Genomic DNA, 72,089 nt, shown 5'->3' with positions numbered 1-72,089 from the left:
GACAGGTTAAGCTGAATTTCTGTTTAGTTAACCGAATCTGAGACCGCATGAGCGAATGCAAAAATTAATATTGTGATTAATTGGCCGTATAAAGGTGATTTTATGACACTGATATGTGGGCCTGTATGTGCGAGCAGATGTATGAGCTTGCGAGTCAAACTGTAGGATCTACTGTAGCATTGAACCCTCTTAGGTGCATGTATTGATGTGAATATATATATATATATGTATATATAAACGTATATACGTATATGTATCTATACATCACGATTATACGTATGTTTACACATATACATATAATTTTCATTTTTGATAAATTCCAATAAAAAGGTCGAATGGAATATTAGTTATATTGATAAATTGGCTGATGAAGGGATTGGAGTGACGTCCTAAGAGATGGGATGAATTATGACACTTAGAACTATTTCGTCTCAAAAAATAACACAAGATAAACTTATATCAATTTCTATCTAAATGTGCTCTAAGTTTATCTTGTGTGTCTACTCTACCAATCAAAGTGCTTGCAACCTAACTAAGAAAGTAAATTTGCAAGTAAGAAAATACAGAAACGTAAATAAGGTAGAGAGAGCAAACTCGACGTAAGGATTTTTTTTTTGGTATCGATGGCATGAATGCCGCCCCTAATCCACGTTGGAGCTCTACAAAGGATATGCTCCCTACCGGCACCCGGTCACGGCTCTTGAGCCACCAAGTCACAAAGATAAGGTCTCCACCCGTATGAGCCACCAATGCAAGGTCTCACTACTAGCTTCTCTTCCGGTTCCTTACCGCCGTGATCAATTCGGAGCTTGAGTCACCAAGGCAAGGGTTCCGCGTCACCGTACATGCTTCTTGTTACTGCTCCACACCAAGTCGGAAGATCAACAAGCTTGAGCAACTCCGACTCAAGTTGACAGCGAGTTACCAAGACTCCAAAGTACCGGCGTACCAAGAGGTACAATCTTAGATTACTCCTTGATCCACTCTTCAGGCAGCAATCACCTAGCAACACGCTCTCTAGGCCTATAAGCACTAATCACTCTTTAATCCTGTGTTTAATTGTCTTGGATGATCACTTTAAGCACTTTAGTAGCTTGGATGTCTTCTCAGGTGCATATGAACTTCTCTAGATTTTAGTTGCACACCACACGTCAAATAACTGATTGGAGGGGTATTTATAGCCTTAAATCCGCGCACTAGCCGTTAACCCAACGGCTCTGAAAAGCTATTAACACCGGATGATCTGGTGAGAACAATAATACTAACACCAGATCATCCAGTGAGTACACTCTCACAAACTAGCCGTTGGAACCCCACTCAAACCACTGTGAACACCGGACACTCCGATGCATACTGCAACATCATCACCAGACATTCCGGTGAGTATACCTGAGCCATCCGAGTCAAATGCAACCCTCTCTGGAAAATATACTCCGGTGTACATATGACTTTCATCACTGGACGATCCGATGGCTTGAACTTCGCCTACCTCTTTTTACTGTTCATTGTCCAGTGTATTTGTCTATTGTACTCTTGCTTCATCACCGGACTATCTGATGCCTTCAAAATCTTCTGCCCAGAACCAAATGCTCTGGTGTGTATTGCTTGTTAAACACTGGATCATCCGATCAATTGATCTTCAACTTCAACTCTTGAAACTGTCTCTGCTGGGATTGCTCTGATGCTTCTATCCATTTGGCACCGAACCATTTGATGAGGCAAAATTGTCTCTGTCTATATACACTGTTCATTGTCTATTGTGTGCAACACATTCAACACCGGATCATCCGGTGAGAACAAAACTCATGGGACTTCTGCATTTCAATCACACTTTGTCCCTATTTCAGTGGCTTCTTCATATATTGCATCTATAAGATCTACTAATATATATTCTTGACAAACATGTTAGTCTCATTGATTATGTTGTCATTAATCATCAAAATCACTAACATGACCTAATAGGGCCATTTTCCCTACACCTGAAATAATCTAAAATGCAGAGAAAAATATCTAAGACTTAAAAATATGAAATAAATTTTGTTAGGTTCGTATTACTTTCATCTACTTGTCGAATGGAATACTAGTTATATTGATAAATTGACTAAAATAATCTAAAATATAGAGAAAAATATCTAAAATTAAAAAAAAAATCTAAAAATTCAAGCTCCCTTGGCTTTTTTTTTGAGAAGGGGTGATATCCATTAAAACAAAAGCACCGTATACATATTAGGATAATAGTACCCTGACAAGGATAAAACAAAGAAAAATACAGAGCCTGCTGCGGACACCCCGAGCTTCTTCTTTGATCCGCTATCACCGAACATGGTCAGGGAACCGAAGCTACAAACCACACCGACGAGAAGGGGTCATTGAAGGCCATTAGGTTTTTGACAGCCACCACAGAGAACATCCCACAATCAGGATGTGTAAAGACCGCTGAACGCTCCGGGCAACCTCACCGGGTAGAAAGAGATCCAACACCATCGAGCACGCCGATGACGCAGAAGGGAGAACCAGCATCTTCAACGAGAATGTTGTCGACTTGGACAGGAAGCTCAGACCCCTTCGCAAAGAGGCCAAGCAAAGCTAGCTCCATACCTTCCACCAAAAGGTAGAGAAGAACAATCCTCTCTAGTCCAACACCAAAGAAGATGCCATCATCGCCGGAGAAGCCGAGGAGGAACAAAATCACCCCAAATGACGCTGACATCATGGGGGAAACCTAAGCCTTAGCTACCTAAACCCCTCCGCAGTAACTCATTGGAGAAAACACCGCCGCAGCCGGAAGAGAAGCTGAGGGGATCAAACTCGAAGCAGGTCATCACACTGAGGATCGGGACCTAGCCGACATCACCCACAAGGAGACATCGGATCAAGCCAGACACGAACAACAGCACTACTCCAACTACGTGTCCGCCGAGTAGAGCGAAGGTGTGACCACACGCGTGAGCGGGGCCTGGACCTCCTGACGACCAGGAATCCCCGAAGGAGAGCACCACCACCCGCAGGAGAGCCTGTGGCTCGATGTCTAGCTCGATTATTCAACTACCTAAACTAGCCTAATATAGCTAGAAGCTAGACTATACAAGCAGCCGGACGTAGATCTGGATTCCCCGCCCTCACCGACATCGGGAGGCTACCGGAGAGGAGGGGGAACCCAGGAGGAACGGCGCCAGAAAGGAGACTCTTGCTTTTCGCCCGCTCTCTACTGTATAGGAAGGGGAAGGCTCCCACGATCACCACAGGCAATGGCTGCTCCCTGGCTTTGCTAGATTCTTGTCCAGTGTGGCCCAACATGTATAGTTTAGTGCGGCCCAAGAACAGGGGAGGGAAAGTTTCCCTCGGTGTCTTTGTCCTCAGCCCTCAACTCTCCACACAAGGAGATGATGTTGAGCGGGCATGGCGTTGGCAGAGTGGCAGGCGCCTGTTCATGATGTCGTAGTGGCAGGAGCTGGAGCACCAGGCACCCATCTACAAGTACATTGCCTCCAGCATGTCCGTGCTGCACAACCTAGTCCCGTCGTGCTAGGTATTTTCAATTGGTTTCACCTGCACGATGATCCGGTGTCGCATCGTTGTGGAGGTTGTTACCGAGTCAATTGAAGATAATCTTACCAACAAACCATTGATTTTGCAGTAGTGCATAGCAGGATCGAAGATGTCTTCATCGCTTTGGTTCTTGATTGCTGTTTCTCCATGGCCCAGAGACAGGATGTTTAGGTGTCCCTAATGGAGACTTGCATGTGGCAGTTTTCACGCCTGGCAGTTTGCAGTTCGCTCTGGCTCGAAGCTCCCAGACCTTATCCGACAAACGTCGGAGAAACTGTCCATCACTGTGTGGAGCATGTCCAGTGTGAAGTGCTCCACCATGCTGCCCGGGCCCTTGCTCTTGTTGGACCCGAGCTGTGGCAGCATCAACGACTGTTACGTGTTCGCGGCGCCATCCTTGCCTTTCTTGCGATGACGACACGACAGGAGCAGCACAATCTGCAATGCTACCAAGAACATGAGAAAACCAGCCACCGTCATGATGGAAATTCGCATATTCCTCCTACCCCTGTCGCTCTTTCCGGGGCCGAGCAACGCATTGGGCATGGTGACGTTGAGCTCAAACACAAGTCCACGAAGATGCAGTGTCCAGAGGCACAGAGGTTGGCCGAGCCCGGCAAGACGTGGCCGAACACGAGGCGGTTGGTGGCGTTGAAATCGCGGCTGCCCTAGCACACGAGGGAATAGTTCACCGTGAGGATGCCGTAGAATGCCATGCCTAGCGCCTTCACGTCTGATTCCATTCCTATCATGGATTTGTCTTTCTGCGTCGGCAGGATTCCATCTCAGTCTACTGGCGGCGGACTATGTCAGCATGTTTATGTTAGATATATGGATTTAGCTTAATATATTTAAGAAGAACTCTAAATAAATCTTAAAGGCTCAACTAAATAAAGGTAGGGTGTATCTTTTAGTCTCACCTTACTTGTAAACATGGAGGGAGACCAACTTAAACTGAATTGTCTCCTTCACTCACTTAGCATGTATAGATAAGAGGACTAGGAGAATACACGTTCGTGCTCGCTCGCCTCACTGGGGTGGGGGTGAATGGCGCGGGCACAGGACACCTGCATAAATAGTCCACCGAAATTGGGTCCAGTAGCTTACACAAGTGTGGCCTTCTTTTGCAATTTTATTCTTTTGTTGCGTGGCCAAACGTATATATATGAAAATCGTATTGGTTAAGAATTCGATCATGGCACGTAACCGAGTCCGTGACACGTCTCAACCACGAAATTATTTCTCTCTATGAATAATGATCTTCCTAATGATTAATTAGAATACTATTTGGATGGTTCCTCACATCTTCCTTACTACCCTTGGCAAGTTTGCTCTCGGCAAACATGTTGATGGCACCGCACGTGACGAGATGGACATCGAATAGGCCCAGAATGATTGCAACGTTCCGTCCTGGTTATATGGCTCGATCTCTAACGAGATCCTCACTATAGTCATCGTTCCCGGAAGCACCGTGCGCACCATCTAGATGAACATCGAGAACCTTTTTTGTGACAACAAGGAAAATTGAGCCATCCATCTTGAGGCCGAATTCTACATTCTCGACCAAGGTATGATGTCCATCACTGAATACTGCAATTTCCTAAAGACCCTCGCTGACACCCTTGGTCACATTGGTGAAGCCATCTCCAACTGCACGCTCATCCTCACCCTTATTCGTGGCGTCAATGAGAACTTCGCCATATACTGAACCACAGTACCAGCGTAAGAGCCCTTCCCCATGTTCTTGGCAATTTGCTCGCTTCTACTCCTCCATGAGCAGTCGACATGCATGGAATCGCCAATGCTGGCTACTACACTTGTCGCCTCCACCAGATAGGGCACTGGCTCCAACCACAACTCCAACAACCGTAAGAAGGGGAAGAACAAGACCGTGGTTTTGGGAACGGCTCTGACGTTCGCACCAACACCTCCTGGCCAATGGTGTACAGTTCATGGATAGAAACGATCCAAATGTGGCATAGACAGGGTGCCCTCGGCATCCTCGGGCTGCACCCTCCCCAGGCTGTCCCTTGTCCTAGAGCACCTCCTCAGGCGCATGTTGTGTTCCAGACTGATACATAGACGACACCATCATGGGATCAGGTGTTGCTCATCAATGCACTGAACGCCATGGCGATACAGTAGCCGGTTGCCCTGATTGGTACATGGACTCTGGTCATCTGCTCATCTCACTACCGAACCTGGTAATCTCTCTCTTTACAACCTCATGCTCCTCCCTTCCCAGCCACATCATAGTCGGTAATGGAGCCCGTGCGCCCGTTGTCTCAACTGGTCACACCTTTCTAAATTCTCCTACTAGAAAACTTCATCTACAACATGTTCTTGTTTCCCCAAAAATAGTTAAAAATCTCGTGTCAGTTCGCAAGTTCACCATTGATAATCTTTGCTAAGTGGAATTTGACCCGTTTGGTCCCTGTGTGAAGGATCTTCGAACCAAAGCTGAGATTCTTCGATGTAACAGCTCCAGCGACCTCTATCCCATCCGTCCTGCGGCACACGCATCTCCACCAAGTGCCCTGGTCGCCACCACAAAACCCGAGATTTGGCTTTTCCACCTTGGTCACCTAGGCCATCATTCAGTCTCCCGCTTAATTTCCACAAATGCCTTTTCGTGCAATAAACCCAATGTTAGCACGACCCTATGTCATGCGTGCCAACTTGGTCGCCATGTAAGGCTTCCTTTTGCAGCCTCAAGTTCCTGCACAAATAAATTTTTTGAACTTGTTCATTGTGACCTATGGACCTCTCCGATCCCTAGCATATCCGGTTACAAATATTACTGAATCTATTTGGATGATCACTCACATTATTCTTGGACTTTCCCTCTGCGTGTAAAATTGGAAACTTTTTACTACCCTCCAAATATTCTTTGCCTATGTCTCCCCACATTTTAATGCCATTGTCCAAAATATACAATATGATAATGGTCGTGAGTTCCATAACAGTGGTGCTCGTGCATTCTTTCTCTGACACACATCTTCGCTTGTCTTGCCCTCACACTTCACAGCAAAATGGCAAGGCTGAGTGCATTATTCGTGCCACCAATGATATTCTCCATTCTCTCTTATTCCAAGCCAGTTTACTGGCACCCTTTTGGGTTGAAGCTCTTCATACTGCAACCTACCTCCTCAATAGACACCCCACAAAACCGCTTCGGTATAGCACTCCATACCAAGTGCTTTTTTCCCAGGCTCCATCTTACGATCACCTTTGCTTCTTTGGATGTCACTGCTATCTGAACCTCTCCTCCACAACGGTAAACAAACTCGCCCCCCGATCCTCTGATGCATATTTTTTGGCTACACCTCCAACCATAAAAGGGTATCACCGCCTCAACCTTGCCACAAATCGGATCATCACATCTTGACTCGTCATGTTTGATGAACATACGTTCCCGTATGATGCATTGCATAAAGCTATACAGGGTACTAACAATGTGCAGGATGAGCTCTCACTAGGCAATTTGGAGCTCGTACCATTGTTGCTGCCCTTCATGCTTGGCGTTGTACACGCAAGGCCCATTGGGAATCAGAAGGAGTCTCCTCAGGCTCCAGCATCGCTTGTGGAAATCGACGCACGCGAGGTGACAACATCTGCTGCCCTAGCGGGGCCCGCAGCTGCATGTCCTAGATAGGTGCCCCTGCATGGCGCCGTACGTGTGCCACCATCAACCGTGTTGCCTCCAGCCCAGGCCCGTAAGTGCATGCACATCTCCGGTTGGGAATCAGGAGGATTCCGCGCCCGCAGCTGCCCCACCCACTCTAGCTGTCGACCATGGAGGATTCGCGCACCTTCAAGTCCACGGACCGACATGACCCATTGGCAAAAAAAACCACTCACACACACGTTGCTATTGAGCCTGGGAGTCCTGCGCGCCATCCACTCGATGGACCAGCGGGTCCCACTATTGCTGGCGTGATTGCTACCTTTGTCAGGCCTAGGACTCCGGTGGAGTTCTCTCCTGCCAGCGCACTTGCTCCAGCAACTGCCACATCGCTAGTAAATGTGCATGAGATGCGTACACGAGGCAAAAATGGAATACAGGTGCCAAAGCAGATATTCGACCTTTTGGTCGACGCCACACCATCAATATCTCCCATTTCGAAAACATACAAGAGTGCCCTCAAAGAGCCAAATTGGCATGCCGCTATGGTGGAGGAATTCAACGCTCTCACAGTAAACCAGACATGGGATATGGTTATCCCTCCTCCTAAGGCCAATATTTTCTCCGGTAAATGGCTCTTTCTACACAAGTACAAACCAAATGGCTCGCTTGACCATTACAAGGCTCGATGGGTGCTACGTGGCTTCTCTCAGCAACCCGGCATTGTCTTTGATGAAAACTTTATCCCTGTCATCAAGCAAGCCCCTATTCGTAAAGTTCTTGCACTATCTATCTCCAACAACTAGCCCATCAACCAACTAGATGTCAAGAATGCCTTTCTCCATAGATAATATACTCTCAACAACCTCCAGGTTTTGTTGCCTCTAACAAGCCACAACACATTTGGCGCCTTAACAAATCTCTCTACGGTTTGAAACAGGCTCCTCAGACGTGGTACAGTCAGTTCACCACCTTCATCACATCTCTTGACTTCAATAGCACCAAAACAGACACCTCCCTATTTGTCTATCGCCATGGTCATGATATCGCATACTTGCTCTTGTATGTCAATGACATAATCCTCACAACCTCCTCCATTGCAGTCCTTTCCCGCATCATCTCCTCACTACAGTGGGAGTTCGCAATGAATATCTCAGTGCATTGAGTTTTTTTCTTGGTTTGGCCATCAATCACATTCCTCAAGGCATATTTTTGTCTTAAAAACAATATGCCACTAAGATAATACAGCAGGTCGGCATGACATCTTGCAACCCATCACCAACTCCAGTCGACACCAATGCCAAGACTTTAGCCAAATCTGGTGCCCCGGTCCAAAATCCCACTCATTACCAAAGCCCAGCTAGTGCTTTACAATACTTTATGTTCACACATCCAGATATTTCCTATACGGTTCAGCAAGTTTGTCTCCACATGCATGATCCTCGAGAGCCACACTTTGCCTTGCTAAAATGCATCATTCGCTATATAAAAGGCACCCTTGACCTCGGCATGACGATCACCCGCTCATCATCCCTAGCATCTCTTGTTGTGCACTCGGATGTCGATTGGGCTGGGTGTCCAGACACATGTTGCTTTGCTTCAGGCTACTGCATCTACCTTGGTGACAACCTCATGTCCTGGTCGTCCAAACGATAGAACACGGTATCATGATCTAGTGCGAAGGGTGAATACCACGCTGTGGCAAATGCAATGGCTGAGGTATGTTGGCTTCGGCAACTCTTGGGCGAACTCTATCATCCTCTTCGGCGCACCACTCTTGTCTACTGTGACAACATCAGTGTCATCTACCTTTCCACCAATCTAGTACAACATCAGTGCACGGAACATATGGAAATCGACCTCCACTTTGTGAGCGAACGAGTCTCCATAGGCAATGTTCATGTTCTACACGTACCTTCTACATCGCAATACATCGATATCTTCACCAAAGGACTCTCGTCAGCATTATTCCAGGAATTTCGCGTTGGTCTCAACATCACACAAAGCTCAGAGTCGACACTCCGAAGGGATGTTAAGAAATAATCTCTCTCCAGAAGCATACATTATACCTAGTCACATATGTTGTATCTTTGCTAGCTGGTTGTAATCCCTATAATAGTGCTAGACATTAGCGCTAGTTATTAGTCTTTAGTGCTAGCTTTTAGTGCAGCCATTAGTGCTTAGATTTAGCCTTAGCAGTCAAGCCTCTTGGCTATATATGTACATTCAAATCCCTCAATGAAAATTATCATGGAAAGCTTATACACTTTCAATAACAATCATGCAAAGATTTGAAGAATCACGGATAGGATGGATGAAATTTTGTATTGTGAGGAGATGATGTGGCTACAATGATCTCGTATTAGCTGGCTGAAAGAAGGGGACCACAATACTAATAAAAATCATTAAAAGGCAGTATGGCTTGCCTGGAAGAACGGGATACGAAAATTAAAATAATAAAATTTGCTGAAGAGATGGAAGCAATGGCAACATATTTTTTTTCAAGGGCTTATACACCTGTGATCTTGACATTGACCCTAACTTGATTCTTAAACAAATTGAATAGAATATTACTAAAGAAAATAATGATGATCTTTGCAAAGAGTTCTCTGATGAGGAAATTAGCAATTCTTTATTTCAAATTGGCCCTCTAAAATCCCTAGGGCATGATGGGTTTCCTACCATATTTTTTCAAAGAAATTGGGAGGTCCTAAAGGAGGACGTTGTTGAGCTATTTGTCTATTTTTTGAAACTGGTCAGATGCCGGAGGGAGTTAATAAAACTTCCTTGTACCTATACCAAAGAAAAGTGATTATGAGGAGCGCAAAGACTACATGCACATAAGCTTATGCAATGTGGTTTATATAGTGGCCTCAAAGTGTTTGGTGTTGCAAGATTTTATATCCCATACCGATATTGCTTTCAATCCAGGATGACTAATCATGGATAATGCTCTAATTGCCTTTGAATGTATTAGTGACATTCAAACAGGTAATTCATATGGACGTAATTTTTGTGCACATAAATTGGACCTACCAAAGGCATATGATCGCGTGGATTGGAACTTTCTTGAAGATGTGATGGTAAAATTGGGCTTTGATGCACGATGGGTTAACTAGGTCATGCAATGAGTCACAATAGTTACATAATCTTTTAGTTTCAATGGAGTACCCTTGGATTTTTTTTTTAACCCACGAGAGGAATGCGACAAGCTGATCCTTTACCGCCTTATTTGTTTCTTTTGTTGCTGATGGGATATCCTTGCTATTTTATTAAGAGGTGCAAGCAGGTCATATCAGGGGACTAAGTATATGCCATTAGGCTCCCTTAATTTCTTATTTACTTTTTGCGTGTGATAGTCTTTTGTTTTTCAAGGGAGATATTGATCAACCTCATAAGGTATAAGAGACCCTGCATGTTAAATAAATATTGACTTCTGTGTAATATCCTCATCTTATAAGGGGTTCTTTGTATATTGTCATCTATACATGTATATATGTTGGCCTATAGCCTCCAGAGAATACAAGTTGTTATTTCTAATGTGGTATTAGAGCAAGGGTTTCTTATAGGGACGCAACAACTCATCCCGATCTAACCTCTCCTATGTTCCCGGTCGGATCTGGCTCTTCTCTGGCCGGATCCGCCTCTTCCAAGATCGGATCCAGCTCTTCTCTGGCCGGATCTGACTCTTCCATGAGCGGATCTGGCTCTCCCAACCGCGCACCATCCCACTCACCCGTGCCCACACCTGCGCTATCCCGTCCGACCGTCTGGCCTCCCCGCACGTCGTCTGTCTCCTTGCATCCCGTCGGTTGGCCCTACGTGCCATCACACTGTCATATCCTCCCATGGCCCCATCCACCCATGCAGCTTCCCCTCGATCCGTCACGCCGTTCCACGTGCTGCATTGCGTGCCGTGCCCGCCTCGGATTGTCCATCGCTACCTGGGCTTGCCCACCGTCACCGCCACCCAGGTTCGTCGACTCACCCACTTTTGTCGCCGCTCGTTTTGCCTATAGAGCAATTGGGCATCTAATCGATGCCAAAGTGACCAGTCAGTTTTGTAACTTAAAAAAAGAAAAAGAAAAAAGACATTAGCTATCGTTGTTTTTCTTTGAATTCTCATCATCACTAGTCGCTACTCTTTTGTGCTCTCGTTGTTTCTCGCCGCTATGCTTTTGGGCTCTCACCGTCGCTCACTGCTACATTTGCTCTCTTGTCGTCACCACTTCTTCAGGATGTTATCATGCACCATTTTAGTTCCTCAGTGCTTGGTTATCTTGATGGTGCCAACTACTGGGACTTTGTGCAGCATATGCGCATTCACATATGCAAGCTTCGTCTTTGGCGTATTCTCTCTAATGACATTTCTTGTCTGTCTTCCCCTGTTCTACTGACGGAGCTTCTACAACCTTCTGTTGACAAAGCAGCTATTGAAGCCACCACCACTGCCTATGATAAGGTTGTCCCCGCCTTCCAGGATGCTTAAAGTTGTATAGATATCAGTTGTTTGATTGTGCTCAATGGATGGATGATGATGATCATACAACATCCATTCTAGTTGCTAGTGTTGAGTCTCAATTTTCTTTTGAGATTGTTGAGTTCTCTACGTCCTTTCAGATGTAGACTCATCTTTGTCAGAACTATGAGCCTTCTGGGGATGCACTCTACCTGTCTGTTGTTCATTAGGAGCAGTCTCTTTAGCAGAGTGATGACATTGTTGATGTGTTCAACGCTCAGATGTTGGATATGTAGCGTCAGTTGGACCCTCTTTGTATTGTTGGTTACTGATCCTATCAGTGATGTTTGGATATACATGCTAAAAAGGGATTTTAATCACCTCTATGAGTTCCTGACTCGTTTTCATCCTGAGTTTAAGTAGCGTCATGCTGAGCTGCTTGCACGCCATCCTCATGTAATGCTTGTGGAGGCCCTTACAGATTTACGTTCAGATGATCTTTCTCATTGTTGCACGTCATCCTCATTGTTGCCACTTCCCTCAATGTTGGTTGCTTATCGACTTGTTGCGCCTATGTCTTTGTCTAACACCACCACCTGCTCCTCGTGTGACTCCTTCACCTTTTGTGACCTCCTCAAGTGGTGGTGTTCATCCTCACTGCACCTACTATAGCAAAGAGGGCCATGTTGAGGCGAACTACTACCGAAATAAGAAGCATCTTCGGTGACCCTTTTGTGTTTCTACCTCGACTGCCTCTTCGACTAACACCTAACAGGAGATTGTGACGCTGCTTCTTCACCTAGTTGCTACATCTACCTCTTCATTGATATGTTCTTCCACTCCCTCTTCTAATACCGAGAGACCACCTTCTGCACAGTCAGGTACCTCACCTTGGATTCTTGACTCAGGGATATCTTTTCATATGACTTTTGATTCTTCCAATCTAATTCGATTCATCCTCTTGTTTCTCCTGTTCATATCGTTACCATTGATGGTACTTATCTTTCTATTGTTAGTCAGGGAACACTTTGCACTTCTTCTTTTAGTAGTCCTTCTGTTGCTCATGTTCCCCAATTGGCCATGCAGCTCATGTTAGTTAGTCAGCTTATTGATCATGGTTGTCATGTTATTCTAGATTCTGACTCTTATTGTGTTCAGGATCATCTCATAGGTGCTTTAATTGATAATTTGTGTTTTTTGAGCTAATTCTACTAGCGAGTTTCTTTTTGGGCATCTTCATACTTTTCTCGTTGAACAGGGCACATTGTCTCAGTTCTCCTATCTTGGTGCTCATGCTTAGGATGGAGTTATTGAGCGTAAGCATAGTCATATCGTTGAGACAGCCCACGTGCTTATGATTGCCTCTTATGTCCCACCTCATGTTTGGGCTAAGACAATCTCCACTGCCACATACTTGGTCAACATCCAACTCTCTTCTCAAGGGCGAAGCCAGGATTGAACGGTAGGAGGGGCCGAGAAGAGATAAATTTAAATCGGTTCTAGAAGCTATTGAATTTATCCTCATAAAAATATATAATTTCCTCTTAATATTGGTTAATCTCTTTTTCGTTCTTTAGAAGAACAAAATACAGGTCTTGGTGCTTGCAATGGATCTATGTTCCATTATTAGATTAAAACATCCTTTTTAATTCTTACATAAATTTTCTCACAATAACAAATAGATTCTCTTTCATATAATGAATGATCTATCCATTCAATGTCCTGATATTGCCTTTGCTAGTTTGATATAGGCCTACAATAGAAGTTGCCAAAAAAATCTCTATAATTGAAAATAACTAAAGCTCATGTCAATAAAAGAGTAGAGTAATAGAACATGAATCATGATCATTAAGGACAAACACATTAAACTTGATCATTAAGAAAAAATGCTTAGTTACTTGAAATATACTTTGCGATATCTAATACTTGGAATATGTTAAATAATACTTGAAATATATTATAATAGATAAAAAAAATGAGTTTGTATGTCTATGAACTCTTTTTCCTTTGTTTTTGCCAATTGATACAAATATATTTATCTTTTAGTATAAACTTGTAAGGATACCTTGATCCTTAATTAACTAGAGGATTATTTTGAGAATTAAACAACACCATAATTCCTGATTATGCAAGCGATGGAAGCCCCTAAACATTGCTTCAGTAGACGTATGTCTGATCCAATCTAGTTACACCATGGTCATCTAAGAAATACTAAGTACATGAGTACTTGCATACATGAATGCATGATGCAGAGGAGTACATGCAGAGGGGGCAGCCAATACTTGCATGCTGTAGGGGGTGGTACATGCATTCATGATGCATTAGGGGGGGGGGGGGGGAGGTTGGCCGCTAACCACCCCCCCTTGTCTCCGCCCCTACCTCTTCTGCTCTCAAGGATGGGATTCCTTTTCAGCGTCTATGTGGGCACCTTCCTGCTACTCTTGTCTTTATTTTTTTGGTTGTGTTTATTACGTTCTTCTTGCCCCTCATGAACGTACCAAACCAATTGCTCAATTTGTTGAGTGTGTCCTTCTTGGCTACAATGTTGAGTATAAGGGTTATCAATGTTGGGACCATGTTGCTCACCAGATGCATATTTCTTTGGATATTACTTTTGATGAGTCTTGTCCCTTCTATCCTCATATAGCCTTTCACTTCTTCAGCTTCCTTAGTTGATCACTACCTTTTTTTCACCTTTTTTTTATTGCACCCATCATTGTTTCTTCTTCTTTTCCCCGAACACCATTGGCGCCCTCTCTTGTTGCGCCTTCTTCGGTGCCTCTAACACCTTTAGCTGCCAACTCACCAAATCCTCCTTCTTCTTGCATTGTTGAGCCTTTTTCCTTTCCACTACGCTCATCATTTCCAAGCTGTCTCTCATCCTTCTATGTCACTTTCTAATTAGTTATCTCTTTCTAGCGATTCAATTACTCCATCTTCTTCTCACTATTTTCTTTGTGATCACCATTCGATTCGACCTCCTGATTGTTTTAGCTTTGTTTATGTTGATCTTGCTGAGCTATCTTCTTATTGTGATGCTGTTATTCATCAGAAATGACAACATGCGATGGCTAAAGAGCTTGTTGCTCTGGACTGCATGGGCGTGTGGGATCTTGTCCCTCTTCCCCCACGTGTTCCTCCTATCATGTGTAAGTGGGTTTATACGGTTAAGACCTGCTCTGATTGTTCTCTTAAGTGCTACAAGGCTCATCTTGTCGCCCGTGGTTTCCAGCAGGAGAATGGTCTTGATTATGGTGAGACTTTTGCACTGGTGGCTCACATGACCATAGTTCACACTCTTCTTATTGTCGCCTCTGTACGTCAGTGGTCTATCTCCCAGCTTGATATCAAGAATACCTTTCTTAATAGTTGGCTATGTGAGGAGGTCTATATGCATCTACGACTAGGGTATTCTGTTCCTAAGGGCATAGTTTGTTATCTTCATCGCTCTCTCTATGGCCTTAAGCAAGCCCCACGTACAACTCAACACAAGTTCTATCTCTCCAAATTCAGCGTGGTTGGTCTCCCATGATTTTGAGAGGGGTATTAGATATATATTGCCTTATGTGTAATATCCCCATCTTATAAGTGGTTCATATTGCCACCTGTACATGTACATATACTGGCCTATGAACTCCAGAAAATACAAGTTACTATTCCTAACACTGCATACATATATATCAAGCATTGGTCAATTGATCAACCCTGAGCAGTGTTCTATTATGTTTGGAGCGATAGTCCCTCAAGAAGCCAAATCATCTATTTGTGACGTGCTATAGATAGAGTAAGAGGCGTTTGAGGCTAATTACCTTGAACTTCCTACTCTTGAGGGTTGTACGGACAGTGATGGCTTTCGTCCTCTTAGAACACGTCATGGGAAAAGATTGGCAGACTGAAGCGATAATAACCTCTCAATGGAAGGAAAAGAAGTGTTTATTAAATCCTTAGAGGTGTATTCAAATTTCCAGCAAGCATTTGTGAAGAGCTTATGCAACTTATTAGAAGATATTCATGGGGAGTAGAAGATGGTCAGTGCAAGACTCACTGGTGTTCTTCGGAGCACATGATTTTATCAAAAGGAAACAAGGTTTGTGTTTCCACGATCTACGATTGTTCAATCAAGCGCTACTAGCACGACAGGTGTGAAGGCTTATTTACTATTCCCTGTTAGCCTTTGTGATTGTCTGCTAAAGGTGAAATATTATCCTCAGGGCCAGCTGGTGCATACAGTGTTCTCAGGTAATGCCTCACCCTACTTGGAGTTCTATGGAATATGGTCTCGAGTTGTTGAAGAAGGGATTAATTTGGCGTATGGGGGAAGGACGTAACCACCACGGGCGATCAGCCGACCATGGTGTGGATGGAGTGGAGGGATGCCAGTGGTGGTAGTAGGATTCGTTGAAGAAGCAGATGGGGATCACAAGGAGGCATGTATATTGGAGGAACACAACCATGGGAGACCACAACATCAATGGAGCAGGCAAAGGTCGATGCCTGAGACGATGGTGAAACAACATCGTGGGCGGCCGCATGGGCGGAGTGAGTGGAAGCAGCTGATAATAGGGATTAGGCTGGGATGGGTGGTAGTAAGATGGAGGAGGAAAAGGGATGGAAGACAGATACAAGAGGTGGTGGGAATCGGTGGCAAAACCGACGACGGGGAAAAAGAGGCGGAGAAGAAAAGACTGTTGGATGGTACGAGGGTGGGGCGCCAGGGTGCAACCACATCCGACGATACGATGGTGTCGTCAAGGAGGAAGAGACCTTTTGGAGGAGTGACATGTCTAAATGATCTCTAGAGGGTTTGAGAGCTTTGAGGAATGCTCAAAATTAATTTTCTCCCTCTTCCAGTTGCCGTGGGCCAGGATTCTAGATGTTGAAAAAAGATCGAACGATCCTAGCCTCAAATGACATGACTTTGGTATACAGAAACAAAGATCATTGTAGATCTCTCTTTCCTTGATAAAAAAAGAAATGCATACAAATATGTTAGTAATTGATCTATGTTGCAGTCCATGACGACGATGCATGCTAGTGTACCATGTCAACTGTAAGACCTCAAACTTGGGTTCTTCTGTGCCTCTAGTATCAGTCCCTAGATTAAGGGCCTATTTGGTAGAGCTCTCCCTGATTTAAATTCTCCGCGAGGAGTGATTCTCTAAAGGAAGTGATTCTGTGCGGAAAGTGAATTAGGGGAAGCTGTTTTTTTTAGCTCCCCAGCTTCTAGTTCATTTCAGATAATCACTCCCACGGATTCCACCTAGAGAGCTAAAAGCTGAAAGCTACTGTTTGACATAGCTCCCCTGATTCCAACTAGGAAGCTGCTCTGAGAGCTCTGCCAAATAGGCACTAAGTAGTTGATACGTACAATATAACAATTATAGTATCACAGTCAAATTTTGAACATAATTATTAAAGTTACAGAGTACAAATGTTTACAAACCATATTGTATATTACAAACCTGGCTGAGAGGCCAACAAAACACAGTGTAAAGTAAAAAACTCAAGCCACAAGTAGCTTGAGGTGCGAGCGCGACTTCTAAGACTATTCTTCATCTTTTCCTTCACCTCCAGTAAAGTCAACATCGGCATCCTCATCTGAATGATAACAAGAATGAGTACGAAAGGTACTCAGTAAGCTCTATACTACTTCAAGGTGTTTTATAGATGCATAAAGGGGTGATTCAAGGATAGGGCTTCATGGTTTAGTTTTAAGCGTAAAGTAGTTTATGCAGGTATCTAATTGTATCATCTATGATTGACATTAAAACAGTTTAAATAGTTCAAAATCAGGTAACAGGCTATATCTAGGATTTTCTCGATCCTGAAAGGGGCTACCCCTCACTCCGTAGTACCTTTAATCACATCTAGTGTACATCTAGTACCACATAGATCCTGGCGGATTCAGCCAGCAACCTCATCACACTCACTCATCAAGACACACGCACCAAAGTCTAGTAAAATAGGTTTGCCTTCGCATGTCCATGATCGTGGACATGGCTATTCGAATATATTTATACTCTGCAGAGGTTGTACAGCTTTACCCATACGATATGCTTAGCCTCCAACTGTTGTAAGGAGAGGAGCAAATCATACCGAGATACTCCAATCACCTTTTCTATTGGGCTTTTCTACGAGATTTACCCTCAGCGCTAGAGTCCATGTATTGAAAGCCAGTCCCCTTTTAAGCCTAGGCTGGTACTAGCAACCTCTAAACAGAGGGACAGATGGCCACTTAACTGCTCGCTGCTCCCAGCCTCCTAGTATGATGCCCAACTCAGTTCGGTGAAGGAGAAGTCAAGTCCTACCCATTCAGGACGCATGGTTGCACGGGGGTTACTAAGGCATGGCTGCGAAATGACTCAGTCCTTAAACAGTCAGGGCAGGTATCTTCCAGCAATGAATACCACAAAGGTAACTCAAGTCCCCAAGAGCATCCTCGTCCAGAGTACTACTCTACCTGCCCTTGCCAAAGCAGTTTTCACCTATTTTTATACACCTCCCACCATATCCCACACGATATCAAGGATTTCACAACTATCACAGAATTCACAACCATCAAGGATTCATGGTATATGATTTATCATTGATAACACTAAGTCTTATCTCCGAGGAGAAGTGTTTTAAAAGCGACGTCTCCGAGGAGACGTATTCAATCCTAAGCATGCTAGATATCAAGACGTCATCTGTCATTAATATAGATACAAACAGGTAATCCTAGGGTGATATGTATTTTGGATGATAACATTTATGACATGGCAAGTATTTAATAGGATTAACTACTGCAAGTAATTTGTAAAAGCGCAATACATAACACATGCGATATAAGTCCAGTTTTAAATTGATCATGTAGATTATTTGAAAACACAGGATCAAGGAGATAAGACTTGCCTTCTCCAAAGTTCTCTTCAAGTTCTTGATTGTGGTCGGAATCCTCATCGCTCTTGACACTTCCTGCACATCACTCGCAGAACTCTGGTTACTCTGCAATTGATACTAGGGGCAATTTACTGAGTACCATCGTAAAAATTGCAAAAGTTAGAAAATACAATCGGTGTGAGGATAACATGTGGGCCCATGGCCTATATGTCATTCTCACAGCCGATGATATTTTCTAATATGGATACTTTTGCGATAGTATCCACCTAATTTTGCCTTGCTACTACGATCAATAACAGCTATATTAAAGAAAAATTAAATAACACCAAATGGAAAGCCAAATGATCCTAATAGATATCATAATGTGATAGAAGAGTAGATATTGATTTTAGATAAATTTCAGCGAAAAAATCTTTCCTACTGATGATAGCTTGCGAGCACGGGATACTTAACAAGATGGCACATTGTTGTTGCAGGATACAATTGTCCCTTTTGATCACTTTCAGGCAAAACTACTTCTCAGGACAAAGATGTTGGTCTATGCACCCTCAATAGATACTAGGTGGGTTGGCACGCCTACACCGCTCTCGTTTTTTTTCACAGAATATGACAAAAGAATTCTAAAAAAATTTATGTACATCAATTTTGAGCATCTCAATATTTATTTATGAATTTATTAATATTTAAGACATTCAATTAATTATGGGGAAAACAATATTATTTTTATACATGCACATAATTTTATAGGTAGACGACTGTAACACAAACCTAACAAAATCTGTTTCATATTTTTTTGAGTTTTAGATATTTTTCTGTGCATATTTAGATTATTTCAACCGATTTATCAATATAACTATTATAACTTTTGCTATTTTTAAAGAATTTTCAAAAAATATATTATATATGTAAATATATAGATACGTATATACACACATACACACATATATATATGTATACATGTACATATCCATATCCGTATATATACATATGCACATAGGTAGGACCCATATAAACAGTAAATACAATACCATGAACAGTAGCCACAATACTTGGACACCTAGAATCACTCCAATTTTTGGAGCTTTAATATATAAGTATTGATTCCACGCAAGTAGCCAGATTTGACTCATCTGCTTAATGGATGTCAAATAACAAGAAGCAACCCAAGACATAACTCTGGCACTTCTTCATTGTACAAGTTGTCAAAAGAAATTTTGTTCACCGCAAATTCATTGTACTTTCTTAGCAGGTATTGCCTCAATTAATGAAGAAACAATTGCTCCCACTGTTAGTAAAACAAGAAGATTATCAGTTTCTGGCAAGGCTAATGATACATGCGGAAACATTGGAAGAACTGAGAAACACCTGAACAATAGCTCTGTTCCTGATGTTGCAGATGCCATGAAGGTCCTATCATTCAAGGTGATTTTAATGCAATTCATGCACTTTACTATTACAAAGCCATCTTTTTGGGTCATCGTCTAAATATGCCACCTGCCATTTCTAATATTGCAGATTCGGGATGTACAATCTCTTAGGAGTGTATCCTATTTTTCTGGTGATATATTCTTTGCCATACACACTCCTTTGGCATTTCAAGGAGCTGGTTGAACATGTAAGTTGGTACATAATGCACTTTTTACATGCGTGTGCTCCGCTAGAGTTGAAATATTATCCTTTTTCTATACAATTCTTTAAAGCCCTGAAATTTTTCTTTTGGAGCCAAGTTTTTCCACTTCCTGAAGACAAGGAGCTATTCGTGCATTCAATCATCATGTCTGATTGCTAATGCTTCCCTTTCCTCATATAATTATAAAATGAATATACACAGACAACCATGCTTTGTATCTACGTAGCAGAAACTTCCGTCTAGCTACTTGCTTGCACTTACCATTTCCCCTTACTGGTAGCAGTTGTTTGCTTTCTCTAGGCAACAGTAGCAAGACAACACCCCTGGCACAAAGGTTTAAAACTTAAACTCCTCCCCAGCCCCCACTACCTACCACCCTTTCAGTGAGAGTGTGAGACGCAGACAGAGTCTCAGGTGTGAACTCTATGAAATAATCAACATGCCCTACATGGCAGTTAACACTTGAATGCGCTGTCCAACTCATTCAAACTCTGCATTTCATGCAGGTCGTCAGATATGAAGAAGATTTGACTGGCAGATATCCTCTTGATTCGCTGACGAGATGAGAGGTAAGTTGTCTAGGCTTCTATTAAGAAGATTATGTCCATATTATTGCAACACAATGCATAGTGAGTAATCTTAGTCAATTTTTTTTCTCTAGTTGTTGCTGTCACAATGTCAACTGTGCTTATTTAGGTTTCGATTCAAATATATTTATATTTTGTAAAACTTCAGTTGATTTTGAAGCGAAGAGAGTTAGGATGAAGTATCAATATTTCCTTGAACAGCTTGCCAACTTTTCACATTGGATGTAATGTATAAACATATTATCAATAAATGTTTCTATGTGTTTTTCTTTAATAACCATGTTACCTCCATTTCTTACTGGTAAAAAATTAAGTATCATAGTCAGATATGATACAATATGCTATCAATCTAAATCCAAAAGGATTTAACTGTACTATATATTGCTATCATAAAATCATATTTATGGTTTTGATCTAGATTAATTCATTACTACAGAAATAATTTAGTGGGACACCTCTATACAGACGCATATTCGGAGCCGTCTGTACGAAGGGTACCATAGATGGTTCTAAACTAGAGCAGTCTGAGAAAATGACAAGAGTAGCTACCACGAAGTGAGACAGCTTTAGTACGGACGGTTCTCATTTAGGAACCGTCTGTACTAGTAATACAGACAGTTCTTAAATGAGACCGTCTATACTAACAACACAGTACAGACGGGTTCAAATAGTAACCGTCTCAACTGGAGCATCCCTCTTTGCACTATGACACGTGATGCAGTACAGACGAGTTCCAAGAACCAGTGGAGTGTCCCACTTCATTGTGACACGCGACACAGTGCAGACGGGTTCCAATAGGAACCAGTGGAGTGTCCCGCTTCGGTGACACGCGACCCCCCCCCCCCCACGCATCCAACCTTCTCCAAACCGCTCGCCCCGTAGATCTAGATCGAGCTCCACTCGACAGATCCGACCCCCTCAGATCCGGCTCTTCTCCCTCCCCATCTCTGCTCAGATTGACGCGTCTGCACTCTGCACCCCCCTGATCCGCGCATTCCTTCCTTGCTCGATCGATCTCACTAGTGCCTTGGTGTTGTTGAGGAGGAGCTGAGATGGCGGGCATGAGCGATATGCCGATGAGGCTGACGCGGCTGGGCCTGCCGATGCAGCACCAGGGGCCTCTGCTGATGCCTCACCTCTGCAGATCTGGGAATCCAGCGCATGCTTTGGTGTGTGAAGAATCCCTCGATGGGGATGGAGCAATTCATCCTGTTCATCTTGATGTGCTATATGTCCTCTCGATTTGCTGGTGAGCAGCTCTTCGATCTTCTTCTCTTCCTCGTTTTCTTGTGTGTTTTCGTTAATTAATATTGGTCACTATTTGTTCGCTCTTCTATCATGTGCCTATGATCCGATTGATCCGGATGGGAGCATCACTATCAACTGGGATTTTCAAAGCTTGAACAACGTTAGCGGCATGTACACGATGCGCATACGTACTTGTGAGTTTTGGTATTGCCATTTTACCACCTGTAAATTTTTCAGTTGGTGATTCTACAAAATAAAATCCAACTGATATAGTCGAAGAAAGATTCAGACTTCTCGGCCTCCATTAGTTACTCACTGGGTATATGTTTCTTTGTGCAGACATGTCCTCTCTTTCTGAGGGTTTTCACCAGGTAAGCATGTTTATGTCTTATTCTATTTGTCCCATCTAAATGATTGATTGCTCTATGCTGATTAGGGTGTTGAGACTTAAGAGAGGTTGTAGTGTTGATTCACTTGTCTGTATACTGCTTCGACTTTTGAATGGATTTTATGGTACGAATGATCCATAGTATAATCAGCAGAAAGGTTGTCAGGCGAAGCTGGGGCTCGAAGGGTACATGGATATGGGAAAGAAGGTCGGGCTGAGCTCCACGGACGAGTCTGGCAGCAAGCTTCATGGAGGAGGTCTGCACCATCGTGGATCTGGGAATCCAGTGCCATAGGGCACAAGGGAGGCCCATCTGTACAAATGGCCCCTGGTGTATAATTTTATTTTTGGTATTTTATGATTTGTACAAATGGTTCTAAATTGAAACTATCTGTATTAATCATTTGTACAGACGGTTCAAAAACCGTCTGTACAAATCTGATTTGTACAGACTCCTTTCTACAGATGTTTCGAAAAAGTGTTCCACATGAGATTTTCGAACCATTTGTACAAATCATTTTTCTAGTAGTGATTAGTAATTTTTGGCTGCTGCAAATATTTCTTTTAGGGAATCTTTACTCTATTCTAATGTTTTTAAATGTTTCTAATATTGAGAATGGAATCAGGACAAAGAAAAAAAATATCAATTTGTTGAACATGCACGCACATTCAAAGTTGGTTGAAGTAACTCATTAATCAAATTTATTCACGCTTCATCCATCATCTATATGGTTGTTCCTTTGCTTCTTTTATGAATTTTTGAAGAAAATATGGTCACTAATAGTCAAATTATAGTGAAGAAAGTTTGGTTACTAATATTTACTTTGTAGTGACCATATATGTCTTCACTATTATGATAATACTTGTAACGATTAAATTGTCATAAATATTATGTAGCATCATGACTAATAGAAATATATCTCAATATTAGCACATTAGCCTTGCAAGAAACTAACACACTTAACAATCATATTTATGTTCTCCAGGATGAGGAAGATGATGGCAGACACCAACTAAACCGCAGAGAATAATACAGCCCCAAGGAACAAAGCATTTTGAATTTGATCATGGTAAGGTAGCCCCAAGGAAGAAGATCACTGCCAGAAAAATTGCTCTCGGTGATGCTACTTGATTTGTGTCGTGTATAACTTTGTCATGTGTTAACCTATATGAACTATGTGTAAAACTCTGTGATGTGTTAAACTATATCTAATCAAAGAACACATGGTTATAACTTCAGATTATAGCTATTCTGGTGATATCTAGCTTGTCATATTAATCATAAAGTTTTGGTCATATTGCTCAAGTTCTACTACAAACTGACATTCCATTCGCCATAAATTCACTGAATATACTTAGCCAAGAACAACATAATACAAAATGAAATTCTGTATGTTACCTACATTTAGACATGCTTCTGTCATGTAGTATTAGTATAAGACATAACCAACTCCTTTATCTATATTGCTTTGTATGATAAAATACCATGCTTCATATAACCTATCTTTACATATTGTATTGTACTTTACGATATGTTATGTGCAATACAATTATAACTAGAGCCAAGGTTTAGTAATAAAAGAGGTAAACATTTTGCATGCACTTCTGCAAGTGCCGCCTATCGCTTAACCCTCGAATCAAACTTCTCCAACGATATATTGCTTGTACATAACTACTTCAACAATACCGTTTGCAACAACAGCTCTAACTTTTTCCTTGACACATAAAATTTTCTAATCTAAATAGCTAAACATAATGTTCAAAGGTACATCATAACACCCAACAATTTTCTGATCTAAATAGCTCAACACAAAGGCGCGCAATTTTCTAGTGAGTCGCTGAGAGTGGGCAGGGCCTGTTTTGGGCCAGACTGAAACAGGCATCTGAGCACTCAAACCCATCGGATGTGGATAAGGCCCAACCCAGACTTGGAGGACACTCTTTAAAAGCCTCTCATGAAAAGAGTATGGTCTGCTCAAAAAACAAAAACAAAAAATGTATTCTTTATAACGCGATGGGTCTCTTGGGAGAGAGATGCAGGGCTTGGATTATTTGTGAATTGTATAATTGTTATCACGTGAACTGATAAGAGCGGCGAGAGTGCATGAGGATAGCTTTGTATTGGGCCGAGACGTGAGCTGACTTTAGCAAAGAAGCTACTTGGATTGTTGTACTAGTCTGTTTGAGCACTTTAAAATGGTGATAACTCTATCTCCATTCGAAAATTCGTTTAGGATCTGAAAACCGTCCTAGAAATTTTCCGATATTCGTGAAAACCAAAAAATTCGATTGAAATTCAGCGAGAATTAGAACAGTTTCACTCGATCAAATTTATAAATCGAAGGCAACACTTGGGCGAATCGACAATTTAGTAACCGCTCGAATTCCATAAAAAAATGACCGTATTTCTTGCATTTTGTTTGTGATAAAAAACCCCTCGAATTCCATCGAAAACCATTCAGGTTTAGCGAATTGCAGTGAAGTTCAAGAAAAAAAAGCTCAACTTTGTAAAATCGATAACTAATTTATCTAAGCTTCAAATCAAGTGAAATAAATTTTGTTAGTTTCCTTGTAACATGGTCTGCATGATAAAAATATTTATACTCATGAAAAAGTTGTATATTTTCTATGAGAAAATATATTTGCTAAATCTAGTTAAATGCATAGTTAATTCATTGCTAGTCCAAAAATCATAAAACTAATTTTTTTAGTCTTCTTATATGATCCTATGTCTTTTAAAAATACATGAACTCATGAAATAGTTATTGTAGCATGCATGATTGTTTAAATGTGTTGCAACTAGATTAATTTATAACTAACTCATCACACCTCCAAAATTAGTGAAACCCTTTTTATTAGTTTACTTATACTATGCTTTATTTAGAAAAAATAATGGTAGATATGAAAAGTTAATTACAGTGCTATTTTTTTAATATGTTCACTTATACTCGTAAACTTTGTAAAAAATTATGGAGAAATTAATAAAACTCTAAATGAAGTGAAACAAAATTTAAAACCTACAAAAGAAAAATATGTGTTTATATGCTAAGCTTTTTCTTAATATGATGGACCAAATTACCATATTCATATAGTCTATTTTAGTATTTTTTTTCAAACTTTCTTCATATAAAATATGATACAAACGATATTTTTTTGAATTTTTTTCACATAAGGTCTTAGAATTGTTTCTGATATTTTTAAAAATTTTGTGATTTTTTATTTTTTGAATTTAAATTTAAAAACTGACCGAATTTAGAATCCAGCACAGACCGAATTGACCGGTTTTCACGAATATCAAGCGGTTTTTGATGATTTTTCGAAACTGGTATCATCCAAAGTCTATAAATAATTTCAATTTCGCCGTTGTGTATGTATTTTATGACAAGCCTAACAAAATATACCGCCACAATTATTAGCCGTAGCAAGTGAGCAACCCATTTCCAGCACGAAAGCGAACATGCACAGTGGCCACGGTGGCGCACCAGGTTTTCCGCTTTCCAGCACGGCCGGAAACCATCAGCATCCGGCCAAAGCGAGCAGTTTAGGCTCACAGTTCGGGGAGAAAGCCAAGTGGGGGCCGAGAAAAAGGGCAGCATGAAGGATCACGTCGAATTTCCTCCCAAGAAAAAGTCTCTCCTCTTCGTCTCTTCCATCCTCTCGCGCGGTGAGCACAGCAGAGCAGAATTCCTTGCTTCCTCGGCGGGTGCTCGAATACGAATACTGCGCTTGCCCCGCCGCCCCAGCAACCGCCCCATCCCCATCCCGATCCCCCTCATCTCCCAGTTCCGGATGGCTTATAAATCGTCGGTAAGGCCGAGAGCTTCCCCCAATCATCACGCATTCGGCGATGGCGACGGGGGCGTCGACGTCTGCGGCCGGGTCGAGGTGGAGGCGGGATGCGCTGGCACAGACGCTGGCGTCGCGGAGGCTGCCAGGGGGCGTGGCGGACGCCGGGGAGCGGGTGCCCGAAGCCGTCGCGCCCGAGGTCATGCCCTTCGTGCGCGCCGCCGACGAGGTCGAGCCGCTCAACCCGCGCGTCGCATTCCTCTGTGAGTAGTCACGCCCAACCCGCCTGCTTCCCTGCATTCTTGTTTGCCTCACGCCTTCACCTCACCTACAAGGCTACAGTGTAGTAGTGTGCTAGTGGAGCTGGAGGTGCGGCGTGTTTACTTCACAAAACCAGAATATTATTTGCCTCACAGAGCTAGAGGCTTCCATTTTCCGAATTTTGCCAGTAGACATGGAAATATGTTGCGGACGGTTAGGCTGGCTGCCATGTTTTTGTACGTTTTGACGATATGAGATTTTGGGACGTTAGCTTGCTGTTAATGGCATTCGGAGTAAATGTTCTCTCAATTTTGAGAAGGAAAAACCAGGTTGCTCCGGACTGTTTATGCACTAAAGTCTGATCAATTCAGAACAATATATTTTACATTTTATCTATATGACATAGAATCGGACAATCGGTAGATGTGCAGTGTAATAATCTTTTCAACTCGAGCTTGAAGTGTGCAATTTCCTCCTCATGTTTGGTCATTGCAAACAAATCTACGTATGCCCCTTAATGGATTGTATTGTTCCACTTTCTCCACGTTTTCCATTGCAGTCTTGAAACTTCTTCATAAAGGATCTTATCCATTTCCCGTGTGGTTTTTAGGATGATTAGTTGATGTAAATCCCTATTTCATTGGAAGTTATCTATGCTTGACAGAGTAGAGGAGGCGCTCATGTCAACACATACTAGTTACTGTGAGAGCAACCCGAGTAGCTAGTAGTTTGTACTTGTCAGGCTGTAGGAATGCACAAGTATTGAAGTACATTTATGCTGGCATTTGGATATGCTGTTTGCAGAGTGTTCATAACTTATCGTATTACACACCCCGCAAAAAGTAGTGTCATATAAGGTTAGTCAGCACAGCTAGTAATTAAATATACTGTGCAACACTGGTGACGGATTTCTAAAATTAACTGTTAATCCTTTCATTGACATAAATTCGGTCATGCTATTTGGTTTATTGCATATCTAGTTGTATCAAGGACAAATTTGGTGGGTGTTCAATTTTCACCTTTTCTTTAGAAAAAGGAAGCGTTCCAGCCTTTTGCATCACAGGATGCATACAGCCTTGTACCTTGTTACAGTTCAATTTTCACCTCCCTTCTCAACATCGTAGTTTTGTTGTTAATAACAGTATAACACATGTCAGTTATGTCTCATCTATTGCTATGTCAAGTAGTAGAGTTTATTCTGATATGAAATTGGATCTACCATGGATGTTGTACCAAGGTCGCAAATATGCCTTCAAAAAAGTCCAAAGAATGGATCCATCATCAATTCAACGTGGTGTTCGACAGTTCAAAACATATATGTCTATTAAGCTGGACCAGGTAAGCATCTATGTGAAATTGTACATGTTGCTATTCTCTCTCCTTCACTGCACCTAAAATCCTAATGTGTATTTCATCGGGCTTTTATCAAACAAACCTTAGTGCATATCTTGTGGTACTGACTACTGAGCTTACTCTTGTTCTGGTTAAAATGTAAACCACCATTTATTAAATGTTGTTTTGATATTCTTTGTATCCTTTCAGTAGCTAAGTCTTCTTGACTTGTGCTTAATTATGATTCAGATTTTTGCTACTTCAGTTGTTTCTTAACAAACAAAATGGTTTCTTAGAGGAGCCATGATAATTAGTAATAATTTCAGTGGTAGTGATTCCTATCGCCTAGTCATCACTCATGATACCAAATGTATTCTTGCATTGTTGACTTAGTTTGATAATAGATAAATTAGATTATTCCTTGCAGGGGTGGCTATAATTCAAAACAGGCCTGATCCTGTTGTGACTGTGCCTACCTTTACTTTGAGTCAACTTATCTCGATGCAGTTCTTTCCTTTCAAAGTTATTTACTTTGTCATATTTTCTTCAGTAGTGAATACTTGAGGTTAATCTCTGTCTGACAGGATGACACGCAAATTCTGGGCAATGATGCAAAGGAGATCCAACAGTTCTATAAGGAGTATTGTGCTAGTATGAGTAGAATTTCAGAAAAGAGAAACTTGTAAGGCATAGATATACTGGCGGCTATTTCTTTTCTGTTGAACTGTTAATCACCTTTTCTAATGTTAAAAAACAGTGAGGAGATGGCTAGATATTACCAAGTGGCATCTGCTATTTATGAAGTGTTAAGAGATGTAACGAATAACAAAGTTGATCCTCAGGTAACTCACTGTAAATTATTGTTAAATATAAGTTATTACTTACTTGTTTCCTTTGTAAACTTCTTCTGCACAATTTTCTACTTTAGGTGATAAGGTATGCGGAAATGGTTGAGGAAAAGGGCTGTCATTTCAAGAACTACAAGTACAACATAATTCCCCTCAATTTTCCTGGTTCTTCTGAGGCAATTGTGGAACTTCCGGAGGTTAGACATATTTTCTTACACTTATATTTTGTAACACTTTCTACTTGTTTGTCAAAATCTGCAGTAAGTTTTGATTTTTGTTAACCTGTAAACAATGTAGATAAGAGGTGCCATTGACGCAATAAGTAGCATAGATGATCTTCCAAAGCCACACATGTCTTCTATGCATAGGGAAGGGGATAGATCTATCCGAGATTTACTTGACTGGCTTTCACTAGCATTTGGATTTCAGGTAATGTCCTTGTTCATTCATTTATGTTCTGACATGTCCAAGGAGGTGGTATAATGTAATTGCTGCAGTCTTACTGGTTCACATGTTATTATGTCTGTGAAGCATCCACAAAGCATTGTTCTATCTGAACTAAATGATTCTCGTTGCAGAAATCGAATGTGGAAAATCAAAGAGAAAACATGGTTCTACTGCTTGCAAATATTAGTACAAGAACTGGTGGCCAAGATGGACATCCTTTGGTAAGATATATGCTGTTTGGAAGATTTCATTGGAGGCATTTAATCTTATATTTCAAGTTCTTCTGTGCATTTCTGAACTACAGTTTTTGGTATAAACAGATATGGGGGAAATCTGATGCTGAGCTGGCATGTTTATTTTCAGGTTGATACTGTGAATCAACTGTGGAAAAAGATATTTGGAAACTACGAATCATGGTGTCACTATTTGCATGTTAATTCAAGTATCATGTATGTGGTGTAGTCTTTTGATTATTTTTCTCAAATAGATATCCTACAGTTTGTGATTTTCTTCTGACTGCTATCCTTAGTCTCTGTTGGCATTTAATATCTCCAATTTTTTTTAGAACTCACAAAGCTTGCGTGCCTTTCTAATATATCCAATTTATTTTTTTGTCTTGTAGGATCAGGCATGATGATACAGAACAAAGAAAGCAACAGCTGAAGCTTCTTCACATTGGATTGTATCTTCTTATCTGGGGCGAGGCTTCAAATGTTCGGTTTATGCCTGAGTGCCTGTGCTACATATTCCACCATGTAAGTATCCGTTGAGAAAAAAACAGCCTTTTGAGCTTCATTCTGGTTTACTCATATAATGTCATTCTTACTTTAATAACTTGATCATGGTTGATCTGTTGCGTTCTTCAAAAGAAATAGATCGATGTTGATCTATTTAATTTACATGTATGTCTCAATGATAAGTTTTCAGGCCATGATTGAATATGCCGTACGTTGGTATATCTGTATGTGATCATGGGAATTCCAAGGTTGACTATTTTTTTTTGCTGTAACAGTTATAGTGGCAGTTTCTTGATGTTTAGTTAATGTTGATGCTTCAACATTTACTTCTGTTATAAAACATTAACTTGTTACTGCTCTACTCTTCCATACCTAAATAGCTCAACATGAATCACTTTGGTCTTTGAGCTATATATGAATTCAGTTCATACCAATGGAGATATGGGCCTCAGTTGTCCATCTGGCTGCTACTGAATATGATAAACAAGAGTTATTTCTTTACCAAATCACAGTTCCTTAACATCAAGGTTGTAAAAAAGTGGTTTAATCCCTAATGAGCTATGGAAACATGACAGACACTTCAAGGTCCAGTTATAAAGCATGGCTCACTGAATAATTTCTCTTTATGAGTCAATTCCATTGTAAAACAATCAAGGTATTAATAGCCCATCATGAACTCTACAACCCATTCAATGGACATGTCATCATGCACCATGAGTTGAGTCATAATATTTATGTAATTGCTATTTTCTCATGTCTCTTGTATATACTATATAAAGCTTTGGCAGCCATGTAATTTTAATTAATTTTGCAGATGGCAAAACAGTTGCATGAAATGATTGATGAAAATTATTTTCAACCACCACCAGGGTTTGAAGAAGAGGGATCATTTCTGACAAATGCCATTGAACCTATCTTTAAGGTTCTACAGAAAGTGAGTATATAAAGTTAAAGCAACAACCAAGATTATCCTGGTAGAAGTCTTGTGCTTACAAGTTGTTATTCTTCTTTCACCCCAAAGGAAGTGCAAAAAAGTAGAGGAGCTACAGAAGGCCACTCAGCTTGGAGAAATTATGACGACCTGAATGAACTATTTTGGTAATCCCATTTTGTTATGTTGAGTAATTTTTGCGAATCTGCACTTCTTTTGCATAAACTATGACAAAATACACTACTAAGCTTTTATTTTGCAAAACCACACTTTCTTTGACCTTTTATTGTGCAAAACTACACTTCTATCAATTGAAACGGACATGGGAGCGGGTTGTCTTGTCCGTTTCAAGTAACAGAAGTGTAGTTTTGCGAAATAGAAGCTTAAAAGTGTAGTTTTGTGATGGTTTGTGCAAAGCTAGTGCAGTTTTCCTACTGTTCTATCGCTTGTTTATTTTTTCTGTCGGTGAGAACTTTCCTCCTCATAGGTCAGAGAAATGTTTTACTAAGCTTAAGTGGCCGTGGGACCTCACATCAGACTTCTTTTATCAAGGGGTAAGTAACAGTTATTAATTTGATTTTTTTACACGAATTATTAATCTGATTAACTTCAGTATGATACAACTCCCTCTTAAAAAAATGCTAGAGTATGACTATCTTATTCGGGAGTTCACTGTCAACCACATTATGGCTTCATCTAAAAATGAGTATAATTAACACGGTGCTTACAAGCAGTGGCACTGTGGCAGATCCTGGGATATGGGTGGGAGTGGATGGATATTTACTTGCATTGTTTGTGCCATGTTGGTTGAACCTGTATATATAGAGTGCTGAACTTTACTTTGGAGTAGTCAATGCTAATATTGAAAAAATGTGCTCATTACGAGGATTGCAACTCAATATTAATTTGAAAAATTGTGCTCATTACAAGAATTGAAACGTGCAAAATGGTAACAAATCTGATGCTCTATTTGTAAGATATGCACAGTAAGATATTATGAAAGCAAAGGAGAAACATATATTTTCTCAATCAATTACATTGTACACCTAGACTCATCCTCATGTGCAAGCTACTCTCAGAACGTAAATCCTTTGCTCTCTTTGAAATACTTAGAGCTGAGCAATAGTGTGTATTATTATTATAATCATCTGTTTTTTTGAATATACTGCATCAAAACCAATAGATTGTACTGCAAGACATGTCAAAAATATTTCCTGGGAAGAAATTGGATGACGGACCCATTACAATAGGGTTCTCCCCTACTGCCTCCCATAAAAAAAAGAGCACGTAAATAAGGTTAAAATTCTATAAAATTCGAAGGTTTCCGTTCCACTTGAATCAAATAGTTTATTCAATTGCTCTTTTTAAACTATTTTCTTTTTCTTACAGCGTGGTACAGCAAGAAAGCCGAAAACAAATTTTGTCGAAGTACGCACGTTTCTGCACATATTTAGAAGTTTTAATCGTATGTGGATGTTTTTTATTCTAGCTTTCCAGGTAATTCCTCTCCCTGAAGTACATGAAGTTCTTTTAAGTTTAACTTGTGAATATTCAAAACATTTACCTTGGCTTTCCAGGCAATGCTAATAGTTTCATGGAGTTCTTCTGGATCTCTTTCTGGAATTACTGATGGAACTGTTTTCAGAAATGTCTTGAGTGTCTTTATCACAGCAGCTCTACTCAACTTTATAAAAGGTGTATTACTTTTTCAGTGCGTTCATCATTATATTGCACTTTGTTATGTTCAAACTATTGACATGGAGTGTCTGTAACTCCTATTTTTAACCTGCACAGTAACTCTGGATATAATGCTTACGGTACAAGCATGGGGAAGTATGGAGTGGACAAGGATAATGAGATATCTACTAAAATTTGCTGTGGCAATTGCTTGGATAATAATTCTTCCATTGACATATTCTAGTTCCCTCAAATACCCATCTGGTGCAGGCAAACTCCTAAATAGTTGGATAGGGAACTGGTATAACCAGTCAGTTTATAACTTCGCAATCATCATATATATGGTTCCGGACATTCTCGCTTCCTTGTTTTTCTTGTTGCCAAAACTTCAGAATGTCATGGAGTGCTCAAACTCACGTGTAGTTGTTCTTCTGATGTGGTGGATTCAGGTTAGTCTTTCCTATTTCAAGATAGACAATTACTCGAAGCATTGAGCACCATTAGTTCTTACATAATGTTTTCTTGAGTTTAGCCAAGATTGTATGTTGGACGTGGGATGCACGAAGATATATTGTCAATACTTAAGTAAGTGGTTCATATATTTCTCTAGCTATTGCTTTTCCTGTCAATTGAAAATGGCATTAAACTGAAATCAACAGGTATGTCTTCTTTTGGACTGTGTTGCTCATCTCCAAGCTTGCATTCAGTTTCTATGTTGAGGTATGCTACTAAACACTTCAAGCAGCATTTCTTCCAAAGCGAATACATATTTTGAATTTGGCACATTAATACCTATACTCTTAAACCGATGAAAATTAGATAATATTTTAGGAAAATTGCTTACTTGCATGATGGAGATATTTATTGCACCATATAGGTAAATAAGAGGATTATGTTCCCCTACAAATTAATTGTGCTGTTTTCTAACAATTTTGGCGGTATTTATTATTTTGCATCAATCGAAACTCTTGGTGGTAATTGTCATATTTTAAAAAATATAGATATCTAGCAACATAGAAATCCATTTAGGTAAGCATGTCCATGCGTCCTTTCCTGAATCTTAGAAACTCTTTGTCTAAGCAGTAACTTCAATTTAACAATACCTAGGCTATAACAAGTTGTAGCAAAACCTGTTACTTTTTGTCATTTGGTTCCACATGATAGTGGGATTATCCATTTTTATTAAGTCATCGACTAGTCCACGAATGGTCGTTCAGTTGGCCAAGCAAAGATGAATGGAGCCATCAACTCGACTCGTTGGGCAACTTGCCAGTCTGGTTGATGACGATGACTCTTTTTCATTGATGCAATGAAGCTTGCCTGGGTGCTCGACTTGGCCCCTTTAGCCTTCAGGCTTGGGTTGCAGTAAGACAATATAGGGAAACACAAAATGAAGTTTTACATGCCACATGTCTCTTTTTTGCCACCCGCCTAGCCTACACCACCATCATTGCATCATTTTGCTCGCCGAGAGATTGGGACCCATGGGGATTGAAAGGCAACCTCACTTAATTTGTTTGTTGGTGAGATTTTATTTCATTTGTTTCTGTGTTGGAAGTTTTTAGGGCAGTGGAAGGGGAAGGCGGAGGGGATGATGTACCACCAATCATTACCTTTCACTAACTCAGTCTTTTATTGTAGTATAATCTTTTGGGACATGGTATACCCATTAGGAAAAAGTCTATTTTCAGTCCCTCAAATTTTCTCTTGGTTTAATTTTGGTCCCTCATCTCCAAAACCAGATACAACCCATCCCTCGGCTCTCAAAACCGGTGCAAATTACGTCCAAGGCTGGTTTGTCAGAGGTTTTGGGTGATGTAGTGGCCACATCACTCATTTTTGCCACATGACAGAGAGAGAAGGTGAATGTGGGAGTGACTGTGGCTGCCACATAACTCCACCCATAAGACCAGCCATAGATGGACGTACTTTGAGGTTTTGAGAGTTGGGGGATGGGTTGTATCCAGTTTTGGAGACAAGGGACGATAATGAAACTGAGCGAAGAGTTGAGGGATCAAAAGTAGACTTTTTCCTATCCATTGTGATTTCCACAAAAAAAAAAAAAAAATGGCAAGCCAAAATTTACCCAAGCTAGTTATGGAAAAGTTGTCCATGAATCAAGTGTCATTATGCAAATTAATGTAGCATCTGGATAATCTACCATGTAGTTTTACATGGATGATATGCTTGGAGGTTTTGTTTGATGATTCTTACAAGTTTCTTAGGGAAAAAACCTAAGAAACAAAATAAGAGGTCGTGCTATTTTTATAGCTTCCTTATTCTATTCGATTTGTTGCATTTTGTACAGATATCCCCATTGATTGATCCAACAAAATTCATTCTTAATCAAGCAGCTGGGGGCTACGAATGGCATCAGATCTTCCCTTTCTGTAAGCATATTGTGATGTAGCAGATTGGATCATGCGACCATGATAATTTCGAATTAGGTTCAATGGTTCATGCAATTTATTAATATCTACTTTGCAGTCCTGTTTGTAAATCGTGGATGCTACTTGTGGGAACATAATAATCAACAAAAAGGAAAAGTAGGCTTCCAGAAATTTATATTTGAAAAATAAGAAAAATCAAGAGGTCCAAAATGGAATAGCCAGGAAAATGATTCCAAATATTACAGTTCTTGGAATAGCCATACGAACTGAGCAATAGCTCGGTTGGTGGAGCCTCTATAGTCCAGTTGAGAGGCCGCCCACCCAGGCTCGAACCTGGGTGCTCACATGTCATGTGAGTACCTCCCTAAAGGGTTCGGTACTCTCCTCTCTTAAGACAAAGTCAGGGGGACGTCTCCTCCCGTGGTCGAGATTCTTTTTTGAAATATGTAAAAGTCGCTGTCTAGAGAACATACAATAGTTACAACGTTTTCTTTTGAAGGATCAATTGGTATAACCTTATTGCAAACTATTATTTAGTAGGAAAATTAAATAAATCTACGCCTCAAATACCAAAACTAAGTAACAATGACAACCAAAAAAAAAAAAAAAAGAAATGGAATAGAAAATCTTAAATCTAGAATATCGTGGATTTGATATCTTTTGTAATTCTAGAATAAATAAAACAGAGTTTGTAATTTGAAATATTCCTAACTTTGGACTTCTGAATGTACTGACAGTAATGTTGGGTTTTCGTTACACTTATATGATACATTTCATTTCGGTGATTCCATTTGTTCCAGTACTCTTTTCCTTATCTTAAACTTTTATCTTGTTATGTAGAAGCGTTAACATTGCGCTCATGATACGAATCTATAGTAATGTATGTTAAATGAAGTGACTAGGTCGTTTTTCGCAGACGCGCATGTACGCTAAGTTTTGAAGGTGTTTGTTTGTAATCAGGGTTTCCTACCCTTTTTTCTTCTTAATACAATGATACGCAGTTCTCCTGCGTGTTCGAGAAAAAAGGAAAACTGTAGTTACTCACAATATTTTTATCAAATTTTGCAGTGCCGCGCAACCTGGGTGTTGTCATTACCATATGGGCACCAATTGTCATGGTATGTACATAAATTACAGGAGTTCTGATGTTCCAGTCATTTCACCTAACCCTGTTCTTGTAGGTGTACTTTATGGACACACAAATATGGTATGCCATTTTTTCCACTGTCTTCGGGGGTGTTTCAGGTGCCCTCAGTCATGTGGGTGAGGTCAGTGGTCTCATGTGATAATGTGTTTGCAATATTTCAGAATTTTGAGTTACCAGATCTTACATTAGCTTTTAATGTAGATACGAACACTTGGCATGTTGAGGGCCAGATACAAATCAATGCCAAGACAAGCTTTCAGTAAATGCAGTGCGGCAAAACAGAGAGAGGTTTCATACTGACAAATGCTTCTCTTTTTTTCGGCATTGTTCTTAATTGTTGTTACATGTTAGCCGTTAGTCAATGCCTCCAGTTGCTGAACATGCAAATGCCTTATTTTTCACTTAAAAGACTGAAGTTGCAACTGGTTTATTTGTGTTTGACTAATTTTGTTATTATTAATTGCCAGCAAGCACTTGAGCAGAGGAGTTTTTTTTGCGTTTGGAACTCATTCATCAATTCCTTAAGAGAGGAAGACTTCATTAGTGACAGGTTGGGACTCTAAACATTAACACTGTTTCATTCACCTTAATTTTAAACCTGACTTCTATTTTATCAGAGAGAAAGACATATTGATGGCTCCATCATCTTCAAACAATTTATCTGTTGTTCAGTGGCCAACTTTCCTCCTCGCTAGCAAGGTGTATAATTGTCAGATATGAGATAAATGATCAAATATTGTAAAAGCCAGATTACTCATGGTCTTGGAATATACCAGGTACCCGCAGCCCTTCATATGGCCATAAATTCGAAAGAAGGGGACGAGTATGAGCTAATTGAGAAGATCAAACTAGATGGAGACAGATACAATGCAGTTATAGAATGCTACGAATCCTTGATGATTATACTTGACAGTCTTCTAATAGACTCTAATGATCGGAAGTAAAGAACCATCCTTGTTATTTTGTTTCGAGTTTTTTTTTTAATTTTCTATATTGAACAACTCAGATGGTGTTGATGCGCCATTTGGCATATAATTGCAGAATTGTCCATGATATTGATAAAAAGGTGGCCTATAGCATGAGAAATAAAACATTCTTGGAAGACTTCCAAATGGCAGAAATTGGGAAAGTCAGCGCTACATTGGCAAAATTATTACAGCTGCTGGTAAGTGGTAACATTCATACTATGATCGTTTCCATTAATCTTTGTACTTCCTTCTCCGCATATCCATTATATTTACTGTTTTGTTTTTACTTGCTATCTAACATTCGCAGAAGAGTGAACCTATAAATGGTACTGCAGAGAGGAAAATTGTTAATGCTTTGCAAGATTTTATGGAAATTATGACACGAGATTTCATGAAAGATGGACAAAGGTAAGAACAATGATGATTTTACGTGGTTCTAATAGTGGACTAAGAAGATCTCTTATGAATTGTGATGTTTACACTTTTACTTGTATGGGAAATTGTGGCAGTATTTTGAAAGACGAGAATGAGAGAAAGCAGAGTTTCACAAATCTAAATATGAACATGATAAAGGAAGACTTTTGGAGGGAGAAGGTCTGCGATTATCACTGTAATTAATTTAAAAATTGTTATTAATATTTTCACCATACTGAAAATAAAGTGTTTTGGTCTCAGTTTGTCCGGCTGCATCTACTGTTGACAATGAAGGGTTCTGCAATGGATGTACCAACAAATTTGGATGCTCGACGTAGGATCACCTTCTTTGCAAACTCCCTTTTTATGAAAATGCCGAGAGCACCTCATGTGCAGGATATGATTTCCTTTAGGTGTGTATATTATCATCTGTTGCCTTTTATTTCAGAAGTATAGTAGGTATGCACAAATTAGTGAACTGCATAGTTGCACTGTTATTGCATTTTTTGGGATTTTACACAAAACTATGTTTGTTTCTGAAATGAACGTTTTGAAATCTATGTGTTTCATATGAAACAAAAATCACATGTGCATAATTGTGAGTTTCTGTGAATTTTCTTTCTTGTACATTAATGTGAGGCACTTCACATTCTAACAAGCTTCCACTTTCAGTGTACTGACTCCATACTACAATGAAGAAGTACTCTATTCATCGTATGAACTACATAGAAAGAATGAAGATGGCATCTCAATTTTGTTCTACCTACAAAAGATCTATCCAGGTGAACTGCAGATTCCTTTTACTATGTTTCTTAAAAAAAAATCATCACATCGGTATAGACTGGTATTGAACTATTGATAAGTAAAACTATTAATGAGAACTCACAGGTTAAATTCTAATAACTAATGTGTGTCTCTTCACTAGATGAATGGAAGAACTTTCTAGAACGTATTGGAGTTGACCTAGATGACGAAGAGGCAGTAAAAGGGTGCATGGATGATATCCGTTTATGGGCATCTTACCGGGGTCAAACACTTGCCAGAACTGGTAATATGATGTTCCTATCCTTTAATGAGCTATGAAAATTGTGTCTTCTCTGCTTCTTATTCTATCTTGTTATGTATAGTGAGAGGAATGATGTACTATAGACGAGCTCTTGAACTACAATGCTACGAGGATATGATAAATGACCAAGGTTAGTCAGAGTCCTTTGAATATGGGTCCTCCATATGTGGATGCACTTGAAAAAGGTTTTCGTTGGTTATGCGGTGATGAACTGAATTATCTGGTTATGGCTTAGCTGATTTGGCTGGAGAGGAAGCTGCAAGGTCCAAGGCCATTGCTGATATCAAATTCACTTATGTTGTCTCCTGTCAACTCTATGGCATGCATAAGGCATCCAAGGATTCCCGAGAAAAAGGTCTCTACGAAAATATCTTAAACCTCATGCTAACGTAAGTTCCTGACCCTTCTTCATTTTTCTTTTTGAAACATTTTGCTGTGTTTTCCCTCAGTTTCATATTCAAAACATACAGGTATCCGGCATTGCGCATTGCTTACATTGATGAGAAGGAAGTACCATTACCAAATGGTAAAATGGAGAAACAGTATTACTCTGTTCTTGTGAAAGGTGACGATGAGGTACTGAATTTACATTGTGTGAACTTAAATCTTTAGTTTCTTTCTATAGATGTTATGTTATCAGTAACTACAAGTCATTGTCACCTTTAACTTGCAAATAGGCTCCTGGCCAGTGGCAGAACTAGGATTCCACCAAGCCTAGGGCCAAAAACTACCTGTACCGGGTCAGACACCGAGATATAACAAAAATAACGCACCAATGCACATATAAATGTCAAGTGCTTGAACCAGGCACTAATGTGATAATTTTTTCCTAATGGTTCTGCACTTCTGCTGGTGGCTTGTGTGATGAGAGAAGCCATTGCGCGAGCTGTGTACTTCCATCGTATTATAAGTACTTGTGCACCCTACTCTGAGACATGAAACAGCCAGTGGAGCAAACTAACGTGATGGCTATCCTAGAGGATGAGAGTTCGATCCTAGCTGGCCGTAGCTTTTTGTCAAATAGTAGAGGGGGGCCATATTTACGTGTTCCGTGATGTGCGAAGACCCCCAGGCCAGAGGCCCAGCACGAGAAGGTGGCTGCATGGTGGAGGTCCAGTTGCCCCAGGCCCAGCTCCGCCCCTGCTCCTGGCTCATATTGTTGTTATTAATATCTATAAAGTAAATGTGGAGCAATATGCAAATGCAATAGTGCTAATATCAGAATGTGGGTGTCAGCATTGTAGGGAAATATCAGCTGGCTAAATGTTCGTACTCAGTGCTTAGTAGATTAAAGTGTGCTTCTACATAAAGATGCGTGCAAAAGAACGTAGACAGAGAACACATAAAAATGTTGAGGAGCATGATTATGTTAAACTGACTAGTGGTGCTGGTGCATTACCATTTAAACTTTAACTTGTTTTTAGGAAATTTACCGGATAAGGCTTCCTGGTAAACCAACGGAGGTTGGAGAGGGCAAGCCTAATAATCAAAATCATGCCATAATCTTCACTAGAGGAGAAGCACTTCAAGCAATTGACATGAATCAGGTAAACTAATTAATATGTAAAATAAGTTTTAAGTTAGCAGAGCATCTTACATTTTTTCTGCTGTGTAGGATAACTATCTTGAGGAAGCATTTAAAATGAGAAATCTCTTGCAAGAGTTCCTTATTACACATGGAAAGTCAAAACCCACGATATTGGGTGTTCGTGAGCATATCTTTACAGGAAGGTTGGTTTTTCTATTTGCTACTGACTTACCTAACTTTATGAGTCTTCAGCTTTGCTTACAGTTTTTTGAGTAGCTTTCTTTGTGATCTGTACTACTGTAAATGCGTTCTCACTTCACATGTAGTGTTTCATCCCTCGCCTGGTTTATGTCCAACCAAGAGACCAGCTTCATTACTATTGGACAGCGTGTTCTTGCGAACCCTCTAAAGTATGCCTCCTCTCTCTCAAAATTTAACAAACATTTTCATCTTGTATTGTACTCTTGTTATAATGTAACCATGGATTGTGATATACTGATCTATTTGCTTGACACATAACTCATAACTAGTAAACAAATTCCATGCATCCTATGCCAAGAGCAGCCTGTTTATTGTGAATTATATGCCGTAAAGGTTTAAGATTTGCTGAGATTTACTTGTTAAGGCTTAAAGAAACTTTAATTTCAAAAGAAATTGGATGATCTATTATTTAACATTTCATTTCAATACTTCTCTGGAAAAAAATTAAACTGATGCCATGTCATGGCTTATCTCCATTTCAGAAATGTATTTGAAAGTTGGAAAATGTTGATTGCACAAACGTCAAATCCTAAAACATATATTTTGAAATGTTGATGTTATCATATCAAATTATTGTGTAAGTAATATGTGAAAACATTTTTTTGTATTATCAAATAATTATATCCTTAATGTATGCTTGGTATAGCTTTGCTGTTTAGATTATATAAACAATATTTGATGATGGATAAGCATAGTCCAATCAAATGTACAACAGGTATGTGTGTAATTCGCTAATTGCATCAACTAATATAGTCTTGTCAGAATAAGGTCGCTCTTGTTAAACTTGATAGTAGTGCTATAGCACAACCATAGACGCTAAGGGTTAGTCAGCTGGTCGCAGCCATGTAACTTCAGCTGCTGCGCTCTGTACAGTCATGGCTCTGTAGCAGGACACTTCAGCTGCTGCCTGCTATAGGTGCATAGTCTATAGCATATATCATGTAGCACATTGTTATTAGAAAATCACCAGTACAATTCAGACTTCTACATGATCCAATTTTTGTATTTCTAGCTACCCTCCATTTTGGGTACTTACTATCTGTTGAAGTGATAATTTACCACATTGTGTTTTCAAATGTATGCCAGATAGCATTTACACATGAAATAGGTTGGTATGAGATAAATTGCAGTTCATATGGAGAATTTTGTGAGTTAGGTTGTAAATAATTTTATAAGTAACTGCAGGAGTGGTAGAGTTCAAATGTTATAGGTAGGATTGGAATGATCTTGTTGTATCTGGTTCTGGAGATCTTTATTGATACGAATTTTTTTTTCTTTCAAATTTCTGATGCAGGGTACGATTCCATTATGGCCACCCTGATGTTTTTGATAGACTCTTTCACCTCACAAGGGGTGGCATAAGCAAGGCGTCAAAAACTATCAACCTTAGCGAGGATATTTTTGCAGGTACACTTTCCTGAGATTATGTAATGTGCTATTTTGCTTAGTTCTGCCCACTAAGCTCACAATTGTTTTGTTCAATTCAAAGGGTTCAATTCAACCCTGCGTCGAGGAAATGTTACCCATCATGAATACATACAGTTAGGCAAAGGACGTGATGTTGGAATGAACCAAATATCAAACTTTGAGGCCAAGGTGGCAAATGGAAATGGTGAACAAACCCTATGTCGTGATATATATCGACTAGGGGACAGATTTGATTTCTATAGGATGCTATCTCTGTACTTCACCACAGTTGGCTTCTACTTCAATAGCATGGTATGGGTCCCATACTTCGACATATCAACTTAATAACTGATAAGTAATAAATACCAGTTCCAGGAAGTAGGAAAGCTAGATTGATTCACTCCATTACAATAAAATAAATCACATCTGGGCTCTGGAGTTTCTACTTTTGAGCAATCAAACTTGCATAAGGTCTCAACGCTGAAACCATTAGAAAATATGCTTTCAGGAAGATTGGAACTTATAATTTTGCATAAACTTAAGTTGGCACGCATAAGTATGCTCCCTGATCGTAGTATTTCATTTCGAGATGATTTTACAAAGCTCGCATGTTGTTTAAGTGACTAATGCGGTTTTTAATGTTTTTTGTAGCAAGGACCAACAGACTGTAAAAAAGCATTGTCTTAAACACATAGTACATAAATATTGATGCGCTTTATGATTTTAGTTCTGTACTTTTTGTATGACTTGGCCTTGATATATATATGTATGTATATATTCCTTTCAGGTGGCCGTTCTCACAGTGTATGTATTTTTATATGGGAGGTTATACCTTGTTTTGAGTGGGTTGGAAAAGTCAATACTCCAAGATCCAAATATTCAAAACATCAAACCGTTTGAAAATGCACTTGCCACTCAATCTGTATTCCAACTTGGGATGTTGCTCGTCCTTCCAATGATGATGGAGGTTGGTCTGGAGAAAGGATTTGGTAGAGCACTGGGAGAGTTTGTAATCATGCAACTTCAGTTAGCTCCTGTGTTCTTCACTTTCCATCTTGGAACAAAGACTCACTACTATGGCAGGACAATACTTCATGGTGGTGCAAAATATAGAGGTACAGGCAGAGGTTTTGTTGTGCGTCATGCAAATTTTGCTGAGAATTACCGGATGTACTCCCGGAGCCACTTTGTGAAAGCACTGGAGCTGCTTATTCTTTTGGTTGTTTATCTAGCATATGGAAGTTCGTACAGAAGCTCAAGTTTGTATCTGTATGTCACAATTTCCATATGGTTCCTTGTTTTCTGTTGGCTGTTTGCACCTTTTATCTTCAACCCATCGTGCTTTGAGTGGCACAAGACTGTTGATGACTGGATTGACTGGTGGAACTGGATGGGAAATAGAGGTGGCATTGGCCTAGCACCCGAGCAAAGTTGGGAGGCTTGGTGGGTGAGTGAACATGACCACCTGAAGAATGCAACAATACGTAGCCTGCTCTTGGAGTTCATCCTCTCCCTACGGTTCTTGATCTACCAATATGGTATTGTTTACCACTTGCACATAGTGCATGGGAATAAAAGCTTCATGGTACTCTTCCCACTTAGTGTTCTACATCCATTGAAATCCCCATTTGGAAATTCAGTTCACTAACGCTTTGTTGTTCTCCCCAGGTATATGCACTGTCATGGATGATTATAGCGGTTGCTCTTGTGTCACTAAAGGTAACAACCTGCTTTGTATTGCAGTGCATCCTATTTTATCTCATAGTACATTTACACTTGGAGCATATGCCCCCTTCTTCCAGGTTGTTTCATTGGGGAGAGAGAAGTTTGTTACGCGCCTTCAACTTGTGTTCCGCATCCTCAAGGGCATTGTCTTTCTTGTCCTCATCGGTTTACTGGTCCTTCTGTTTGTCGCTTTTGATCTCACTGTCTCAGATGTTGGCGCCAGTATCTTGGCCTTCATCCCCACTGGCTGGTTTATTCTTCTGGTGAGCGATTCCTCTGTTCTTACAACCATCTGTGACCTGTTTGTAAACATCTCCATTCTCAAGTTTTTGTCACTCCTGTTGATTTACTTATACGTATTTTCTGATTCATGCTGATGTCACCTTCTTTTGCACCATGTAGATTGCACAACTCTGCGGACCGCTGTTCCGGAGGCTGGTCATAGAGCCGATCCGCACGCTGTGCTGCTCCTGTGCCACTGGGCACGCATGCAGAGGGCCTTGCTGTGCCAAGTTCAGGCAGAGGACCGGAGCCGTGCTCCGGAAGTTGGGGCCGTGGGACTCCATCCAGGAGATGGCGAGGATATACGAGTACACCATGGGCCTCCTCATCTACCTGCCCATCGCCGTGCTGTCGTGGTTCCCCTTCGTCTCCGAGTTCCAGACGCGGCTGCTCTTCAACCAGGCCTTCAGCCGGGGGCTGCAGATCTCGAGGATCCTCGCCGGGCAGAATGGGAGGGGCTCAAAGCGCGACTGATACTGCACGGAGATCGCCGTTTCATTCTGCCGTATGGCGTTTCTGTGGCACTACTCCTTCGAACGTTTGCTGCAAGAACTAGATTCATCGGGTGCAGTTTGTGAAGAGAGATGGCACAAGTTGCGTGTGTATTGGGTTGCCACCTCTTAGTTTGATTTGTATTGACTGGTTGTTTCCATTCGATTTGCATGCGTTAGAATCTGATTGGTTCGCGGCGTTGAAAGTAAGAAGAGTTTCACTGTTCCTTGTTTCCAGCACATATTTATTTTTTTATATTGAGATAGCACCCAATACAGCATGTTCCGATGTTCGTAACAATCATACAAGTAGTTCTTCCACAAAGGTGGTTTGGCAGGGAATCATAACGTTTAGGTAAAGCTAAATCTTTGTAACACCAGCCAGATTGAAGAATCACGGAGAGAAGAAGAGGTAGAGAAGAGAGAGTTTGGGGAGGAGTTCGTTTTTTTTTCTTTCTTCGCTACCAAGCAATGGTTCCATTACAGAGTATTTATCCCCTTCGCGTCTGCCACCATGGACCCACTAAGTTTATTATACGCTGGCATCTAACTGGCAAACATGCCGAACATACAAGCGTCCAGATATGCACGTAAAACTCCGGTACAGCTCAACTCTTCCAGTTGTCGGACGGAACAATGCAATCATTCTGTTGTAGCCATGTCAATGCTTTGGGCGCGGGCTGCGACAGTGCTCCCCCCTTGAGTGGCAGCTTGTCCCCAAGCTGAAGCCTGCAGATAACGATTGCGCACTACATAATAGTCCTCCTAAGTCGCCATCGGTTGGGCTAAGATAGCTTCAGGTTGCAGATTATGAGCTCCGAGGTCCACCTGATCTGGTAACTCATTATAGATTGGAGAATAGTCATCAATAAAAGGTTTCAATTGAGAAACATGGAAGACCGGATGGATCTTACAATGCTTGGGAAGGTTGAGGCGATACGCGGCAGGACCAATGCATTGAAGAACTTCAAATGGACCAAAGTATTTAAATGATAGCTTTGGATAAGGCCCGTTGACAACCGATGATTAAGCATATGGCTGGAGCTTGAGGAGTACCTTCTCATCCACTTGGAAGGTCCTAACAGAACGATGTGTATCGGCTTGTTGCTTCATCTTGTTCTGAGCATGGTGTAAGTGGGTTTTGAGAAGTTCAGAAAAAATATGTCGCTCCTGCAACATAGCATTGACATCCCGATTCTCTAAGGATGAGAGAGTGGGAACAACTCTAAAGTTTGGATCAACACCATAGAGTGCTTTGAAGGGAGAACAACCGAGAGATGTATGAAAGCTGGTGTTATACCAAAATTCAGCCAAAGCAATCCATTTGATCCATTTGGTTGGACAATCATGAACAGAACACCTTAAGAACATCTCCAAACATTGATTAATGCGTTCGGTTTGCCCATCCGTTTGAGGATGGTAGGCTGTGCTTAACTGTAATTTTGTATCCAATAATTTGAAGAGCTCTTGCCAAAATTGACTTGTAAAAATCTTGTCTCTATCTGACACAATAGTGTGAGTAATCCCATGTAACTTGACAATGTTATTCAAGAATTGTTTTGCAACCTGTTGAGCTGTAAAGGGATGTTGTAATGGTAAGAAGTGTGCATACTTTGTGAATCTATCCACCACAACAAGAATAACAGAAAAGCCTTCAAACTTTGGTAATCCTTCGATAAAATCCATTGACAAATCTTTCCATGCACTGTCTGGCACAGGTAAGGGTTGTAAGAGGCCTGGAGTTTTGCAATATTCATGCTTAGCATGTTGGCATATCTTGCACTGCTTCACAAAGTTTTCCATTGTAGATTTAATACCAGACCAAACAAACAATTTCTTGATTCGTTGATATGTGGTGTGTGTACCAGAGTGACCATGGCTGAAGTATGAAAAGCTACTATGATTTTAGTCTGCATAGCGGGATTGGCACTGATCCAAATTCTGCCATGTTTCCTAATGAGACCAAATTCTAGTGAAAATCCTTGGTTATTAGGAGAATCAATGGATAATTCTGATAACAATTGAAGAGCATGTGAATCGGTGTAATAAGAATTTGTCACCTCTTCTATCCATTTTGGTTTACAGACTGAAATGGCTTGCAGCTCAAAGAAATGGCCATCGAGAGAAGGCATCAACAGCCTTGTTTTCAACTCCTTTTTTGTACTGGAAAGTGAACTGTAAGCCCATAAGCTTGGTCATAGCCTTCTTTTGGAGGTCAGTAGTTAGCTGTTGATCATTGAGATGACATAAACTTTTATGGTCTATTTTAATGATGAAAGGCCCCCTCATCAAATAGGATCTCCATTTATCCACAACCATCATAATAGCTATAAATTCTTTCTCATAAGTAGGGAGTTGCTGATTTTTACTACCTAAAGCCTTACTGAAATAAACCAAAGGCTGACCATCTTGGGTTAACACAACCCCAATCCCAGTATCACAGGCATCTGTATCCAACTCAATCTGCTTCTGAAAATTGGGAACTGCCAAAACTAGTGTAATACTCATTATTTGTTTAAGTTGCTGAAATGCAGATTGAGCTACTGGGGTCCATTCAAATACTTTCCTCAGCAACAAATCATTGAATGGTTTGGCAATAATGGCATAATGCTTAACAAACTTCCTGTAGTAGCCGGTTAAGCCCAAGAAGCCCCTCAGTTTAGTGAAGTTTGTGGGAGTTTGCCATTGTACTATAGCAGTTGTTTTAGCAGGGTCAGTAGAAATGCCTAGATTGAGACGATGTGGCCCAAATATTCTAATTGGGTTTGAGCAAAAGAACACTTGCTAATTTTAACAAACAATTGTTGTTGCTGCAAAGTCTGAAAGACTAAGTCTAAATATTGGATATGTTCTTCCAATGTCTTGCTGGAAGGTTGGATACCAATGTCATCCATAAAAACCAAGACAAATCTTCTCAAATATGGAGCAAAGATATTGTTCATAAGGCACTGGAAGGTTACAGGTGCATTTGTAAGCCCAAAAGGTGTTACCTTCAATTGAAAATAGCCATGATGAGTCTTAAATGCAGTTTTTGGTTCATCCTCATTCACCATTCTGATTTCATGAAACCTTGAATACAAGTCCAGCTTGGTGAAGTATTGTGCCTCAACAATCTCATCAAAGAGTTCATTTGCAATTGGCATTGGAAATTTGTTTTTGATGGTGAGAGCATTAAGCTTTCTATAATCCACACAAAACCGTCATGAGCCATCCTTCTTTTTGACAAACAAAATAGGAGAAGCAAAAGGGCTGAGGCTATGTGTTATAATACCAGCTTGTAACATAACATTTACTTGTCTCTCAATCTCATCTTTTTGTAATGGGGTGTATCTGTAAGGTCGGCTGTTAACAGGAGTGGATCCAGGTATCAAGGAGATGTCATGGTCATACACACGCTTAGGTGGTAATCCAGTGGGCTCCTGAAAGATAGATTGGTACTTGTGGAGAACTACCTGAATGGAAGGGGGTAGTGATTTTGGACCAACAGTAATGTGTGAATCTTCAGGTTTGAGAACCACTATTGTCCAAATATCATTTCCAGTATACCATTTGGTCAGCTGTTCAGAATGAACTTCCAACAATTGAGAAGAAGTTTCAGGAAGAACACCTTGTAACTGGACCAGCTTGTCTTGATACTCAAATTCAATCCACTTGCATAACCAATCACAAGTCATGGGTCTAAATTTTTCTAACCAATCCATCCCTAGAATAAGGTCATATCCTCCCAATGGAAGTACCTTTGCTGGATGAGTAAACGTATGACCCTGGATCCACCAACTCAATTCAAATACTTCAGTGTCACATGAAAGTATGGTTCCATTTGCAACTTTCACTTTCAAAGGCTGTATGGCAATAAGGAATTGATTGATCCTGTCCAACATGTGAGAACTGAGAAAGGTGTGATTGCTTCCAGAATCCACAAGAATAAGCAATACCTGATTGCCCACCAAAGCTCTCAATTGAATGGATTTGGGATGCTTAGTGCCTGAAATGGCATTCAATGACAGAAAGGCTTCAGACGACTCCTGCTGAAGGTCCTAACACTCCAATGTGTCTAGAATCTCTTCAGATAAAACTTGGCCTCCATCATGAGAGGTGACCTCCATGGCATGCACTTGGCTCTCAGCTAGAGTAGAGCACTTGTGGGTTGGAGAATATTTGTCACCAAAACGATAACACAGACCATTTTCTTTACAGTATTCCTTCAATCATTTGGCCTTCCACAATTCACCAGTTTTCCATCACTGCTTAGTGTCACTTTTAGTGGAGTTGTGCTGTATAGGTGGACTCTTAGCATGGGGTTGTTTGATGGTAGTCTTCTTGTGTCTGTCTAGCACAGAATCCTGAATATAAGCAAATTGAGTTGCTCTGCTGACTGATTCAGGTAATTGCATTTCAACAACAGACCGCAACTCCTCTTTCAATCCCAAAATAAACTGAGAAACCAGCACAATTTCACTGAGTGATCGCTCATAGAGCCTAATATGATAAACTAATGCCTCAAACTACCTCTTATAGTCATCAACAGAGCTAGTTTGTTTAAGCAGCAACAACTCAGTGACCTTATCACGGTGGATGTAAGGTTCAAATTCAGCCAACAATGCATATTTCAACTGATCCCATGAGATGCAATTGTTATCCAATTTGAAAGTCTAGTACCAATGGGCTGCATTGCCACACATGTACATGGTAGCTGCTGGTACCTGGAACCCTGCAGAAATCTGATATAACTCGAAGAAGGTCCCACACTTGTCAATCCAAATTCAAACATCAGACCCATCGAATGTTGGAAATTCCATTTTAGGTAGCCATGGTCGACTAGATGAGGAAGGTGGATGAGAAGAGGTACCTATGTGAGTATCACGCAAGGACGGTATGGTGGCGGAGGAGGAGGTGGTGGTGGTGGAAAGGTTCTGACGAAGGGATGCTCACCCACGATATCGTCCTTGGCTGGGAGCGCAAGAGAGGATGATGAGGTAGCCCTTTTGAGCACATCAGCGGCTACTACTATCTCCTGATCCTCTTGAATTTTGCCGATTGAGACCATTGATAAATCCACTTTTGCTTGCAACTGACCGAGATGCTCCACCTGAGCAAAAACCTTCGAGTCCAACGCCTCCAACCACACGTTCATCTGCTCGACATGATTCGTCTTAAGCTCAATCTGGTCCAGCTTTTGTTGCAGTCACTCCATCAGTCGCTTCTCGAAGTCATCCATAGCCTCCACGACTTGCCGGACTTGAACGCTGGGCTTGGCACGCATCATCGTAAACTCTCCTCCAAATTGAGCAAAAATGTCTGATAGGTCAACCCGGGATGCAATCCCTTGCTAATATGCCTCTGTGGGGTATACCGTCGCCTGGGCCCGGAGATGGGCCGAGGGATTTTACGCACAAATGAGTCGAGCAACCCAAGCCTGAATCCGGACTCCCGTCGTCACCACCGCAGAAGATTCCGGTCGCTGCTTAGGGATTTTACGCGTGGACAAGCGCCGCACAACCCTCGCATCGATCAGAGTCTTTGCCAAACTTGCTTGTCGAGGAAACATGGGAGCTATGATACCAGTGTAACATCAATGAGATTGAAGAATCACCAGAGACAAAGAAGATGCAGAGAAGAGATAGAGTTTGGGGAGGAGTTCATTTTTTTCTTTCTTCGCTACCAAGCAATGGTTCTGTTATAGAGTATTTATCCCCTTCGCGTCTGCCACCATGGACCCACTAAGTCTATTACACGCTAGCATCCAACTGGCAAACATGTTGAACATACAAGCGCCCAGATGCACGCGCAAAACTCCGGCACAGCTCGACTCTTCCAATTGCCGGACGGAACAATGCAGTCATTCTATTGTAGCCGTGTCAATGCTCTGGGTGCCGGCTGCGACAATGTTGCTCGAGCGTTTGTGGGCGTTGTGCCGCTTGATTTTGTGGCCGTGCAATGCGTGCTGCGTTTTAGTTTTGTATCGTCTTACCAACTCCGGTGAGGGTCCAGCGAGATTAGGGTTTGGGGTAGGGTTTTGACCAGAGATTGGCGTGCTTAGAGGAAAGGCAAGGGTGGTAGGCTGGCTGGTGGTGGCGGCGGAGGACCACCGGTCGGGTGGTGTCGGGGTGGGAGTGTCATGGCGATCCAGGTTAGGGTGGTGGCGGAAAGTGGCGATGGGTAGCCGTCAGAGACGAGGAAGGTGGGGGTGCCGAGGAGGAAGCTTGCTGGAGTTAAGGACGGTGGTGGTGGAGGCACGAGTAGAGGCTTAGGCTCACAGGGGTGCTCGCCAGCGAGCGGCTGGGTAATAGCATTAGTGGAGGGGGTTAGTGTGTGTGTTAAAAAAATTAGGTGCCAGACAAGTAAACAGGCCTCAAACACCCGAGTGGGTAACAAACAGACCCTAGTGTTTTGAATCATACAAGTGCATAGTTTAACGTCTTGTTACGCAACATGAGGTCGGACTTGGAGCTTTGTTCTAGACTTGCAGTTCGCACATGCACTAAGTTGTCCCTAATATAGGTACACTAACCAGGTGTTTGGCACTTGGTATCAGGGCATCCAGCCCATTTAGCATGGTGTATGCAACTAGATTAAGAAGCTATGATCAGTTTAGCTGCAGATGGTGGTGGAGAGTTCCCTTGATATATCTCGGAACTCGCTTAACCAGCAGGAGATGGCGTTCACGCAGGTCATGAATGTGCAAGCAAATTTATTGCGTAGCATAAGAGACGATGAGTAGTGAAGGTGAGATATTGGAGGGTACTATCAATGATGTGTGGTATGCAGTGGGGTCATCAACCGAAGGTCCTGCTCATCAAGAAGCTTATTTAAAGTGTCAATAGCTGTGTTCAATGGTTTACATGATGACATGCCAGCTTGGTCGAGTCATCAAGCAGCACAGCAGCATAATATGACTGGGACAAGAACATGAAGGGGTGAAGAACAAGTGATTTATATGCGAGGGAAGGAGCAAAGGTCTCCAAGATCAGCCATGCAAATTAAGATAGGAGTGCAGGATGCAGTATGGGAGCAAGAGAAGGGCCAGCGAGAGGACTGTAGTATCGGAGCTTAAAGGATGGAGCACTAACTGCCGGTCATGAAGATAATGACAAACACAAGTACAAATCCAACACATACTACCCTTCAAAATGGGTTATCACAGACGGTTGTTAAATCCTAAGAAAAAATCTGCAATCTGACATCGGACTAAGAATCATACAAGTCTGGGATGCCCAATTGGTTGAAATGGAATTGTGGCAATCAGGAAAACACGCAACAAATTACAGGGGAGAGCGATAACTTAGACACATATGTAACTATTGTAGAATTGTGATAGTAAGACAAGAGCTTTGCTGTTGCACTCCTCTGCGAAATTAAAATTTTGGGCCTCATTATATAAGAGTACGCTATACTAACCTCAAGGAACAATGATATGCCAAATGTAGTTGTCTCAATTCCATTAATCTGAAAGTAGGGGCACGTAAGAAAGAATGGAGTGGAAAACAAATTAAACCAAAGCTAGTGATTGTAGATCCTAGCAAAGGAATTTGGCGAGATCAAAATTTTATTGAAAGTATAAGAAATAACAAATCGATGCGAGGTGAAGAGAATCAGTTGAAATGGTTATGACACCGAGAGCTGGAAAGGAAAGGGACACAATGAAAGTATAGAAAAACAGAACAACACCGGCAATCATACAGTATTATGATCATTGAGGAATTCTGTCCGCCGATTAAATTGCTCGAACAATTAGATCCACAAAATTTGTTCCAATCGCACAAACTAAATAGCCACACCCACACATCGATACCTGCAAATAATCGAAGACTGTGTATGTGTCTGAGAGAGAGGTGTTAGTCGTGGGGGAGGGGTTTGGGAAAGACAGTAGAGAGATGAATGATATGGAAGCGTGTGTACATGCGTATTTTTCAAACAAAATGAGAGCCAATAAACAAGATCCAAACTAGAGTTGGAACCCATCTAAAAAAACTAGGGTTGGAACACTACTACAAAAATTATTTTCAGTAATGAGTGGTAATTTATTTATACAAGCGTTTAGCTATTCGTCTTTGGTCGAAGGCCTATAAAAATAGACGATTTTCACAGGCACAAAAGAGACAACCTGTAAAAATCTATTACCAGAGACGATTCACTTAAAGAACCACATGTGGAAACATATTACCACAGACGGTTCCTGTATGTGATAATATGTTTCCACATGCGGTTCTTTAAGCAGATCGTCTCTGGTAATTCGATTTCTACATGCAGTTCTTTAAGTAGTTCTCTTATGGTAATCAATTTCTAGAATTTATATTTTTGCCCCCAAAAAGCGATTTTTTGCACCCGAGGAACCCGGACGTCGTAAGTCACAAGTCATGCGATTTTTCGCATGAAATATGCGTACATGCGATTTGTGGCACTCGAACTCAAGATATCTCAGCTTGCGCGATACATTTTACCATCTCACTACAAAAATACTACTGATACTAATAGTATAAGTAATCTTTTTGATCTCTTTTGTCTGAAATTTTAAATGATTATTTGGATATCTAAATGATTTTAAATGAAAAAGTTTTCAACTATAAAGTTGTAGATCTCGTCGAGGGCTATAATATATAAAATTTGTCCCCATCCAACTTAGTATGAAAAAGTTATGAATATTTGCAACCTATATGAACCGCCTTTGGAAATCACCCTATTACCAGAGGCGGTTCATATAAGAAACCGCCTGTGAAAATATGTTAAAAAATTCATAACTTTTTCATTTGAAGTCGATGAGGATAAACTTTATATAAAAATTATAGCCCTCTACGAGATCCACAAATTTATAGTTGAAAACTTTTTCATTTGAATTCATTATCATATTACTAAATAATGACAAAGCAAAATATACGTCTGAGTCTGATCTTAGTGAGAGGACTCTAAAAGGACAAAAACTGATGCAGGAAAGGGAGCTATTTCCACATGTCTTTACTAATGGGGGTAAAACCTATCTTAAGAGTGCTTCCTCTTTGAGGTTTGTGCATGATTATTCTCCGTCTGCTCCTTTTAAGGTTTAAGGTTCTGGACAGACCCATTTGAATATAGCTTAAACTATTGATGGGTTAACATTTCACTATATGATAATGATTTTAAATGAAAAAGTTTTTAACTATACAGTTGAAGATCTTGTCGAGCGCTATGATTTTTATATAAAGTTTATCCTTATCCAATTCCGTATGAAAATGTTATGAATTTTTTAATCTATTATCAGAGGTAGTTCACATAAAAACTGCCTCTGGAAATCATTCTCATTACCTCTGAAAATGCCTTTTTACACATGCGACTTCTTATATGACCTACCTGCAGTAATCATCTTATTTTTAAAGACATTTCACATAAATAATCTTTTACACAGACGGTTCACATAAGGAACTACATGTGATATTCATCCTATTTGCACAGACGGTTGTCATAAGTAGTCGCCTATTTCCATAGACGGTCCTAAACCACATAGGCCTGCTGAGACAGTTTGTTATTTGAGCTGCCTATGAAAAAACACCCTGAGTTTTTTTTAAAAATAGTTTTTTTATAGTGGAACCAAAACCAAACTGAAGGCCTTGTATATAACTTTTTGCAAATATACAACAGAAATGAGAAGGATAAATTAACCAGAGAACCAGATGAACGAAGAAGTACTACTTACCTTAGATATTGTTTCTTCCTCTGCGTTTGATGGATGCTGGCCAAGGGCAGCTCCAGTGTAATACCCTGGAATTTCCAAAAAAAAAAAGTTGACCGCAGGACTCATGAGGAGTGCGATTTTGATATTTTGAACCATTGTTCTGATGGAAGATAAGAGATCATAGATGCATAGATCTCGTCGAAATGATTTCATTTTGCTATCTAACGTGCTGTATGGACACTTGGTGAAGCCGTAACGAGCCCAATAAATCTAGACCATTGGATTGAGAAAAAAAATAAAAAAGAAGAGAATAAGATGGGTGAGATCGGTTGTCACCCCGATCCCACCCATTCGACTGGCTCCAACCGCCTCCCTCAACCCTAGCCGCCCACTGCCCAACGTTAGCCCCTTCTGCGTAGTGTTACTGGCCCAGCCGCGCAGTGCCGCCCTGCTACATCGCCGCCCCTTTTGCATCGCTTGGCCGTTGGTCGTCGGCCGGTGGGTGTAGGGGCGAGAAGGGGGTACAAAGGGGAGGAAGGGGCAGCTAGCTATGGAAGAAGAAGAAGAAGGAGGAGAGGAGGAGGAGGAGCAAGAGGAAAGAAGAAGACGAAGAAGAAGAAGGAGAAGAAGAGAGATGGAGGTCTCCCGCGAGTTCACTAGATTTTGTTGCCGATTTGTGATTCTGCTCCAAAAGTGACCTCTTCGTAGTCTTAGACACTTGTAGATAGTCAAGATCGGTCGTCCATGTCGTCGGATAGGTGTTTGTTGGTCCAGCTAGTGAGTAGCAGGTTAATTTAAATTGAGGCCTAACCAGTGTCGAAATTGATTGTATGGTTATAATGAAAGTTGTATGCCTTGTCGTAAGCTTTCCAATGGCATTGGTTTTGTTCTTTTTGGTTAAGCAGATTAGGAGTTTTTGGCTAATCGATGTTGGTCTCCGGTGAGAGTTAGACCGTGTGTTGTGTCTTGTTCTTCAGTTTTTGACCTAGCTAGAGGAGGTTCTCTCTCGGCGTCTGGTGAGCTAAGTGGTAGATGTTTTTCTGTAGCCTTAAATTGTCGGGTTGCGGGGTTTTTGGGTGTAGAAGTGTGTGCCATCTTTTTCCTTGCCATTGCGGCATTGTGGTGCAAATTGTGTGTTTGTTCAGGTGGTGCCGCTTTAGGTTGTAGCTAGTGCCCTCCTTCATCACTGGTGAAGGCAAGTGAATGTAGCGGATGGCTACGCTTTAACTTGTTATTTGATTACCTCTATCTTTTAATTACCACACTCACTAATAATTTATTAAATGATATGTGATCTAATGTGTTACTTACTTTTTACCTTTCGAAGATTGAATGTTTTACCTGATCAAGTAAAGGAAGTGGGATAGATATTCTTTCTTACAGTTGTTCATATTCCTCGTATGTGAAGCATGACATGTATACCTCTATTAGAAATTATGTCCTTCAATTACTCTTGAGCTTGTTTCCTTAATATTTACTTATCCAAAGTTTATTATCCTGAAGTATTACGCATATCTTGGAAGTTATGTTTTTTGCTATGCATGGAGCTTGTCATATATATATATATATATCTTATGCATTGGAAGTTATATCATCATTTTATGGTCGTGACCATACCGGTACAGTGCCATACATTGTCTGTGGAGGGGTACGTCGCACACCCTTACGCTATCCATGGAGGGGTAAGGGTGAGGAAAAGTATAACATATGCACTAATATAGATGTCTTTACTTTATTCGTTTGGATGTCGTCCTTATATTGCAAGGAAGTCTTTAATATTATTTTGGTTGATATTGCTATAGTGAAACATAGCTAACGGATGATAGCATGTGATTGTTGTTATATTGTTAAGCTTAATCATATTTTTAGATATTATTAACCTGGTGTATAATTTTAAATTCCTGGTGTATGCTAGCCAAAAAGGGGAGATTCCAGTTGTTATCTATTAATATCATCACAGTTATTTGGGAAGTTTCAGCAACTATGTTTCCTGTTAATCATCTTGGCCTTGACTGTTAATCCTTTCCGATATCATAAAAGAAAAATCCTTTCCGTGGATATCTTGGTCTGTAGAGATCATATGAGCCTCTATTTTTGCTTTGAGAAATGCCAATCATACTCCCGGTTCGATCTATATTGATCTCGTTATAACTGAGATGTATATATTAATTTCTAATATGTATATACTATTTTCTAAGATATATATACTAATTTCTAATATGTATATACTATTTTCTAAGATGTATATACTTCTTTATAAGTAAAATGTATTTTTTAAGATATATATACTACTTTTTAAGATATACATATTTCTTTCTAAATATCTATTAGAGAGGAGTATGTACACCGAGAGTTGAGAAAAAACATTATATATATACACACACCAAGTAAATAGTAAGGGGTTATGTTTGACCTATGTTGGTATTTTGATCACAGCTAACGAACATCCTTAACTACCAAGCTGGGGGGCATACCCCTCACCCCACGAAAGTGCAACCATCTATTGGTTGCAGTCTTATTTCACGTGGCGCTACATAAAGAAAGGGAGTCGGCACCTCATGGGATAATGTTCCTGTGAGGTTTAGCTTTCCCCGTACATCTCTAAACCCTAAGACGATTGATTAGAGTGTAGAAGCAAGGCAAAGGCCGCCGCCACCACACCATCGCACCAATGACCACAACCTCATCATTGCCTACACCTATGTGTTCCACATCAACAGATTGCATGACACTGCGCTTCACCAAGTGAATAGAACCCTGTCACGGCTCTACATCGAGGGATCTACATGTCATGGCGTATACAAGCTCTAGTATGTGTTCATGCTTCTGCAATTAGGGTGTTCAAGTACTAGGGCTAGCAATCATGTTGATTAGAACAAAGATAAGGACCTACATTTGGCATCAGAGTCACCTAGGCCTAGCTTTGAACCCAATTAAGTCATGTTGCCCTTGGGTTAGAGATAACTAGCACATATTATTGTCAATTAGATCCAATTAAGACTAAATTGGCTTGGGTTCAATGCTAATTGTTCATAAAATTAGACTATTTTTGTATTTATGTTCATGTTTTATGATCTATTAGTTCAATTAAGTCCAATTAGACTCAGATCAATGCAATTAGGTCATATTTATGCACATGTGTTCATGAATTTTCTATCTGTGATTATGTTTAGTCCCAACTGACCTCAGATTAGGGCTAATTCATCATGACAATAATATGTGTATGTTTGTGTGCTTATCTGGCTCAGATTGAGAATTCTGGGGCTTGGTTTGGGCTTTGGTCTCGGGTAGCATAGAGAAGGAGGGGAAATTGATCGATTTTGAAGAAAACCTAATGCAATTTCCCATCTTTTTCCTAAACCACAAAACCCTAACTCTAATTTCCATAAATCGGCAACCCTAACCCTCACCCCCAATCTTGAACCCTAGAGCAAAGGGAGGGGAGCTTTACTTACGATTTGTGGTCGTTGCCGAGGCTGCCAAAGTCATTTCGTCCTTGTCTCTAGTGGATCTTTCTCCTCAGTGTATGCTGCACGCGGATCCCTCAATTGACGCCACCACATCATCACCTCTTGGATTGCACCTGGAGCTTATTTGAGCACCTAATGCTAAGAATAAGAGCAATAAGTAGTTGGTGCATTTAGTGCTTGGCCGTTGCCAACTAGCCGGTGGACCATTGCTGCTGCTGCTTCTACAAATATCCGCGTGAAGGAATTCTGGGTTGGGGAAAGTTAGCTGTAACGAATTCTTTAGTTTCAAAAGGGGCTCAATGGTGCTAAGGATTATACATTAGACCGTTATGTACCATGTTAACAATAGTTGATGTGTCATACATAGCACTTTTAGTTAAAACGCATACTAAAGCTGCCCTAATGGGTGAGTCGGATGGTATTTATAGGCACTGCTTACTAAGTAAAGCAACATGTACTGGTCAAAGCCATGTGTGCAAAGATGACCAGGAGAGTTCATGCACTTGACGAAACCTTATCCTATTAGGTACGTGTTATTTTTCAACATTTTGGACCGGGAAAAATTTCACCAACGAGCACGTTGTTTGCGTGGAAAACTGTTCTTTAACTAATGTAATCTTTTCGCAGAAGTTAGCACATAAAAAGGAAACGAAACTAACAAAACTTTTTGTTTAGAGAAACCAAAACAGAACTATAAGGTGTATTTTGTACATTTGAACCAGCTGAGCAAGAAATTAAAGATCATACATGGTGGTAATAAGTGTAATCACTCCGGAAAAAAACTAAATAAAGGTCATTTCGTTTCTCTTCTAAAAACTTTTTTTTTGCAGTGCTTGGTTGACATGATGGGATGTGATTGTCTATTATTTCGAATCGTCCATGCATTTGGTTCTCGTTGGATAGTACAAGAGAATCAATCATACATTTTGAAAAAATCCATTCGGATCCTTGATGGTATAATTCGCATTATATTTTGTTGTCCAAGGAGCTCGTGCATGCTTAGTTAATCATTGATCGCTAACGAAAAATTAACAATGACTTACGATAATTAGCATTCTTTCATTGTTTAGTGCACAAATAACGTTGTGAAATACTACGCAGCTATTTTCAATTGTGTCAGTATACATGATTATTGTATGATTAAACATTATTATAATGAAAAATTAAATGTATATAGTTTAGTGCACAAATAACATTTTCAGAAAAGAATATTGTTTACTCTTATCACGTATAATCTTATACAAGTAACAAAAAAAGAAGGTACACCATCCAATTGTACCGCAATAGCCTATTTAGGTAATTCCACGTAGGATCATCACATTCCATCCCTCCGTATCCACCCAATTACCCAGCCAAACACACACCACTCCAAAAACAAAACAAAAAAAACTGATACCGTATATGATATATTTTCAGAGTGACTACACGAAAACAGCCATTTCTTGAAACATTATAGTTAATAAAAGATTGACATACCAATGATATTATTGATAATTCAAACCCACTTACAGTTGACAACAAACTAATATAATATATACGCGACGTATAACACACAACACAACATCACAGACACGTTTTGTTATTACCCATTGGACCATGTGAACACATACATGGACCATCAGTCGGTGGCTAGGCGCTGGCTTTAGCCAATCCTGGGAGTCTCAGCCACGGTGTCAACGCGATTAACTCGATCACCGTGAGGACAATGGTGCCAACGGTGTTTGGTTGAGCTGAAATTTTTGGTTTTTATTGAAAAGCTGACTTCTGGTTAATGGTTTTTGCTATTAGTTTTTGCAATAAATTTTTAGTTTTTAGCACGTAAAAAAAACCAGAAAAACTCTTTTTAACCAGCTTCTCCGTTTTTAATTCATTTCATCATAAATCGATTTTTCAATTTTTAAAAAACAACTTCCCAGCAATCTGTTTGGTTAGGCTTCTAGTTTTTATGAAGCAGAAGTTAGAAAAAACAATATGGCCTTTTTATCTGCTCCTTCGCCTCCTTACCGTGCGGCCGACCAGCTCCGGCCGGCCACTCCGTCTTGGGAGCTAGCATCGCACGCCTTGCTGTCAGCTGGTGATCGAGCTCATCTTCACAACAACTCAAACACATGCAAACGCCTGCATGCAGCGAATCTAGATGTAAGCACTTGGATTGGTGTCTCTTGTTGTGCGTTTATGGATGGTCGATGAACGTAAGTTGGATCGTATTTCTAGGCAATCCTGATTAAGCAACACGTGTGTTCAAAGCATTCTGACGAACCTTATCCTGTTATGGTACACATGTTGGACCGGGAAACTCTCGACAACAAGCACGTTGATGTGTAAAAAAACATACAAAAGACACAAGCTCCTTATCTTTTCCTAGCAGTTAGCACATGCAAAATACAAAAGAACTACAAGGTGCTATCGAGACATTGTTATTTTTGTACATTTCAGCCAACTGAGTCAAAATTGAAGATCATAGTGCAATAAATTAAGTGTAGGTTTTTTGAACCATTGAGTGTAGTTTTGTAGGAATGAATTAAGTGTAGTTGCTCGCAAAAGAAGCGCCACTTTATTTACGTAAGTTGCTTGTTGGGATTCTCCATGTGTTTGGTATGCTGGATAGTACGTGGTCGAGTTTATCTTACTTTCGAAAATGATCCTTTAAATTGGATCTTGGAGGGCTTGGTACATTGTTTTTCTTTTTGTACCAGCTTCGTACAATTAGATACTATTTTTGATGATTAGCATGTTTCAGGGTTACTTAGTAGCATCGATAATTATTAACGAATTCCTAATCCTGTTGATAGACGTTGATTAGTATATGATTAAAAGTTATGAAAGTTAAGACCTACAGTTTACTTAACTACTACTAATTTTATCTTGTACCATGTATACTCTACAATTAACCAAACAAAATCCAGTACCATCCAGTTCAACCATCCAAAAAACTTGCTCGATCATCCCATCATATCTAGTCAACCAAAAACTACCCTACACAAATCACTCCAAATTCCAACATGAACATTGCGAAAACACAGCTCAAAATACGGCATTTATCTGATGCCATCTATAGCATATTCTCAAGTGACAATAAAAATAGTCATTTATAGAAACATTGTAATAAAATTTGAAATTCAGCTATTCCATTCTGCATCCCTTCCTAATCTTCTGAATTATATATTCGCAAAGTCTGCATTTATAGATTTTGTTAGGTGTTCACATGCTTAATTATCAACCTCTTTTTCTTTTGCGAGGTGTCAATCATTCTATTTTTCTGTAGCCGGATATTTCCAAGCTTTATTGTCTCGCTATGTGTGTTCTAGCTAAAGATTGAAATTTTAAGAGTTATGTTAAATTGAGCATAACTAACAGGTTAATGGGAAATGAAAAAAAGGGAGCAGTTATCTCTTTTAAGGAAGTCTCCTGAGCTCGGAGCAGCAGCTATGCTTCAGAGGTTCCTGTGACCGCAATGTGGCCACGTCTGTCCACCTTATCCTCTAAAACATCCAGAGTCCTGGACACAAGTCCCCTAGAAGGAAACGAAACTGGAGAAAGAAAAAAAACAACGAAAGAACAATCCCATCCCAAGCAATGGCAGCAAGGTGTGTTCTTTCTTCCCCATCTTCCTTTGCTCATCAGCCCCTCTGCAGCAACAAACTCAGCAAGAAGCTTCCTCCATGGCTGCCATCGCCAAGAGCCATAGCTGTGAGAGTGAGTGCTGCAAAGCTGCCTCCAGGGGTGAGTGAAACACACAAATAGCGCTTCTGGTACTTAAGATGCACATTATCCACCGATGTTGTTGGCAAAAGATTAGTCCAAGGAAGTTTTCACAGGTAGGTTGTTGAGTTTCGGTTCTATTCATTCAGGTTGAGGTGCCCAGGGTGCAGCCGAAGCTGAGCGAGCCCTTCTTGGGATTCACCGAGACCGCCGAGATATGGAACTCCAGGGCCTGCATGATGGGCCTCATCGGCACCTTCATTGTGGAGCTGGTAATGAAGGAATGCAGTACATAATCTTTACAAAGATATAATGATTCAAGTGTTTGCAACATGTACTTGAGTTTTTTATAGAACAACAGGACATCAATACATGTACTTGAGTTTCTGATGGTTTGGTTTCTTCAGGTGCTAAACAAGGGGATTCTTCAGATGCTTGGAGTGGAAGTGGGCAAGGGTCTCGACATTCCTCTTTAATGGCCATAATTTTAAATTCCTGGTGTATGCTAGCCAAAAAGGGGAGATTCCAGTTGTTATCTATTAATATCATCACAGTTATTTGGGAAGTTTCAGCAACTATGTTTCCTGTTAATCATCTTGGCCTTGACTGTTAATCCTTTCCGATATCATAAAAGAAAAATCCTTTCCGTGGATATCTTGGTCTGTAGAGATCATATAAGCCTCTATTTTTGCTTTGAGAAATGCCAATCATACTCCCGGTTCGATCTATATTGATCTCGTTATAACTGAGATGTATATATTAATTTCTAATATGTATATACTATTTTCTAAGATGTATATACTAATTTCTAATATGTATATACTATTTTCTAAGATGTATATACTTCTTTATAAGTAAAATGTATTTTTTAAGATATATATACTACTTTTTAAGATATACATATTTCTTTCTAAATATCTATTAGAGAGGAGTATGTACACCCGAGAGTTGAGAAAAAACATTATATATATACACACCAAGTAAATAGTAAGGGGTTATGTTTGACCTATGTTAGTATTTTGATCACAGCTAACGAACATCCTTAACTACCAAGCTGGGGGGCATACCCCTCACCCCACGAAAGTGCAACCATCTATTGGTTGCAGTCTTATTTCACGTGGCGCTACATAAAGAAAGGGAGTCGGCACCTCATGGGATAATGTTCCTGTGAGGTTTAGCTTTCCCCGTACATCTCTAAACCCTAAGACGATTGATTAGAGTGTAGGAGCAAGGCAAAGGCCGCCGCCAATGTTCCTGTGAGGTTTAGCTTTCCCTGTACATCTCTAAACCCTAAGACGATTGATTAGAGTGTAGGAGCAAGGCAAAGGCCGCCGCCACCACACCATCGCACCAATGACCACAACCTCATCATTGCCTACACCTATGTGTTCCACATCAACAGATTGCATGACACTGCGCTTCACCAAGTGAATAGAACCCTGTCACGGCTCTACATCGAGGGATCTACATGTCATGGCGTATACAAGCTCTAGTATGTGTTCATGCTTCTGCAATTAGGGTGTTCAAGTACTAGGGCTAGCAATCATGTTGATTAGAACAAAGATAAGGACCTACATTTGGCATCAGAGTCACCTAGGCCTAGCTTTGAACCCAATTAAGTCATGTTGCCCTTGGGTTAGAGATAACTAGCACATATTATTGTCAATTAGATCCAATTAAGACTAAATTGGCTTGGGTTCAATGCTAATTGTTCATAAAATTAGACTATTTTTGTATTTATGTTCATGTTTTATGATCTATTAGTTCAATTAAGTCCAATTAGACTCAGATCAATGCAATTAGGTCATATTTATGCACATGTGTTCATGAATTTTCTATCTGTGATTATGTTTAGTCCCAACTGACCTCAGATTTGGGCTAATTCATCATGACAATAATATGTGTATGTTTGTGTGCTTATCTGGCTCAGATTGAGAATTCTGGGGCTTGGTTTGGGCTTTGGTCTCGGGTAGTATAGAGAAGGAGGGGAAATTGATCGATTTTGAAGAAAACCTAATGCAATTTCCCATCTTTTTCCTAAACCACAAAACCCTAACTCTAATTTCCATAAATCGGCAACCCTAACCCTCACCCCCAATCTTGAACCCTAGAGCAAAGGGAGGGGAGCTTTACTTACGATTTGTGGTCGTTGCCGAGGCTGCCAAAGTCATTTCGTCCTTGTCTCTAGTGGATCTTTCTCCTCAGTGTATGCTGCACGCGGATCCCTCAATTGACGCCACCACATCATCACCTCTTGGATTGTTCTTGCATGTGTCGCTCTGTTGGTGTGCTCCTCCCTTTTCACCGCGTGCGCGTCCTCTTCATGGGCACCACAACAAATCTAATCGATGGAGCCGCACACGACCTTGTTATTTGCAAGCCAAATGTTTAGATGATTGGAGAGTCACCAAAGAGGGGATGAAGCAACATGTCACAAAAAGGAGAGGCAATTCGATGCTTTAGCAAAGAGTATCCTTTTATCATCTCTAAGCATTGATGAATCTAATCAAGTTTATTCTCTCACCAATGCTCATGATATTTAGACTAGCCTCATTAAAATACATAAAGGCACAAAGAATATGCATAATGAGAAATATTATGTGCTAGTCTCTCAACTCAATAGCATTAAACAATTTTCCTATGAAAGTGCTAATGACATGTATCACGTTAGAACATTATTGTCAATAAGATCAATGGGCTAGGTTTGACACAATTAGAGATGATTAAGTGGTGAGAATAATACTTTGAGCTCTTCCTCCAAAGTACAAGTTGATAGTCTTCATCATCTACGATAAAAGCAATATTAGCAAGATGACTCTAAGCTCAAGTAAGAAGTGGAGAAGCTCAAGAATGACTTAGCAAGATTAAAGGGAAAGAATCATGTTGAACCTCTTGAAGATAACCGTGACAATATGGTGAACAAACTTGTGCAGGGGTCCACCGTGACATGTTTGAAGTGTCATCAAGAAGGCCACAAATTCTTCTAATGTAAGCAAGTCAAGAAGGAAACCAAGGAGAAGAAGAAGATGATGAACTTCTCAAATAAGACCTCTAACTTCTACATCAAACCCAACTACAAGATCAAGATGAAGAACAACCACTACAAGAAGGATAATTACAAAGTGATTGCACACATGCTTGGGAGAAAAGATTGGAGGTGAAACCAACCCATTTGGGTGCCCCAGGAAGTCATCACCAACATGAAGAGACCCCAATTGGTTTGGCTACAAAAAAGACTTGAAGTCCACGGGATGGCTCGGGGGATTTAGGCCATGTTTGTTTCAGCTTGTAGATTGTGATCACAACCTACAATCTAGCCCTTAGATTGTAATAATCCAGCAATCCGTCCTCTACCAACTTCTGCAGATTATATAATCCAGCTTTCACAATCCAGCTTTTTACCGTCCATAATCTACAAGATACTTTTCATAATCCATAGCCGAAACAAACAGGGCCTTAGAGACTTGGCGTACATGGTGAAGTGAGTGTTCAAGCAAGAAGCCAAGTGTACAAAATTAGACGCATTGATGAAAGCATTGTTCATTATATACCCAAAATCCTCCATCCAAAGGTAAAAGATGTAATGGTAGCTAGATTTTTGTTCATGCATTTTATTTTGCATCTAGTACCTTTGCCTTATCTAGGATTGCATGTGCATATTCATTTCCTTGTAATGCCTAGTATAGGTTTTTTTATATGGTAGGTTGCTTGTGTTTCTCTCTAATCCATAAGCAACCTACATAGTTTATTAGTTGTAGGTTTTATACGTGACATATTTCTTCAAGTGGTATACTTTATGTGCTATGAGTCCAATCTATAGGATAAATTTCCCATTGTTATCAATGACAAGTGCATGTCTCTCATAAATATTCAGCACATGTATGCACACATCTAGGGGAGCATATCATATGAGTTGTGATTTTGAGACTAACATGTGTTACAAGTGATATTTTTTATAGTCTCATGGAGTAATCTATAAGTCCCCGGAGGTATGCAATGCTTATTCATCAATTGTGTTATTGTCAATTCATTTGTTCATTTAAGCTACCTTCATGCATAATGTGGCTTAAACTTCATTTGTTATCATATTGTTTAGTTGTGCATATGTTTCACTCTCATCATATATATGCACACATATAGGGGGAGTTTAGACCATATTATGTGAATTTCATGAATTGTGATCCATGTATTTTCATTTTCAAATAGTATACACATAGCTCATTTCAATTGCATTCTTATACATGGCATGCATACCTACGATTGGCATCATTTACCCTATAATTGGTATTATTCCTTTCAATTTGATTTCTACAAGTGGCATCATCTTATTGGATCATGATTTATGAAGCTCTCTCTCACGTGTTCTAACATTTTTCCTTGAGTTAATCATGCGTTTGTAGTCTTTTTGAGATTGTTGACAAAGGGGGAGAATTTTGATGATCAAAGTAAGTTCAATTTGCATGATGCAAGATTATTGACAAAGGAAGAAGAAGGATGCAAGAAGTGCACATGGAAGGATTACAAGTGATATCAAGGGAAGAAGCACGCAAAGCAAAGAGTTCTTTCATGGGTCGATCAAGGGAGATAGTGGCGATGGAGAAATGGGGAGAATTATCTCCATAACAGTCACAAAAAAGCGAGACAAAGTGAAGGTAAGAATAAGGTATGACAAATATGTGATCTTTTCTTTACAATTGATCCATCTTCAGTTTGTATCTTTGGTGTAATTTCAATTGGTATAATTAGTTTCCTTATAATTGGTACCATTGGTTGTTCTTACTATGCATCCAAGCAAATTGGTAAGGCCGTGTTCACTTTATAAGTTGTTGTCATTCATTATTTGTGCACTTTACATTTGGTATCATTTATGTTTTACCACTTGCTTTGATTGTATTGTCATTAATCACAAAAAGGAGAAGATTGTAGCGAACATGGCCCTTTTAGGGCATATATGTGATCTTGGTGATTAATGATAACATAGTTAATAAGATTAATATGTTTGTCAAGTATATACTTTAGTAGATACCATGGATGCAATACATGAACAAGCCACCGAAGTTGAACTCGAGAAAGATTGAATTGGACAAGTTCAGATAAGATTGCACTCATCAGATGGTCTGGTGCTCTGAAAAAATAACACATCAGATGGTCGAGTGCTCTGAAAGTTATATGCATCGAAGTATTTTTCACCTCAGAGGAAAAAAATGAAGACTACACCGGATGGTCCAGCGCTTAGCAAGATATGCACAACGGAGCATTTTCTTGGAGGAATATTTTGGTGTAGAAGGTTTGTATACACTGGATGGTCTACCACTCAGAGAGGATATACGCACTGGAGCATTTCTTCAGAGAACTATTGAAGACTGAAGATCTACACGTCGAATGGTCTGGTGCTCAGAGGTGTACATGCCAGATGGTTGCACCGGAGCATTTTATTGGAGAAGGTCTCAATGGCTAGTTTGGCATGGTTGTACACGCTGGATGGTCTGGTGTCCACATCGGATAGTCTGGTGATGAAGTTCAATTTAACACCAGAATATTCGGTGCCCACAATGGTTTTGAGTGGGGTTCTAATGGCTAGTTTTCTCCTGCTTTACACACTAGATGGTTCGGTATTAATGGTCTGGTATTTGTACTGTTGTTAACACCGGATCATTCGGTGTTCACAGTCTTTTGTGACCGTTGAAGAAACAGCTAGTGTGTGGGTTTGATGCTATAAATACCCCGTCACTTGGCCATTTGAGGGTGCTGCAGTCCAGATAAGCTCATAGACAATTGAGAAGACATCCAAACCACCAAAGTGCTAAAAGTGATCATCCAATGCAACTAAGCACAAGATTAAGAGAGTGATTAGTGATAATAGGCATAAAGAGAGTTGTTGCTAGGTGTTGCTACCTAGAAAGGGGATCAAGGAGTGATCCTACATTGTATTAAGTTGTACGCCGGCACCTTGAAGTTTTGGTGACTCATTGACACTTAGTGAAAGTGCATCTAGGCCCCCTAAGTGGGTTTGGCTTATTGATGACAAAACGATTAAGGGACTAATGAGTTTATTGAAACTATGAACATGTTTTAGTCTCATTGGTGAAGATATACAATGTTGACGTCCCTCGAAAAGAAAAGAGAAGCGGTTTGTAGTATTCAATAGGATTTAATTTAATTTTATCTTTGAAATTGAGTCTAGGAAAGCCGTACTATCAAGAGGGATGCAATTGTTAGTTTTGATGGTGTCTCGATACTCAAAGTAACTTATTAGAACAAAATATTGAGAGACACATTCACCCACGGACACCGGGAAATAAGCAAAGTGCTCTGAGTCTGGAGTCTCCGGTGTTCACCGGATACTCCGGTACTCAGTGTTTTAGGCCGGAGTCTCCGAGTGAGACTCCGCCAGAGAGTCTTGGTTCTGATTTAATTTTAATTGTCTGAAGTCTCCGGTGTTCACCGGATACTCCGGTGCTTGGTGAATTTTGGCTAGAGTCTCCGAGAAAGTCTCTGGCAGAAAGCCTCGGTTAGTATTTATTTTAAAAATGACCGGAGTCTCCGGTGTTCTCCGGATACTCCGGTACCTGGAGAGGCCGGAGAGTCTGGCAAGTCTCTGGGCCTTTTCTTTGTGGCGACTAAGTGCCACCCGGAGTCTCTGGTGTTCACTGGATACTCCGGGCAGTTCAATGGAACCGTAACGGCTAGTTCTGATACTGCTCTGAGCCCGTTTTGGGTTTATGGCCGAAGACTCTGGTGTTCACCGGATACTCCGAGTTAGGTCAACCAGAACAGTAACGGTTAGTTTTTGAGGGACAGCTGTATATACCTCTACACCTCTTTGCATTGAATGCTTGATGTTGCTGTTGAGCTACTCTTTGACAAAGCCTCCTAAGAGCATTCAAGAGCCCCTCCAAACCTCTCTAGTGCTTAGATTGCTCCAAAATTGATAGATTGAGTTTGGAAGAGTGTTTTGAGCTGTTGAGACAAAATCCAACCATTTGAGCATTGAGTTCGTCATCAAGCGTTCACTTGTGATCTTTTCTCTTGGAGCCTCGTGCTCCTAGACGGCAAGACATCGTCCGTAGAGCACCCAAGAATTGTGGAGTGCCACGGGAAGTTTGTAATCGCCGTCAATTTGAGTAAGAAAACCTAGCTTGATCTTTGTGGTCGCTAGGAGAGGATAGGGTTGAAAAAGACCCGACTTTTTGTGAGCTCCTCAACGGAGACATAGGTGCTTCTTAGTGAGGTAGCCGACCTTCGGGATAAATTCTTGTCTCCTTATTTTTATGCAAGCTTTACTAATTGTTGTAGTTTTGAGATTTTTCCCAAATTCTATTACTCGTGAGTATCTTACTGCGGGGTATTGTTGTTTAAGTATTTTACTCCTCGTAGAACTTGTGGTATCTCTTAAATTCTAGTAAACTTGCTTAGATTCATTTTGATTTCGAAATCCTGTATAACACGGATAATCCGGATAAGATCGGATAGTCCGGACTCCCAGAGTATCCGACCTTCACCGGAGTATCCGGGCTCTGTTAATCCGCTGCTGAGTTTTAAATTTTAGAAATGCCTATTCACCCCCTCTAGGCAACTTTAAGTACATTCACTTAGGCCTTGGTGGCTCAGCTTGTTAACCCTCCGACTTGGTTTTGAGCGATGGCCAAACTCTTGTACGGGGACAAAGATATCATTACCTTGGTGGCTCAAGCTCCGAAGTGAAGACAATGACAAGTGACCTGAAGAGAGGCTTGTGGTGCAGTATTTCTTTGGTGGCTTGGCCAACCTACTTGAGATCTAGGTGGCTCAAAGGCCATTACTGGGTGCCGTTCGGGAGCTATAGCCTAGGTGGCTGCTCCAACATGGACTAGGTGTGACGTTTATACCGATACCATGGGATAAAAATCCCTTATGCTGAGTTTGCTCTCTTTACCTTATTTATATTTCTGTATTTATATACTTTCAATCTACCTTTGCATGTTTACCTTCCTAGAGTAATTTGCTTGGATTGGTAATAGGTTGCAAACCTTTTTAAAAAGTAGAGTAGACACACTAGATGAACCTAGAGCATATTTAGATAGAAATTGATATAGGTTTATTTTGTGAAGTTTTTGGAGAAGATTAGTTTTAGGTATCCTAATTCATCCCCCCCCCCCCCGCTTAGGACGTTACTGATACTTTCAGTGGTGGGTCTGACACATCGGGCAGCTCTCGTTGAGTGGCAAAGGCAACAATTCAAGTCTGGTGTAGATGGAGATTCATGCATGATATCTTCAAGGTGGTGGAATATTCACCAAGGTGGAGTTTGTTAAATATGTGTCAAATATTATGCAAGGTAGGTTACATATTAGACTTGGAGTTGTAATTAAAGGTATAGGGTAGAGTCTATGTTAGACTCTTGTAACCTGGGCCACTATTGTAACCATGATGGTATAGCAATAGGCTCGCAGTCATGTCCTGGGGATATAGACTTTGTTTGAAAACGGTTAACAAATATCATGCCTCCCATGTCGTCTATGATTTCACGTGTATCATTTCGGTAGATCAATCCATTGCTTACATGTGCCAAATTTTCTAACAGTGTTGCTAGCAGCACTTTGGTGAGGGTATCAACAACTGTGAGGAGGAAGGAACAGGAACATGTGGCACACAAGCCTCACCCATGGCAATGTGATCCTAGACAAAGCGAAGGTCAATCTTAATATGCTTCGTGCAATGTTGCTAAACCGGATTGTATGTCTTGTAAACAACACTTATGTCATCGTAAAACACAATTGTTGCCTTGGACAACGTCAATGCCATTCCTAAAGAAGTTAACGCACCAAACTTTCTTCAACCACAATGTCGGTCACCACATGATATCCCACCTCCATGCTCGGTCTCAAGATGATATGTTAATGCTTCAAGGACCAATATACCAAGTTGTTCCTACCATAGATATGCTTGGTCTGTTGATGCTTGGAGGACCAAAACACCAAGTTGTCCCTAATGTAGGTACGCTAACCAGACGTTGGGTGCTTGGTATCAAAGGAGCAAAGGTCTCCAAGATCAGCCATTCAAATTAATATAGAAGTGCAGGATGCAGTATAGGAGCAAGAGAAGGGCCAGCGAGAGGATTGTGGTATCGGAGCTTAAAGGATGGAGTACTAACTGGCGATTGTGAAGTGACGACAAACACAAGCATGAATCAAATACACACTCTCATAGCAGGTTATCATAGACGGTTGTTAAATCCTATCGCAGACGGATTTGGTTTGCATCTCTGCAAAAGTGTCTGTGCTATCGAACTTGTCACAGACGGGTAACACTCATTCTGTAATATAGCTACACACAGACGGTTTTTGTTAATGTTCGTGTGTGTCTCATGACACAACAGATGATTTTTGTTAATGTCCGTATGTGTCTTATGACATATCACATACGGTTTTTCTTAATATCCATCTGTTATAATATTTTCAGAAAAATAGGATTTTGGATGCATGAAAAATTAAAAAAAATCTTTTCTCACCTAGGCCACATCATCACTAGTCATGCGTGCCATGCAATGTCATTACACAAGTCAGGCGATTTTTTCATGAAATACGCGCAAGTGTGGTTTGTGGGCATCGAACCTGCGACCTCCGGTCTCGCGTGTAGCTTTCTTACCTTGTCTGCTATGTATCATTGTTGATAGCAATAGGATATTTTATCCTTCTGACCCTTGTTGTCTAAAACTTTGGACAGTTATTTGGGCATTTAAACGACTTCAAATGGAAAGGTTATATACTACAAAGTTGTAGATCTCGTTAAGAGCTACAATTTTCATAGAAATTTTTTCTTCATTTGATACCATTTGGAAATTCATAAAATATTTACCCTACAGGCATAGATGATTTTTCTTAATGTCTGTCTATGTCTTTATGACACCTCACAGATGGTTTTTTAATGTCCATCTATGTCTTATGACACATCACAAATGGTTTTTGTTAATGTTCGTTTATGTCTTACACATCACAGATGATTTTTCTTAATGTCAGTCTGTGTCTTATGACACATCACATATGATTTTTCTTAATATTCGTCTATGTCTTATTACACATCACATATGGTTTTTGTTAATGTGTGTTTGTATCTGACACATCACAGATGGTTTTTCTTAATGTTCGTATGTGTTTTATGACACATCACATATGGTGTTTCTTAATGTCTGTCTATGTTATCATAGACTATTTTTTGTTAATGTCCGTCTATGTCTTACACATTATAAACAATTTTTCTTAATGTCCATCTGCGTTTTATGACACATCATAGATGGTATTTCTTAATGTCCATCTGTGTCTTATGACACATTACATACAATTTTTGTTATTGTCTGTCTATATCTTATACATTACAGATGATTTTTGTTAATGTCTATTTTTATCTTATGACACATCAAGATGAATTTTCTTAATATCCATCTATGTCTTATCACAAACGATTTCTATAAAAAATCATCTTGGACTTCTGGCACACCAAGACAGTAGGTCATGTTACAGACATGTCTCTTTTAGCAACCATCTCTGGTTACATTGTCAGTGATGGGTCCTGGGAAACTGTCTGTGACACTCCGTTTGCATTCATTGTTTCTATGGTAGTGACAAAAGCAAGCTAGGAGGATGTGCGTCGAGCTTAGGGCCAAGGTCGATAGCCGAGGGAGCTACTTGCTCCTAAGGAAACATGCGCTAGGGGGGAAACCGGAGTTTGTGAAGAAGCAGTGCTGGCGGTAAGCGTCACCACAACCATTGTGGCAGGCCGACCTTGTAGTCAAGGAAACTGCATGCTAGCTGCAATTGCCACGTGCATGAAACCTTTGCTGGGCCACGCGCAGGTGGAGCACCTTAACAAAGAATGTGTTTTTTCATGACGGAAACTTCCCTGGACTTGTTAGCTTTATATAATGTTGAACATATAGATTACAATGATCAAACTGAAGCATCTAGGTCCATAATTTTGCTTTTTGCAATTAATGATGTTTACTTGTGGACTAACATGTTTATTTGAGATGTGAGAAAGGTTAGTCCTGGCAACGATGAGGAGCTAGAAGATGCATATGTAAAGGTTATATGAAAATGGCTAGCTCAAGGCAAAGATATAAAATAGGAGATTTTCTTTTGCCAGTCAATGGTGATTAGAGAAAAAAAAACAGATAGTTAGGCTAGATGCCGTACTATTAAGAGAGGCTGATGCTCATTTACTTGATGAATC

General features: G+C 40.4%; 2 protein-coding genes across 2 annotated transcripts; both read left to right on the top strand.

Annotated features, from left to right (window-relative positions):
* Positions 1 to 25,910: 25,910 nt before the first annotated feature.
* On the top strand, positions 25,911 to 44,289 carry LOC133903617 (callose synthase 7-like). The gene is made up of 42 exons (XM_062345044.1): positions 25,911 to 26,414; positions 27,650 to 27,750; positions 28,329 to 28,426; positions 28,502 to 28,586; positions 28,673 to 28,789; positions 28,890 to 29,021; positions 29,171 to 29,260; positions 29,403 to 29,488; positions 29,662 to 29,794; positions 30,591 to 30,710; positions 30,798 to 30,874; positions 31,195 to 31,261; positions 32,097 to 32,204; positions 32,285 to 32,402; positions 32,502 to 32,833; positions 32,917 to 32,969; positions 33,044 to 33,104; positions 34,693 to 34,774; positions 35,843 to 35,892; positions 35,956 to 36,042; positions 36,123 to 36,209; positions 36,389 to 36,471; positions 36,539 to 36,620; positions 36,698 to 36,861; positions 36,963 to 37,086; positions 37,197 to 37,297; positions 37,399 to 37,483; positions 37,565 to 37,716; positions 37,976 to 38,085; positions 38,229 to 38,351; positions 38,431 to 38,499; positions 38,605 to 38,758; positions 38,840 to 38,945; positions 39,794 to 39,916; positions 39,985 to 40,100; positions 40,224 to 40,307; positions 41,453 to 41,565; positions 41,648 to 41,877; positions 42,353 to 43,150; positions 43,234 to 43,284; positions 43,368 to 43,553; positions 43,693 to 44,289. Exons 1-42 carry the CDS (start codon positions 26,213 to 26,215, stop codon positions 44,044 to 44,046), a joined length of 5,694 nt encoding a protein of 1,897 aa, XP_062201028.1. The 5' UTR covers positions 25,911 to 26,212; the 3' UTR covers positions 44,047 to 44,289.
* A 16,359-nt stretch (positions 44,290 to 60,648) lies between these two features.
* Positions 60,649 to 61,533, top strand: LOC133903607 (light-harvesting complex-like protein OHP1, chloroplastic). The gene is made up of 3 exons (XM_062345033.1): positions 60,649 to 60,902; positions 61,031 to 61,153; positions 61,289 to 61,533. The coding sequence occupies exons 1-3, from the start codon at positions 60,756 to 60,758 to the stop codon at positions 61,355 to 61,357; spliced, it is 339 nt and encodes a 112-aa protein (XP_062201017.1). The 5' UTR covers positions 60,649 to 60,755; the 3' UTR covers positions 61,358 to 61,533.
* Positions 61,534 to 72,089: the final 10,556 nt, after the last annotated feature.

This window comes from Phragmites australis, chromosome 2 (genome assembly GCF_958298935.1).
Source record: "Phragmites australis chromosome 2, lpPhrAust1.1, whole genome shotgun sequence".
Taxonomy (NCBI): Eukaryota; Viridiplantae; Streptophyta; class Magnoliopsida; order Poales; family Poaceae; genus Phragmites; species Phragmites australis.
The sequence above is the reverse complement of the archived record's forward strand: the minus strand, read 5'-3'. Positions and strand labels throughout refer to the sequence as shown.

Excerpts from the sequence above, each read along its gene's own strand:
- LOC133903617 (XM_062345044.1), top strand. The coding sequence starts at position 26,213 with ATGGCGACGGGGGCGTCGACGTCTGCGGCCGGGTCGAGGTGGAGGCGG. Across the intron at positions 29,022-29,170 it reads CACTAGCATTTGGATTTCAG|AAATCGAATGTGGAAAATCA; the intron begins GTAATGTCCTTG and ends TTCTCGTTGCAG. Across the intron at positions 41,566-41,647 it reads TAGCGAGGATATTTTTGCAG|GGTTCAATTCAACCCTGCGT; the intron begins GTACACTTTCCT and ends TTCAATTCAAAG.
- LOC133903607 (XM_062345033.1), top strand. The coding sequence starts at position 60,756 with ATGGCAGCAAGGTGTGTTCTTTCTTCCCCATCTTCCTTTGCTCATCAG. Across the intron at positions 60,903-61,030 it reads CTGCAAAGCTGCCTCCAGGG|GTTGAGGTGCCCAGGGTGCA; the intron begins GTGAGTGAAACA and ends CTATTCATTCAG. Across the intron at positions 61,154-61,288 it reads GCACCTTCATTGTGGAGCTG|GTGCTAAACAAGGGGATTCT; the intron begins GTAATGAAGGAA and ends TGGTTTCTTCAG.